General features: G+C 42.9%; 2 long non-coding RNA genes across 4 annotated transcripts; one reads left to right on the top strand and one right to left on the bottom strand.

Moving 5' to 3' along the window:
• Positions 1-16,722: 16,722 nt before the first annotated feature.
• Positions 16,723-63,187, bottom strand: LOC137307055 (uncharacterized). 3 transcript variants are annotated; one of them, XR_010959012.1, is made up of 4 exons: positions 62,597-63,187; positions 60,764-60,981; positions 26,913-26,984; positions 16,723-17,455 (listed from the first exon to the last, which is right to left on the bottom strand). It is a non-coding gene; the product is annotated as an uncharacterized lncRNA (long non-coding RNA). The 3 variants fall into 3 exon arrangements; XR_010959010.1 differs by lacking the exon at positions 16,723-17,455 and adding an exon at positions 20,003-22,193; XR_010959011.1 differs by lacking the exon at positions 16,723-17,455 and adding an exon at positions 24,334-24,436.
• Positions 38,360-40,132, top strand: LOC137307054 (uncharacterized). Its single transcript, XR_010959009.1, has 2 exons — positions 38,360-38,506; positions 39,833-40,132. It is a non-coding gene; the product is annotated as an uncharacterized lncRNA (long non-coding RNA).
• Positions 63,188-72,089: the final 8,902 nt, after the last annotated feature.

Here is a 72,089-nt window from a genome sequence, read left to right as displayed (position 1 = left end):
ACTTTTATCAAACACTGGCTCGGCCACCACCGGAGTATTGTGCCGAGTTCTGAGCACCGCACTTTATGAATGATGTGAAGCCTCGCTGTGCAAGAAGTATTTCCTCATGTCGCCTTTGGTTATTTTGCCAGTCACCTTAAATCTCTGGTCATCTGGTTCTTGACCCCTCCGCCAATGGGAACAGATTTTCTCTATCTACTCTGTCCAGACCCTTCATGATTTTGAATACCTCCATCAAATCTCCTCTCAACCTTCTCTCCTATAAGGAGAACAACACCAGCTTCTACAGTCTATGTACGTCTCTCATGTCACTCATTCCTGGCATCATCGCAGTAAATCTCTTCTGCAGCCGCTTTAAGGCCTTCACATCCTTCCTAAAGTGCGGTGCCCAGACTGGACACAATACTCCAGTTGTGGCCGAACCAGTGTTTTACAAAGGTTCATCATAATATCCTTGCTTTTGCACTCTATGCCTCTTTTTATAAAGCCGAGGATCCCATATGCATTTCCTAACCGCTTTCTCAACCTGCCCTGCCAACTTCAACGATTTGTGCACATATACTCCCAGATGTCTCTGTTCCTGCACCCCTTTTAGAATGGTACCCTTCAGTTTATATTCCCTCTCCTCGTTCTTCCTACCGAAATATATCATTTCACACTTTTCTGCGTTGAACTACATCGGCCACGTGTCCGGCCATTCCACCAGCCTGTCTCTGTTCTTTTGAACTCTATCTTTATCCTCCTCATGTTCACTACCCTTCCAGTTTTGTGTCACCTACAAATTTTGAATTTGTGCCCTGAACACCCAAATCCAAGTCATTAATAAGTATCAAAATCAGCAGTGGTCCCAGTACCGACCACCGGGGAGCATCGCTGTACACCTCCCTACAGTCGGAAATACAAACATTCACCACAGCTCTCTGTTTCCTGGTACTGAGCCAATTTCGTATCCATGCTGCCACTGTCCCTTTTATTCCATGGGCTTGAACTTTGATGACAAGCCGATAATGCGGCAATTTTTCAAACGCCTTTTGGAAGTCCATTTCAACGTCATCAGCCGCATTGCCCTCATCGACCCTCTCTGTTACCCCATCAAAAAACTCATTCAAGTCAGTCAGACATGACTGGCCATCAACAAATCCGTGCTGGCTTTCCTTATTTAATCTACACATGTCCAAATGGCTATTAATTTTGTCCCGGGTTATAGTTCCTAAAAGTTTCCCCACTCCCGAGGTTAAACTGACTGGCCTGGAGTTGTTGAGTTCATCCTTACACTTTTTAACATGTGTGTAACCACTGTACGATCACTGCACCACACATCAGTTACGGTAGTCTTGCCCCGACCACAGCAATGCCGCACACAATACTGCTGAGGAAAGAAGGGTTTTAGGGGAGGCAGAATCAGGAGAAATTATAATGGGGAATAAGGAGGAAATGGCAGAAACGTTGAACAAATATGTTGCATCTGTCTTCACAGTAGAAGGCACAAAAAAGTACCGGAAGTCGTGGTGAACCAAGGATCTAATGAGAGTGAGGAACTTAAAGTAATTAAGATTAGTAAAGAAAAGGGACTGGATAAATTAATGTGACTAAAAGCCGACAAATCGTCTGGACCTGAAGGCTTACATCCTCGGGTTTTAAAAGAGATGGCGACAGAGATAGTGGATGCATTTGTTTTCATCTTCCAGAATTCCCTCGATTCTCCTACGATCCCCATCGATTCTAAGGTAGCAAATGGAATCCCGCCATTCAAGAAAGGAAGGAGAGAGAAAACAGGGAACGATAGGCTAGTTAGGCTGACATCAGTGGTGGGAAAAATGACAGAATCTATTATTGGGCTGTGATGCAAGAACACATAGAAAATCATAATGTGATCAGCCAGAGTCAACACGGTTTTATAAAAGGGAAATCGTATTTGACAAATCTATTCAAGTTTTTGAGGGTCTGACGAGCAGGGCAGATAAGGGGGAACGAATAGATGTCGTATGTTTGGATTTTATGAAGGCGTTTGATAAGGTGCATCACAAGAGGTTGTCATACAAGATAAGGACTCGTGGGGTTGGGGGTAATATATTAGCATGGTTTGAGGATCGGTTGACAGACAGAAAACACAGAGTAAGAATAAACGGTTCATTTTCGGGTTGGTAGGTTTTAATAGTGGGGTGTCGCAAGGATCAGTCCATGGCCCTCATCTATTTACAATCTATATTAATGAATCAGATGAAGCGACCTAGTGTAATGTAGCCAAGTTTGCTGACGGTACAAAGCTAAGTGGGAAAGTAAGCAGTGAGATTGACACATAGAGGATGGAAAGGGTTAAAGACAGTTTAAGTGATTTGTCAAATCGGTAGCAGATGAAGTATAATGTGGGGAAATGTGAAATCATCCACTTTGTAGGAAGAATAGAAAAGCAGAATATTCTTTAAAATGTGAGAGACTGGTAAATATTGATATTCAGAGGGATATGGGTGTCCTTATACAAGAATCACAGAAAGTTAAAATGCAGGGACAGCAAGCAATAAGGAAAGCAAATGACATGTTAGGCTTTATGGCATGGGGTTGGAGTATAAGAGTAAGGACATTTTGCTGCAATTATACAGGACTTTAGTGCTACCACGCCTGGTTTACTGTGTACCGTTTGGGCCTCCTTACCCAAGGAAGGATGTACTTATCTTAGAAGCAGCGCAACGAAGGTTCACTAGATTGATTCCTGGGATGAGAGGGTTGTCCTTTGAGGAGAAATTGTGTTGATTGGGCCTTCTTCGTCTGGGGTTCAGAAGAATGAGAGGTGATCTCATTGAAACGCAAACAAAATTCGTTGAGGCCTTGACAGGGTAGAATGGTGACGTGTGCTTTCCCATGGCTGGAGAGTAGGAACATCGGAACAGGAGTAGGCCATTCAGCCCCTCATGCCTGCTCCGCCATTTGATAAGATCGTGGCTGATCTGTGATCTAACTCCATGTACCTGCCTTTGGCCCATATCGCTTAATACCTTTGGTTGCCAAAAAGCTATCTATCTCAGTTTTAAATTTAGCAATTGAGCTAGTATCAATTGCCGTTTGCGGAAGAGAGTTCCAAACTTCTACCACCCTTTGTGTGTAGAAATGTTTTCTAATCTCGCTCCTGAAAGGTCTGGCTCTAATTTTTAGACTGTGCCCCCTGGTCCTAAAATCCCCAACCAGCAGAAATAGTTTTTGTCTATCCACCCTATCTGTTCCCCTTAATATCTTATAAACTTCGATCAGTTCACGCCTTAACCTTCGAAACTCTGGAGAAAACAACCACAATTTGTGTGATCTCTCCTCGTAACTTAACCCTTGAAGTCCGGGTATCATTCCAGTAAACCAACGCTGCACTCCCTCCAAGGCCAATATGTCCTTCCGAAGGTGCGGTGCCCAGAACTGCTCACAGTATTCCAGGTGCGGTCTAACCAGTGTTTTGCACAGCTGCAGCATAAATTCTGCCCCCTTGTACTCTAGTCCTCTGGATATAAAGCCAGCATTCCATTTGCCTTTTTGATTATTTTCTGCACCTGTTCATGACACTTCAATGATCGATGAACCTGAACTCCTAAATCCCTTTGGACATCCACTGTTTTTAACTTTTTACAATTTAGAAAGTACCCTGTTCTGTCCTTTTTTGATCCAAAGTGGATGAACTCACATTTGTCCACATTGAATTCCATTTGCCACAGTTTTGCCCTTTCACGTAATCTATCAATATCGCCAGGTTTTCATCTGCACTGCTTACAATGCCACCAATCTTTGTGTCATCGGCAAACTTAGATATGAGACTTCCTATGCCGTCATCTAAGTCGTTAACAAATATTGTGAATAATTGAGGCCCCAAGACAGATCCATGTGGGACACCACTAGTCACATCCTGCCAATGTGAGTACCTTCCCATTACCCCTACTGTCTGTCGTTTTTCGCTCAGCCAACTTCTGAACCAAGTCCGTACGTTTCCCTCGATTCCATGGGCTTTTATCGTTCATGGGCTTTTAACGTAGCTAACAGTCTCTTATGCGGGACCTTATCAAACCTTCTGGAAGTCCAAATAAATAACATCCATTGACATTCCCCTGTCCACTACATAAGTCACCTCTTCAAAATCTTCAATCAGGTTTGTCAGGCACGACCTACCTTTCACAAATCCATGTTGGCTCTCTCTGATTAGCTGAAAATTCTCGAGGTGTTCAGTCACCCTATCCTTAATTATATACTCCAGCATTTTCCCAACAACAGATGTGAGGCTAATTGGTCTATAATTCCCCGGTTTCCCTCTCTCTCCTTTCTTAAAAAGCGGAGTGACATGTGCATGAGTCGAGAACAAGGGGTCATGGTCTCAGAATTTGGGATCGGCCATTAAGGATTGAGTTGAGAAAAACAAATTCTTTACTCGCAGGATTGTGAATTTTTGGAATTCTCCACCCTCGAGGGCTGTGGATGCTCAGTCGCTGAAAACAGTCAAAGCTGAGGTCGATGGATTTTTGGACACTACGGGAATCGAGGGACATGGGGATCGGGCGGGAAAGTGGAATTGTGGTAGAAGATCAGCCATGATCTGATTGAATGGCGGAGCAGGATCGAGGGGCCCTATGGCCGAATGCTGCTCCTATTTCTTCTGTTCTTATCTATTGGTGTACAGTGGAGAGTACACTTTCAGTCACTCCCTGTAGTCTCAATGAATGCACCAATAGTTAGAATGGATGTAGTTAGTGTTCAAATATATAAGGAGAAAACTTAGAGACTCTACCAATATTTGCAAAGGCTACAGAGTTCTTGCTATTAATTTATGACAGGGTAAGGCTATAACTCTTATTTCAGAGGATCCACACACTCTACAACCGTTGCAAAGCGATCCAGACAATGTACCAATATTTACAAGTAGATCCACAGCCTGCACTAAACTTCACTGGACGTGGAGAGACTGGACTAATATTTACATGGGATCCAGACACTGTGTTCGTATCGAAAGAGGGATGCAGCGATGGTGCCATTATTTATGGGGGGTATCCAGAGATGTTTCAATAATGATGGGAAATCTTGAGATGGCCCAATAATTTTAGAATTATCCAGAGCATTTATCGGTGTCTGCAGAAATATTTGCAGGGAAACCCATAGACTGTGCGAATATACACAGTACAATCCAAAGATTATACCGTTACTTAAAGGTAGACCCAGAGACTGTACCAATATTTGCAAGATAATCTATTGACTTCACAATATTGACGGGGTATCCAGAGATTACACCAATATTGGCAGGGTGATCTTCAAGCTGACTGGTGAAATGAATCAGTTTCTATCTCTGAGTGTAAACCCAACCCTTTAGAAATGGGTCGAAACGAATTGAAATCAACTTAAAAATTACGTTCAGAAATAATCTGCAATCTGTAATTGAAGTTGCTCTCGCTTCACACCGATGCTGTCACACCGATGCGGGTCTCATATTGTCTGTTCTTCCAAATATTCATTAAAATAATGTACTGGGCTTTTAGATTTACAACTGTGTAACATTTGGATAAATATATGTCGTGATATAAAATATATTGGGTTGAAAGGCGTTAACTGAATCTGTTTATTCAGTGACTGTACTTCAAGTTAGCCTCCACGGGCCCTAATTGTTTCACTGGAGAGTTTCACTCTGCTATAAATAAGAAGCTCCTTGAAATGTGTTATCCCATCGTGTCAGTGGAAGTACCACCTCCGGCATTAACAGGGATCAGCGGCTCGACAGAGAGTCGGAGAAAGCGTCTGAATCTGAGAACAATAAATTGGAATGTTACAAGAATGGGCCATAATCTGAGGACAATAGATTGGAATGTTACAACAATGGAACCGAATATGATTACAATAGATTGGAATGTTACAACAATGGGCAGGAGTTTCTCCTGGGAGTTTGATTATCTTTCTGCAAATTATGATAGACTAAAATTAGCTGTTCGGATATATTTGGCAGTTGTGATTATTCAAAAGATTTACTATCCCATCCTCGCTGTTGCAGGTTTCCCTGGTAATATTCTATCTTGTTAATTCCCTAAACCATGTTTAACTGTATTACTGTTCTTCTCATTTACTTCCCCTTCCTTGCTGTTGTTGCTGCGCCTGGTAAGTCTCGAAATCAACCTGTTGATTCTGTAATCCACGATTAACTGTACTTCTTTTCCTCTCATTTATTTCATCCCGTTCGCTGATTTTGGTGATCCTGGTGAGTTCTATATCGAGCTATTATTTCAACATGCCATGTTTCAGTCTATTTCATTTCTTGTAATTTACCATCCTCTCCTTTCTGATTTTAGTGTTCCTGGTCAGTCTCTACATTCAGCTCTTAATTCTATAAAACAGGTTTCACTGTATTATTGTTCTTGTCATTTACAATTCCCTCCTCGCTTCTATTGGTGTCCCTGTTAATTCTCCATATCCTATATTCAGCTATTAATTCCATAAGCCATGTTCCACTGTATTACTGTTGTTGTAAATTACCATCCACTCCTCGCTGCTGTTTGTGTCCCTGGTAATTTCTATATCAGCTATTAATTCTATAACACCTGTTTCACTGTTATACTATTCTTCCCGTTTACTGTCTGCTCCTCGCTGATGATGCTATTGTTGTTTAAGGCTCTATATCCAGCTATTAGTTTGTAAACTACCTTTCATTGTATTAGTTTTCTCGTAATTTACTGCCCCATCTTCACTTCTCCTGGAGCTGCCGCAAAGAATGCATATGTATATGGGGTTTTCGGGACGCAAGATGTAACTACGATGTTTGCTGGTTAGTCTCTGCATCTATATGGGATTTCAGTGGAGAAGATGTCATTACGGGGTCTCCTGGTAATTCTCCATATCGACATGTGTTTCCAGGATACGAGATGTAATTACGCGGTCTCCTGGTAAGTCTCTGTATCTACTTGTGTTTCCAGGATGCGAGATGTAATTACGCGGTCTCCTGGTAAGTCTTTGTATCTACATGTGTTTCCAGAATGCGAGATATAATTAGGGGGTCTCCTGCTAAGTCTCCATATCTACATGTGTTTCCAGAATGCGAGATATAATTCGGGGGTCTCCTGGTCGGTCTCTGTATCTGCATGTGTTTCCAGAATGCGAGACGTAATCACGGGGTCTCCTGGTAAGTCTCGATATCTACATGTGTTTCACTAATGCGAGATGTAATTACGGGGTCTCCTGGTAATTCTCGACATCCATAAGTGTTTTCAGGATCGAAGATGTAATTACGGGGTCTCCTCGTAAACCTCTATATCTGTATCGGTTTCCAGGATGCGTGGTAATTACGGGTTCTCCTTCTCAGTCTCACTCGCTGCATTATATATCCGTGATGGGAGGTGTAATTCTGGGCTCTCATTTTCAGTCTCCATATCTATCTGGGCTTTCTGCGATGGAAGATGTAATTACGGAGGTCTTCTGCTCAGAATTTATATCTATTTGGGGTTTGCAGGATTGCAAATGCAATTAAGGGATCCCCTGGTAAGTCTTTTTCTGTAGATGGTTTCCAGGATGGAAACTTGGTCTCCTTGGAAGTCTCCAAATCTTTATGGGGTATCAGGGATGGGAGTTATAATTACAGGAATTCTTGGTATGTCCCGATATCTGTATGGGTTTTCCGTGATGGGAGATGTAATTACGGGGACTCCAAGTAAGTATCTGCACCTATATGGGGTTTCTGGAATGGGAAATAAAATTACGGGGTTCTGCTGCTAATTCTGCATATCTATATGCGGATTCTGGGATGGGTGATGTCATTACAGGCGTCTCCTGCTAAGTCTTTATATCGATACGAGGTTTCCGGGACGGGTAATGTAATTACGGGCACTCTTCTTAAGTCTTTATATCTTTAAGCGGTCTCTGGGATGGGTGATGTAATTGCGGAGGTCTCCTGCTCAGTCTTTATATCTACGTCGGGTTCCAGAATGGGAGATGTAATTACGCTATCAACTGGCAAGTCCCTTTATCTATATGGGTTTTCCGGAATGGGAGATCAAACTACGGGAACTCCTGCTAATTCTCGATAATTTATATGGATCTTCTGGGATGGTAGGTGTAATTACATGGTCTCCTGGTAAGTCTATATATGGATATGGAGTTTCTGGGAAGGGCGATATAATTGCGGGGTCTCCTGGTAAGTATTTATATCTATGTGGGGTTTCTGGGATGCAAGGTGCAATTACGATTGTCCACTGTTAAGTTTCTCTATCTATGGGGTTTCCGGGATGGAAGATAGAATTACAGGGTCTACTGATAAGTCTCCACATCGAGATGGGGTTTCCTGGATAGAAGTTGTAATTGCAGGATCTCTTGTATTATCTCGATATCGATATGGGGTTTCCTGGATGCAAGTTGTAATTTGAGTGTCTCTTGGCAAGTCTCTATATCTATTTGGGTTTTTCAGGGATGGAAGTTTTAATTACAGGATCTCTTGGCAAGTCTCTATATCGATATGCGGTTTTCCGGGATGGAAGATGTAATTTCCTGTTCGCTTGTTAAGTCTCTATATCTATATGGGTTTTTCCGGAATGGAACTTGTAATTAGAGGGTCTCTTGGTTAGTCTCTGTATCGATATGGGGTTTCCAGGATGGAAGATGTAATTACGAGGTCTCCTGGTAAGTCTCTATGTATATATGGGGTTTTCCGGGATGGAAGAAATAATTGTGGGGTCTCCTGCTGAGCCTCAATTATTATATGTGGTTTCGAGGATGGGAGATTTATTTACGCAGGTCTTCTGGGTGTCATTACTTCCAGGATGTGCCTGAATGAGTTTCTGTATTTACAGGATGTTCCAGAGTGAGTGTCAGTATTACAGGATGTTCCTGAGTGAGTGTCAGTATTGACAGAATATTCCTGGGTGAGTGTCAGTATTACAGGATGTACCTGGTGAGTGTCTGTTTTTACAGGGTGTTTCTGAGCCAGTGTCAGTAATGACGGGATGTTCCTGAGTGAGCGTCAGTATTTACCGGAAGCTCCTGCGTGAGTTTCAGTATTTACAGGATATTCTTGTGTGAGTGTCAGTATTTACAGGATGTTCGTGAGTGAGTGTCAATATTTCGAGGAGGATCCGGAGTGAGTGTCTTTATTTACAGGATGTCCTGTGGCGAGTGTCAGTATTTACAGAATATTCCTGGGTAAGTGTCAGTAATGACAGGTTGTTCCTGGGTGAGTGTCAGTATTTACAAGATGTTCCTGGGTGATTGTCAGTGTTTAACGAATGTTCCTGTTTGAGTGTCAGTATTTACAGGATATTCCTAGGTGAGTGTCAGTATTTACAGAATGCTCCTGGTTGACTGTCTGTATTTACTGCATGTTCCTGGGTGATTGTCAGTGTTTAACGAATGTTCGTGAGTGAGTGTCAGTATTTCCAGAATGTTCCTGTTTGAGTGTCAGTGTTTACAGGCTGTTCCTAGGTGAGTGTCAGTATTTATAGATTGTTTCTAGGTGAGTGTCAGTATTTCCAGGATGTTCCTGACTGAGTGTCAGTATTTACAGGATGCTCCTGGGTGAGTGCCAATATTTACAGGATGTTGTTAAGTGGGTGTCAGTATTTGCTGGATCTTTCAAGGTGAGTGTCAGTGTTTATAGGATATTCCTAGGTTAGTGTCAGTATTTAAAGAATGATCCTGGTTGAGTTTCAGTATTTACCGGATGTTTCTGAATGAGTGGAGTGTCAGTATTTGCTGGATCTTTCTATGTGTGTGTCAGTAATTATAGGTTTTCCTAAGTGAATCTCACTATTTACTGGATGTTCCTTTGTGCGTGTCAGTACTTGTGGGATGCATAAACTTCTTTTGTATTCCCTTCAGTTTAAAATCTAATCGACGTGTTTAAAGTCATAAATGCATTGAATCGGGTAGAAACCGACAACATGTTTTCTATTCTGTTGGAATCCAAAAGAAGATGGCAAAATATTCCATTTTGGAGCGAAATCAGGAGGCACTTTTTCACACAACGGGTAGCGGAAGCTTTGAACACTCTTCCCCCAAATGGCTGTGTGTATTGGGTCAATTCACATTTTCGGGACTGAAATCGAAAGCTTTTTGCTTATTAACAAATGATATGGATCAAAATGGGGGTAAAAGGAGTTGAGATGCAGATCAGCTATGATCCAATTGAGTGGTGAACAGACTCGAGCGGTTGAATGGCCTCCTCCTGGTCCTGTGTCCGCGGTTCGCATTGACTGATTGTTATAGAATCTGTACATACCAACGCACTCGGGGATTGCCTGAATGTGCACGCTCCCTGGTAGCCCTGTAAATATTGACTCACCCACCCATATAAACACTGACGCATTCTGGCGTCTGACTGAATATGCACACTCTCTGGCACTGCTTCGTTAAGCCTCAGCTGAAGTATTGTGCCCAATTCTGGTAACCATACTTTAGAAAGTTCGTCAAAGAAATAGTGCAGAGGTCATGTGCAAAAATGATAGCCGGGATAAAGGATTTCATTCTGTGGAGAGACTAGAGAAGCTGGGATTGTTCACTTCGAGCAGAAAAATCCATGCGGAGATACAATAAAGGTGTTCAAAATAATGAGGGGTTTTGACAGAGTAAACAAGTCGAAACTGTTTCCACTGGCAGGAGGGTCGGTAACCAAAGGAACGGGTTTATGATAATTGGCAAATAAAGCAGTGGGAGATGAGGAGAATGCTTTTTTATGCAGCGAGTTATCATGATCTGGAAAATGCATTGTCTGAAAGGTGGTGGAAGAAGATTCAACAGTAGCTTTCAAAAGGTAATTGGATATATACTTGAAAAGGAAACAATTTCAGGGTTGCAGGGAAAGGGCAGGAGAGTGGGAGTAACTGGATAACTCTTTCAAAGAGCCGACACGGGCACGGTGGGCCGAGTTTCCTGCTTGTGTGCTCTATGATTCTTTTATTGCATGAAATATTGGCACTGTCCACCGACCCTTGTATTGACTGACACGGTCAGAGGCTGAATAAAAAATTCAGCATTAATAGGGGATTTAGTGTAATTTAATCCCGATCTTTTATTTACTTCTCAATCCACTCCTGATTCCAGCAGAAATCCTTGATTGTTTCTCTATTCCCCAGTCCAATCACTATTATTGTATTTAAACTCTGTCTCCAGTAGAAAGCCGTATCACAAGTATAATAATCAGATCCATCACTGGATGCAGTAACAAAGCAGCAAATTTCACCCCGAACTCCATCAAACTGCTGCTTTTGCTCCCAGCCTGATGTATAATGTCCCTGTTTATTTTCCTTCCTTACAGTTAACTTAGTGACGATTGTGATCCTGTCCCGAGATCAGTGCGGTCTCTCCAAATGTGTCACTCGCTACCTGGTGGCCATGGCAGCGGCGGATCTACTGGTCGTTATCATCGATCTGATATTGAGGCAGATTCCGATTGTTTATTACGAACGATTTATTTTCCTGTACGACATCCCCGTGTGTAATATCCACGCCGTCCTGCTTTATGCAGCTACAGACTGTTCTGTCTGGTTCACCGTCACTTTCACCTTTGATCGATTTGTGGCCATTTGTTGCCTGAAACTGAAAACTAAATATTGCACCGAGAAAATGGCGGCTGTGGTTCTTGGAACAGTGACTGTGCTGAGCTGTTGAAAGAACAGCACCTGGTACTTTATGTTATCGAGTTGGTATACTCTTGGTAACCTCCCCTGGTTTTGTACTGTATTCGGTCGTGTTAACGATTCCCGGGTATGGGGAGCAATCGAACTCCTTCATTATATTCTAACCCCGGGTGTCCCATTTGTTCGGATTCTGCTGCTCAATGTTTTAATCGTCAGACACATTGTAGTGGCCAACAGAGCCCGCAGCAGACTCCGGGACCACAGCAGTGAAGAGAGTCCCAGTGACCCAGAAATTACGAGTCGAAGGAAGTCCATTATTTTACTGTTCGTCATCTCGGGGAATTTCATGCTGTTATGGGCGATGTTTATGTTGTATTCTATATGGATACGGGTGTTGGGTTTCACAGGTCAGGCTGTAATTCCGCCTATCGTTCTCATGGAACTGGGATTCATGCTCCAGCTCCTGAGTTGCTGCACAAACACTTGTATTTATGTTGTGACCCAGATTAAATTCAGAGAGCAGTTGAAGAAAATGCTGAAATATCCCTTTTCTCCAATTGCTAAAACATTTAAATGATGAGAACAACAGAAGAATTCCCAGCATCATATTCTGTCCGACCCGCTCCGCCCCCGAGGTCTGTGATATGGAGATATTGGGGTCAATCGGCTGTGACACTGAACCAGTTTCAATGGAGGTTTGGGTCCGATCACAACTTCTAGGGTCCCTGCGGTGCTTCTTGAATGGGGCCGGGAATTTCACTACTGCTTCCTGTCGAGACATTGTGGGACTGGCCAATCGTTGGAAGATGTATGAAATTATTGAAAGAAATTATCAATTAAACTTTCAGTAACATGACGGAAGACTCCTTTGAACATTTGTAAAATTAAATGGACAACAAGTGAACATTTGCACAGTCACAGAAACAACGGGTAAACATTAACAGACTGAAGGAAACACAATGTAAACATTAACAGTCGCATAGAATGGCCATATAATTATTAACCGTCTCACAGAAACACCCTCTAAACATTAAAATTCACAGAAACCACCTGTAAACATTAACAGTTTCACAGAAACAGGTTGTAAATAATAACATACTCACGGAAAGGCACTGTAAATATTAATAGATTCACAGAAATACCCTGTAAACATTAACCGTTTCACACAAACAACCTGTAAACATTAACCGATTCACAGAAACAGGTTGTAAATAATAACATACTCACGGAGAGACACTGTAAATATTAATAGAATCAAAGAAACACTGTAAACTTTAACAGACTCACAAAAAAACAATGTAAACATAAACAGACTGTCAGAAAAATTGTAAACATTAACAGATTGAAGGAAACACCCTGTGAACATTAACAAGTCTCACAGATACACGCAGCAAGCACTAAAATACTTCCCTCTTTCCATACTAATACATTGGCAGGCACTTCCTGTCAGCAATGAATCACTCTCAGAGACCCCCAGGATGTGATAACAAACTGACAGAAGCATCCTGTAAATATTACCGTTGATAAACAGACCACAACACTGCCAGAGGTTTCCTGTAAACAGTAACATGCTCCCAATGACTCATGAGTATTATCACACCGATAGATTACACAGGTTAATATTAACACTCTCACTGAGACAATCTGTACTTCATCGCCCACGGCCAGAGACACCCTCTGCACAGTAAAACACTCCCACTGATCTCAGGAATATTAACACCCTGACAGAGACATAGGTGAATATTAACAACAATAACTCACATTTATACAGCACCTTTAACGTAGTGAAACGTCCCAGGGCGTTTCACAGGAGCGACTATCAAACAAAATTTGACACTGAGCCGCCTGAGGAAATATTAGGACATGTGACCAAAAGCATTGGTAAAGAGGTAGGTTTTAAGGAGCGTTTTAAAGGTGGAAAGGAAGGGTGAGAGGCAGAGAAGTTCAGCGAGGGCACTTCAGAGGTCAGGCGGCTGAATGCATGGCCGCCAATGGTGGGGCGATGCAAATCGAAAACGCAAGAGGCCAGAATTGGAGGGGCGCAGAGATCTCGAAGGGTTGTCGGGGTGGTTTCAGAGATAAGGTGGGGCGAGGCCCTGGATAGATTTGAAGACAAGGATGAAAATGTTAAAATCGAGGCGTTGCAGAACCGGGAGCCAATTTCGGTCAGCGAGCACAGAGGGGTGATGGGAGAACGGGACTTGATGCGAGTGAGAATTTGGGCAGCAGAGTTTTGAATGAGCTCAAGTTTGCAGAGGGGACAAGGTTGGAGGCCGGCCAGGAGAGCATTGAAGTAGTTGAATCTGGAGGTAACAAAAACATGGATGAGGGTTTCAGCAGCAGATGAGCTGAGGCAATGGGTGGAGACGGGCGATGTTACAGATGCGGAAGTAGGCGGTCTTGGTGATGAAGAGGATATGGGGTCAGAAGTTCATCTCAGAGTCAAATAGGGCGCTGAGGTTGTGAATGGTGTGGTTCAGCCTCACACATTGTCCAGGGAGAGGGATGCAGTCAGTGTCTACGGAATGGAATTAGTGGCAGGGACCGAAGACAAAGGCTTCGGTATTCCCAACGTTTAATCGGAGGAAAATATCTAATACTGGATGACCGACAAGCAGCCTGACAAATCAGAGGCAGTGGAGGGGTCGGGAGAGGTGATGGGGATGTGGAGCTGTGTCTCGTCAGCAGCCTGACCTGGTTCCTCCCGTACTGAGCAGGATTACTATTGCAACAACACATCATCAGTGGGGTAAAACTAACCTGTCTCACGACGGTCTGATCCGAGCTCACGTTAAATATTCGTGTGTGATCAATCCAGCGCTGGATGAAGTCTACTTCACAATGATAGGAACAGCCGACATCAAAGAATCAAAAAGCGACATCCCTTCGAGCGCTGGATCGCCACAGGCCGTCTGGAAGCTGACGTTATGTTCTCGGATGATCTCGGCGAGGGGCAGCATGAGGAGGAGAAATTGATGGGGGCCAAGGAGAGAGCATTGGGGGGTTCCAGAGGTAAAGGTGCAGGAGCGGGAAGAGAAGCCGTCACAGGTGATTCTCTGACTGCAACTGGACAGATGGGAATGGACCAGGCGAGGACAGTCCCACCTCGGCAAAGAGTCAGGCGAAAGAGCGAACCAAAGTCAGTAGGAAAGGTCGAGACACACAGTGAAAGAAGTGGTGAGAAATAGAGCGGGACAGGTGAGAGAGAGGTCGGAGAGAGAGGGGGATAGAATTAAACAGAAACAGAGAAAAGGTGTGACACAAACTCAGACAGAGCACGAGAGAAAATGAGCATCGCACACTGGTCCAGAATTAATATAGAGAATCGCAAATAGGCCCCGGTTCAATCGGCCCCCGTGAACCCTCTTTTTAAACCTCCTTTTAATACCTCCTTTTTATACCAATTGTATCCCCACTTTTTAAAGCCACTTTAAAATGTCATTGGAAACGTCATTAAACCCCTTTTAATCCCTTTTAAAGGTCCTTTTTAAACCCTGCTATTTAACCGATTTCCTCCCCTTTTTAAACCCATTTTTTTGAGAGACTGTCTTTCTCCAAACTCTCCCACTGTGGTTCCTTTTGAAACCCATCTCTTTCTCACCGAGCTAACAGTCTCTCTCCTCACCCCCTTTTAAACCCCTTTCAAACCTCTTTAATCCCCTTTTAACTATTTAACCTCCTTAAACCGTTTATAACTATCTTTTTTAAACCTTTTAAACTCTGAAACCACCTTTTCACATCCAACCCTCTTTTAAAACTTTAACCCCCTTTTAACCGTTTATTTTATTTCGACCTCTTTTTCACCTCTTTAATACCATTTCAACCAGTAACTTATTGAACCTCTTTAAACCCTCTTTTTAACCCTTTTAGAACATGAGTCACTTTAAACCCTTTTAAAGCTTTTTAACATTATTCTTAATCCCCTCCTGTGAAAGCAGCAAAACGTCCCCCAGACATTGAGCACAATGGAGGTTTGCAGACGGGGGGAGGGGGCAGGGGCTCCTGCCTCGGTGCGTCTCACAGGAAGTGACCGCACCGAGTAAGACAAAGATCCAACATGGCCGCCTCCAACGCTGCTGCCCCGCCCGCTCAGCATCCGACATGTTGTCCCTACCCAGAAGTGACCTCTTCACATCGATGCCAGCTCAACGTGTCCAGCGCCGGGCCCAGCTGGGCTCCTCCTGCTGCCCCGCATCCGAGTGACCGGTTGAGGAGTCACGTGGTCAGTTGACGCCATCTCCCAGAGTGCAGCGCGGCCAGAGCTGACGTCCGATGGGGGATTTTCGCCGCCGCGCTGGATTGTGGGAAGGTGGGGTCGCCATCGCCGCATCCGTCCAACCAGGTCCTGAAATAGGCGAAACCGCCGCCTTCCAACGGGGACGGGCACCGAAAGGAGCTAGAGTTGGGATTCAAACTCTGAGAGGCAACCAGGATCGCCCGTCGGCTCCTTCCAACCACCTGAACACATTCCCCACCCCATAAACGCCTTCGCACTCCCTCAAGCCCTTCCCCAAATACTGAACGACTTCCCTGAACAGCTTCCCATCCCCCGGAACCCTTCCCACACTCTGAATTCCTTACACTCACAATTAATCGCTTCCCATCCCCTGAACCCCTTTTCAACCCCATGAACCCATTCTCGATACACTCAACCGCTTCTCGTCCTTAAACCCATTCCCATCCCCTGAAACCCTTTTTACCCGCTGATATGATTCCAACCACCTGAGCATCTTCCCCAACTCCTTCCCATCCCCTGAATCGCTTCCCACTCCCTGAACCCCTTCACAATCCATGTACTCCTTCCCTCCCTCTGAAACCCTGCCCCACCCCCTGGATCATTTTCAATCCTCTCGACCAGTTCCCCTCCCCCTGAACACCTTCCCAGTCAATAAACCCCTTCCACCGCCAAGATTCCCTGATCCCTTCCCAAACCCCTGAACCTCGTTCCCACCCTCTGAATCCCTACCATCAACTTCCCAGCCTTGAATCAGTTCACCACACCCTGATCCCCTTCCCCAACAACTGAACCAACAAGGATCTGCACTGGGGCAACAACTATTCAGTATATTTATTATTAAAATGGATAACACAATACAGAGCCATTTATCCAAGATTGCAAATGACACAAGGATTTATGGCCTAGCAAGTCGTGTACATGGGAGCCGAAAATTGCAAAGAGACATTTGTGGATTAAGTGATTGGGCAAAACTGTGGCAGATGGATTTCAAAGCAGTTACGTGTGAGGTCATCTGTTTTGGACCAAAAAAGGATGGATCCGAGGATTTGTTTAAATGACTGTCATTCCCTTGAGAATAGAAGATTCTAATTCCAATAGAAGATCTAATAGAAGCGTTTAAGATGATAGAGAGGAATTGTTTCCTCTGGTGGGGGAGTGCAGAACACCGGGAATAAAATTAAAATTAGAGCCGGGCCGTTCAGGGGTGAAGTCAGATAGAACTTCTTCACACAAAGGGCAGTGTAAATGTGGAACTCTCGCCCCCAAAGCTGTTGAGGCTGGGGATCCATTGAAAATTCCAAAACTGAGATTTATAGACTTTTGTTAGGCACGGGTATTATGAGTTACGGAACCGATGCGGGTAGATGGAGTTAAGTTTCAGATCAGCCATGATCAAATTGAACGAAACAGGCTGGAGGAGTTGAATGGTCTACTCTTGTTCCTATGTTCCTATGTTCCGATGTCCCGATGTTCCTATGTTCCAATGTCCCGATATTCCTATGTTCCAATGTCCCGATGTTCCTCAGTAACTATGTTCCAATGGAGTAGGGGTGGAAGTGATTATCCGACGGGTCAGTGCTGGGCCCACATCTCCGCTCCAAAAATATAGACTATTCGGATTTGGGAATCGGGAGCACAATCGGAACATTTGCTGATGAAACAAAATTTGGAGTTTTGAAAACCAGTAACGTAAATTTAAATGAGTTCAGGAAGTCATTGATGGTTTGGACTGGAATGGACTGACAGGTGGCAGATGCCGTTTAATGTGGAGAAGTATGAAGCACATTGAATAATGGTCCGGCAACGCCTCGAAATTAAATTTCCAATCCTCCTGTTAAAATCCTTCCAGGGCCTCACCACTCCCGATCTCTGTATCGTCCTCCAGCCCTACATCACCCCCCACACCCCGAGAACTCTGAACTCCTCCAATTCTTGCCTCTTGTGCATTCCCAATTTTCATCGCTCCAGTACTGGCGGCCGCGCCTTCAGCTGCCCAGTCCGCAAGCTCTGGAATTCCCTCCCTAAACCTCTCCGCCTCTCTACCTCTGTCTCCTCCTTTAAGACGTTCCTTAAAATCTACCTCTTTGATCAAGATTTTAGTGAACTGTTCCAATGCCTCCTTATGTGGCTCAGTGTCAAACTGTGTTTGATAATGTTCCTGAGATGCGACTTGGGACGTTTTACCACTTTAAATGTGCTATATAAATGCAGGTTGTTGTCGATTATAGATAGCGAATCATAGAATCATAGAATTGTTACATTACAGAAGGAGGCCATTCAGTCCATCGTGCCCGTGCCTGCTCATTGTAAGAGCAATCCATTTAGTCCCATTCTCCTGCTCTTTCCTCCTAACCCTGCTCATTTTTTACCCTTCAAGTATTTCTCCAATTCATTTTTGAAAGCCACGATTGAATCTGCTTCCACCACGCTTTCAGACAGGACATTCCAGATCATAACTACTCGCTGTGTAAAAAAAGTTTTTCCTCATGTCACCTTTGGTTCTTTTGCCAATCACCTTAAATCTGTGTCCTTTGTTTCTCGACTCTTCGGCCAATCGGAACAGTTGCTCTTCATTTACTTTATGTAAACCCTTCAAGATTTTGAACACTGACAATCTCCTCTCACCCTTCTCTGCTCTGAGGAGAACAACCCCAGCTTCCCCAGTGTATCCAGTAACTGAAGTCCCTCATCCCTGGAATCATTCTAGTAAATGGTTTCTGCACCCTTTCGAAGGCCTTCACATTCTTCAAAAAGCGCGGTGTCCAGGATTGGATACAATACTCCAGCTTTGGCCGAACCAGTGTTTTATGAAGGTTGAAAATAACTTCCTTGCTATTGTACTCTATGCCTCTATTTATAAAGCCCAGGAGGCTGTATGCTTTTTTAACCGCGTTCTCAACACATTCTGCCACCTTCAAAGATTTGTGCACATATACCCCCAGGTCTATCTGTACCTGCACCACCTTCAGTATTGTACCATTTATTTTATATTGCCTCTCCTCGTCATCCAGGGAGCTCTGCTTTTGTTTGCCCTACCTTCCCCCCTCGTGGGAATGTATCTGGTCTGTCCCCGAACCATCTGCTCTTTAAAGGCTGCCCATTGTTCGATTACAGTTTTCCCTGGCAATCTTTGATTCCAATTTCCCAGGGCCAGATCAGTTCTCAACTCACCAAAATTGGCCCACTTCCAATTCAAGATTTTTAATCTCGTTTTTTCCTTGTCCTTTTCCATCACTAACCTAAAACGTAGGATATTATTATCACTGTTCCCTAAATTAACCCCCACTGACACTTGTTCCACTTTACCCACCTCATTCCCCAGAACCAGATTCAGCATTGGGCCGGAAACATACTTATCAGGGAAATTTTCCGAAACACAATCAAAAATTCATCCCTCACTCTGCCCTTCATAATATTACTATCCCAGTCTATATTAGGATAGTTGAAGTCCCCAGTTATCACTACTCTATATTTCTTGCTACTCGCTGTAATTTCCCTGCAAATTTGCTCCTCCATCTCCTTCCAAAAATATGGTGGCCGATATAATACACTGATTAGTGTATTGGCACCTCTATTGTTTCTTAACACTAACCAAATAGATTCTATCCGTGATCCCTCAAGGACATCCTTTCTCTCCAGCACTGACATTTTCTCCTCAATCAATACTGCTACGAGCCCAAATCTCCCCGCATCCTTTTATTCGTTTCCTATGTTTAATGAACACGTTGTATCCAGGAATATTTAGTACACAATCCTGCCCTTTTATGAGCCAGGTCTCTGTTATCGCCACAACATCATATTTCCATGTGGCTATTTGTGCCTGCAGCTCACCAACCTTATTTACCATGTTTGGTGCGTTTACACACATGCAGTCTAAACCTACCTTAGACCTTCTCGTATTTTGTATTCGTCTGATCCCACCTAATAATATATTATTTCTTACTCTAGTCTCTCCCAATCCTTTGTGGACATTGTTTCTCCTTTCTAATGCTACATCCTGGTGCCCATCCCCGTGACGCGTATATCAATATTACAGAGTTTTCAATTCAGTATACACAGCAAACAATTTAATATTTTATTTTTTTATTTCAAATCAGCATTTGTATAATTTAAAATATTAAGTATGAATCAAATGGCCTCCCTATAAATCCAAACAACATGTATATAATCTAAGGCAGCATTTGTATAATTTGCTTATTTATCTCTCAAAACTATATATATATATATATATATATATATATATGTGTGTGTGTGTGTGTGCATGTGTAACTTAATGCAAGACATCTCTCAATTAAAACCACATATCTAAAATTTCAGAGAACAAATATAACTTCAAGCAGTGGATGAATCATTTAAAACCATGTGTTTATTAAAGCAGTTTTTACTTATTTAAAGTGACATTCTTGTAATCGAAAGCAGCCATTTTTACAGACGATAACATCATCATTTAAACCAGCTTGTGGCAATTGATCTCTATCATCTAATTTGAAAATTCTCGTTCTCGTGTTTCGTATTCTTTATCTGCCCATGTTCAAATTCACAGGACACTGACCAGTTCAATGGGAGTAAGGAGAGAATGGATGACTTGTAAATGGAGATTGAATCTTCACTGCCTCCAATTATATCCTACCCTTCCATCGAGCTCAGTTTGTAGCTCTATCGCCTCTGAGTCAGCAGGTCGTGGGTTCATTTCTCACTGCAGAGACTTAGGCCCATGATCCAGGTTGGCACTCCCGGTGCCTGTACCGAGGGAGTGCCTCACTGTCGGAGGTACCATCTTTCAGATGAGACGTTAAACCGAGGCCCCATTTGTCCTCTCAAGTGGACATAAAAGATCCCACGGCCACGGTTGGAGGAAGAGCAGGGGGAGTTCTCCCTGGTGTCCTGGGACAATATGTATCCCTCAACCAACATCACGAAAAACAGATTACCTGATCACTCTCACATTGCTGTTTGTGGGACCTTGCGCTGTGCAAATTGGCTGCCGCGTTTCCTATATTACAACAGTAACTCGGTTCATTGGCAAGAAAAGCGCTTTGGGACGTCCTGAGGACGTGAAAGTGGCTATAAAATGCAAATCTTTCTTTCACCTGAAAACTGCATTTGATTTTTCCTTCCAATTTCTTCAACAGTTTCTCACCGAAATATCTCGGGATTTTCTCTCTGCTTCGTATCTTTGGGATAATGGGCAGGTACTCAATTTGGCAGGATGTGACTGGTGGTGTCTCTCAGTGATCTCTCTTGGTGCCTCAACTATTCACTGTAGTTATTAGCGACTCAGATGACGGGACAGAGAGCCACATATCCAAATTTGTCGATGACACAAAGATAGGCAACATTCAAGTGTAGATGGAATCATAAAACTACAGCGAGATCGTCACAGATTAAGTGAATGGGCAAAACTGTGGCAAATGGATTTCAATGTAAGCAAGTGTGAGGTCATCAACTTTGGACCGAAAAAGGATTGATCAGAGTACTTTCTAAATGGTGAAATGCTCGAAACAGCGAAGGGCCAAAGAGACTTTGTACATAGATTATTGAAATGTCATGGACAGGTGCAGAAAATAATCAAAAGGGCGATTGGAAATGCTGGCCTTTATATCTAGAGGACTATACTACAGGTGGTAGAAGTTATGCTACAACTGTACAAAGTCCCGGTTGGACCACTCCTGAATACAATATTCACTTCTGTGCTCCGCACCAAGGAAAGATATATTGGCCTTGGAGGGAGTGCAGCGTTGATTTACTAGAATTATACCTGGACTCCAATGGTTAAATTACGAGGAGACATTGCACAATCTCGGGTTGTATGCCTTGGAATTTGGAAGACTAAGAGGTGATTTGATCGAAATTTTCAAGATATTAACGGGAACTGATAGGGTAGATAGAGGGAAACTATTTCCGCTGTTTGGCGAGTCTGTGATTAGGGGACATAGCCTAAAAATTAGAGCCATGATTTTCAGGAGTGAAGTTAGGAAATATTTCCACACGCAAAGGCTGGTCGAAGTTTGGAATCCTCTTCCACGGACAGCAGTTGATGCGAGCTCAATTGTTAATTTCAAACCTGAGATAGATAGATTTTTGTTCACCTTAGGTATTAAGGTAGATGTGGCTCAGGAGCGCCGATGGAGTTAGGTCACAGATCAGACATGATCTTATTGAATGGCGGAACAGATTCGAGGGGTTAAATGGCCTCCTTCTGTCCCTCTGCAACACCTTTATAAATCACTGTGTTAGACCGCGGCTGGAGTACTGTGTCCAATTCTTGGCACCACACTTTAGGAAGGATGTCAAGGCCTTGCAGAGGGTTCAGATGAGATTGACTGGTATAGTTCCAGGATGAGGCAGCTCAGCTACGTGGACAGACTAGAGAAATTGGAATTGTTCTCCTTCGAACAGAAAAGGTTAAGAGGAGAAATATTAGAGGTCTTCAGATTTACAAGGGGTTTTCATATAGTTCAGAAGGAGAAATTGTTTCGACTGGCAGGAAGGTCGCTAACCAGAGGACGCAGATTTAAGATAATTGGCCAAAGAACCAGAGAGGGGAGGTGATGAGGAATTTCGTTTACGCAGCGAGTTGTTATGATCTGGAATGCACTGCACGAAAGGGCAGAGGAAGCAGATTGAATGGTGACCATCAAAAGGGAATTGGATAAATACGTGAAGGGGAGAAAATTGCAGGGCTCTGGGGAATGAGCAGGGGAGTGGAACTAATTGGATAGCTCTTTTAAAGAGATGACACAGGCACGATGGGCTGAATGACCTCTTCCTGTGCTGCACGACTCATCAAACGCTGAGGTTTAATACTTCGTGCTTCCAGAAGATGGCACCTTTGCTAAAATATTCCCGCTACCCCCCCCCTCCGCCACCCAGTGGACTGTTGGTGAAATGCAGCGAAGTTGGACCCTTCACATTTCACAGCAACTCTGGTGATATTAGTGATTCACTTGACATTGATCTTTCCATTCTCCCTCCTCCCACCCGCTACACGTACCGACTGTTGCTGAGGGACGGGCTCCACAGACCCAGGCTGCCTCATTGACAATTCACACCAAGGGCCTTATCTCCTGTGTCACAAGGGGCTCTCGTTGCCAGCCGCTACCGCACTTTCCAGCAGGGGTCATTGCTGACCAGGAGTGATGGAAGAGAGAGCGAGACAGACAGACAGGAGAGGGATAGAGAGATAGAAGGTGAGAAAAAGAAAGTAAGAGAAAGACACACACACACACACGGAGACTGAGACAGAGAGAGAGAGGGGGCAGACAGAGAGAGGTGGAGACAGAGAGAGAGAGGGAGTGGACAGAGAGAGGTGGAGACAGAGAGAGAGGGAGAGAATATAAGATCATAAGAACATAAGAAATAGGAGCAGGAGTAGGCCATTCGGTCCCTTGGGCCTGTTCCACCATTCAATAAGATCGTGGCCGATCTTCTCCAGTAACTCCACTTTCCCGTCCAATTCCCATATCCCTTTATTCCCCATGAGTCCAAAAACCTATCGATCTCAGCCTTGAATGTATTCAACGACTGAGCATCCACAGCCCTCTGGGGGGAGAGAATTCACAGATGCGCAAACCTCTGAGTAACGAAATTCCTCCTCATCTCAGTCTTAAATGGCCGACCGCTTATCCTGCGACTATGCTCCCTAGTTCCAGACTCTCCAGCCAATGGAAACGACATCTCAGCATCTATCCTGTCTCGTTTCGAGATTCTCTAGCCGGGGAAGGGGAAGCGAGAGGTAGAGGAAGAGGCAGGGAGAGGGAGAGAGACCGAGAGAGTGACGAACACACAAACTTAGAGTGACAGAGAGAGAGAGAGACAGGGAGAGAGGGAGAAAGAGAAGGAGAGTGATAGAGAGGGGGAGAAGGAGAGAGAGAGAGCAGGAGAGGGAGGGACGGGAGAGAGATAGAGAGACAGAGAGAGAAAACGACAGAGAGAGACAGAGTGGCAGAGAGAGACAGAGAGGCAGAGAGAGAAAGAGAGGGAGAGAGACGGAGATAGAGTCACATAGAGAGATAGAGAGAGATAGACAGAGAGACATACAAAGAGACAGAAAGCGACATAGCGAGAGGCAGATTGAGAGAGACAGAGAGAGAGAGAGACACACACACACAAACACAGACAGGAAATGGGACAGAGAGAGAGACAGAGAGAGAGAGAGGCACAGAGAGAAAGAGAGTCTGGAGAGGGAAGGGGAAAGAGACACAGCGGGACAGACAGAGGAAAACTGTGCAGCTTGAGGAAACGAATCTGTAATGATTAACAGAAAAAGGAGATAGAGAGTGAGAGAAAGATGGAGAAAGACAGATTGCGAGAGATAGAGAGACACAGAAAGCGAGACACAGAGTAGGGAGGGAGCAAAGGGGAAAAAAATGAGAGAGAAAAAGACAAAAAGGACACAAAGAATGACAGAGAGCGAGTAGAGAAGAGTGAGACAGAGAGAGAGATAGGTGGAGAGGGGGGCAAAGAGAGAGATTGATGGAGAGAGCAATCCAGCTAGTCCCACTCCCCCGCCCTTTCCCCGTAGCACTGCATTTTTTCCTTTCAAGTACTTATCCAGTTCCCTTTTGAAGGCCATGATTGAATTTTCCTCCACCACCCTCTCGGGCAGTGCATTCCAGATCCGAACCATTCACTGTGTAAAAAAAAATCCTCATGTCAATTTTAGTTCTTTTGCAAATTACCTTAAATCTCACTCCTCTGGTTCTTGACCCATCCGCCAGTTTCTCTCTTAATGCTCCCCCACTGACACTTGCTCCACTTGGCCCACCTCATTCACGAGATCCAAGTCCAGCAATGCCTCCTTCCTCGTTGGGCTGGAAACGGACTCGTTAAGAAAGTTATCCTGAATACATTTCAAAAATTACTCCCCCTCTGTGCCGCATATATGATTACTACCCCAGTCTATATTAGGATGGTTGAAGTCCCCCGTTATCACTGCTCTATGGCTTTTGCACCTCTCTGTAATTTCCCTGCAAATGTGCTCCTCGATATCCTTCCCACTGGTTAGTGGCCGACAGAATACACCCAGTAGTGTCATGGCACCTCTTTTATTTCTTAACTCTCTGACCCCTCCAAGACATCCTCTCCCTCCAGTACTGCATTATTCTCCTTGGGTGCCTGTGAGATTTCAGCTAGGTTCAGGTCGTTGGATTCGAAATCCATTGGGCTTTCCTCGGGCAGATTCGAACCCGGCTCGCAGTGGAACTTTTCAGTTATTCGATACCTGTTATTTTTCGTTCATCCTTTCAACCTGGAGATCAAGGGCCCTGAAACTGCTCAGAATTTTCTCCAATAGATTTTATTCTCGTGTCAGTGGCCGCGTGGTCGAATGGAAAAGGCGCTTGATTTCAGTCTGAATCGTGTTGCTGTTAGAAGATTACAGCTTCGAGTCCTGTCGCGTTGTTTTTAGACACAGGGCGTAACCTTTTCCTACATGTTCCGAATGTGTTTTGCACCCGACCATTTCTAACTCAGAGTCTTCAGTCTGTCCGGCATTTTTTTACATCCCGTGGCGAGAGAGGATCTCTCACTGAAGTTTACTTACAAAAGTTGACTCTCCATTTTCAATATTATCGAATTCCCATTCCCTCGAAGAACGAAGCCAAGCAGAAGGAGGGAATAACATCGAATTACAGAGAATGTTCAGCACAGAAACAGGCCATTACGGCCCCACTGATCCACGCCGGTGTTTATGCTCCACACGAGCCTCCTCCCGACTGATTTCATCTAATCCTATCAATATAACCTTATATTCCCTTCTGCCTCAGTGATTGAGGGAGAGGTTTTGAAGATGTTTTGGGTGCTCTTGATCGGCACATAAAAGCCGGTCCGCCCATTTAATGCTCGGTTTGGCACAAATCCAACCTCTCAGCAAGGACTGTGTTTGAAAACCCCACATTCAGTTTAAGTAAGACCTTCAGATCCGTAGCGGCCGTAGTGTTGACTCTCTGTGACACACAGCCGCTTGCTGAAGTTTGTTTTGAGTGCTGCACCTCGACTTTTCACAATTCACTATAAAATGACATCGAATTTACAGCACACAAACAAAGCCATTCGGCCCAACAGGTCCATGCCATAGTTCATGCTTCACACGAGTTTCTTCCCATTCTGCTTCACCTCACTCTATCATGATATCCTTACATTCCTTTCTTCCTCATGTACTTATCTAGCTTCCCCTTAAATGCATTCATGCTATTCAGCTCAACTATTCCTTGTGCTAACACGCTCTACATTCCAACGACTCTCTGGGTAAAGACGTTTCTGCTGAATTCCTATTGGTTTACTGCTGAATTTCTGATATTTTTGCATCCTAATTTTGGTCTCCCCCACATGTGGAAACATTCTCCCTCCGTCGACCCAAGACAACCCCTTCATCATTTTAAAGACTTCTATAAGGTCACCTCTCGGATTTCACTTTTCCAGAAAAATGCACCACAGCCTGTTCAGTCTTCCCTGATCGTTATAATGTCTCAGTTCTGGTATCACCATTGTAAATCATTTTGCACTTTTTCCAGTCCCTCTACGGGATTTTTGTACCATGGGGACCAGAAATGTGCTCAGTACTCCAAGTGAGGTCCATTCAAAGTGCTATATCAGTTTAACATGACTTCTCTGCTTTTTAATTCTATTCTTCCAGAAATTAACCCCAGTGCTTTGTTTGCACTTTCTATGGCCTTGTTGACCTGCCTAGGCCCTGATCTCTGGAATTCCCTTCCTAAACCTCTCCGCCTCTCGACCTCTCTCTCTTCCTCATGGACACTCCTTTAAACCTATCTATTTGACCAGACATTTGCTCACCTATCTCCTTATGTGGGTCCTTTTCAAATTTTGTTTGGTAACACTCCCGTGAAGTGCCTTGGGACGTTAAGGGCATGATATGAATGTAAGTTCTTGTTGTTGTAGCATTGCCACATTTAATAATTTATGAATCGATATCTCTCGGACTCTTTGTGCTTCTACGCCACTTAGAAACTTATTTTTCAAGGAAATGTATTGAAGCGACCGGAGTTTAAACTGTCCACTATTTCCCAGGGGACTCCCGTTAACCTGCAAGTTCAAGCCCGAAGGGAAGTGGTGATTCTGCTCTGTCAAGGAATGGGAAAGCTTACCTGTGCTGTGTGCTCTTTGCTGCGGGCTTCAGTTGCAGTTCTACCGCTGTGGACACTTGAGGTCCGCAAGACCTGGTAGGACAGAAACACGTGTATTCATTGCAAAAATGTGCAACATGGACTTGAAACATCTGTCATCGCTACAATATTATGTAACAAAGGCCTGGAACATCTGCAATCGCTACAACAATGTGCGACATAGGCCTGAGACATCTCTATTCATTGCAAAAATCTCAACAAAAAGGTGTAACATGGGCCAGAAACAACTCTCGTCTCTGCAGCAATATATGAAATAGGCCTGAAACATTTCTAATGTCTGCAATATTCTGCAACAGGGCAGAAACATCTCTGATCTCTGCAACAAGTGTTACATAAGCCTGAAGCCCATCCATTAATTACAGAAATGTGCAACATAGCCTGAAACATCATCACTCTTCGCAGCAATGTATAACATGTACCGGAACAATCTGTCATCGCTGCAACAATGTGTCGCATGGGCTCGAAAAATCTCTAATCTCTATCACAATGAGTAACCACATCTCTAATCTCTACCACAATGGGACTGGAACATCTCTAATCTCTGCAACGATGTGTACATAGGCCTGATACATTTCTAACCTCTACAACAATGTATATAATAGACCTGGAACAAGTCTAATTTCTAGAAAAATGCGTAACATAGACCTGAAACATCTGCAATCGCTACAACAATGTGTAACATAGGCATGAAGCATCTGTAATCGTTCTAACAATATACAGCATAAGCCTCAAATATATCTAATCTCCACAATAATGTATAAAATAGGCCTGAAACATGTCCAATCTCGACGTCAATGTATAAAATAGGGCTGAAACACCTCTAATCTCAACAACAGTTTGTATCGTCAACCTGAAACATCTCTAATCTCTGCAATAATCTGTAACATAGGCCTGAAATACCTCAGCTCATTGCAAAGATGAGCAACATAGATATGAAACATTGTAATATTCACAACAATGTATAACATGAACCTGAAACATTTGTCGTTTAAAGAACAATGAGGAACACACGACTGAAACATATCTAGTCTCTACCACAATGTATAACATAGACAGGAAACATTTAAAATCTCTGCATCAATGTCTGACTTAAGCCTGAAACACCAACAATCTCTGCAACAATGTATAACATAGGCATGAAACGAATCTAATCTCTACAACAACCCGTAATATAGGTCAGAAATATCTGTAATTTTTGCAAAAATGTATAACTTGGGACTGAAACATCAAGAATTTCGACAACAATGCGTAACATAGGCCTGACGACCTCTGTTCATTGCAAAAAATCTGCAACATGGACCTGAAATATCTGTCATCTCTACAACATTATGTAACAAAGACCTGGGACATCTGCAAACTCTACAACAATGTGCAACATAGGCCTGAAACATCTCTAATCTCGACAACGATATGTAATATAGGCCCGAAACATCTCTAATCTCTGCAACAATGTACAAAATAAACCTGGAACATCGCTAATTTCTAGAAAAATGCGTAACATCGGCCTGAAACATCTGCAATCTCTCAACAATGTGTAGCATAGGCATGGGAAACCTGTAATCGCTAGAACAATGTACAGCATAGGCTTGAAAAGGTATAATCTCTGCAACAAACTGTAACACAGGCCTGAAACATCTGTAATCGGCACAAGAAAGTACAGCATCGGCATGAAAATGTGTAATCTCTGCAACGATGTGTAAGATAGGCTTGAAACAATTGTAATCTCTCCAGCAATGTATATCGTGAGCCTGAAATATCTCTAATCTCTACATCAATGTATAAAATTGGCTTGAAACATCATTAATCTCCACAACAATGTATAACACGGGAATTAAACATCACTAATCTCTACAACAATGTATAACACGGGAATGAAACTTCATTCATCTCAACAACAATGTATAACAGGGGAATGAAACATCATTAATCCAGACAACAATGTATAAGAGGGCAATGAAACATCACTAATCTGTACAACAATGTATCAGTTTGGCCTAAAACATCTCCAATCTCTGCAACAATGTATAACACTGGAATGAAACATCACTAATCTCTACAACAATGTATAACAGGCGAATGAAACATCATTAATCTCGACAACAATGTATAACAGGGCAATGAAACATCACTAATCTGTACAGCAATGTATAAGATAGGCCTAAAACATCTCCAATCTCTGCAACAATGTATAACACGGGAATGAAACATCACTAATCTCTACAACAATGTATAACAGGGGAGTGAAACTTCACTAATCTCTATATCAATATATAACACGGGAATGAAACATCACTAATCTCTGCAACAAAGTATAAGATAGGCCTGAAACATCTCCAATCTCTGCAATGATATAAAACATAAGCCTGAATCAAATCTAACCTCGACAACAACCTGTAACATCGACAAGAATCTTCGGCAATTTTTGCTATAATGTATAACATGGGCCTGAAACATTCCTAATTTCTGCAACAGCATGTATCATGGGCCTAATTAACTCTATTCATTGCATAAATGTGCAACATGGGCCTGAAACATCTCTCATCTTCACAACATGATGTAATAAATGCCTGGAATATCTGCAATGGCTACCACAATATGTAACATGGGTCTGTGACATCTCGACTCGCTGCAGCAATATATGAAATAGGCCTGAAACATCTCCAATGATACAACAATGTGTAATATAGGCCTTAAGCAGCTCCAATATCTACAACAATATGCAACATAGGCCTGGAGCATCTCTAATCTCTGCAACATTGTATAACATGGGCCTGGAACATCTCCAATCTCTCGAACAATGTATAACAACGGACTCAATCATTTCCACTCATTGCAAAATTGTGCAACAGAGACCGGAAACGTCTGTAATCTTCGCAACAGTGTGTAAGAGAGGCCTGAAACATCTGTAATCTCTGAAACAATGTATCACATAGGCCAGAAACAGCACTAATCTCTACAACGATGTGGAACACAGGCCTAAATTACCACTTTTCATTGCAAAAATGTGCAACGCAGACCTGAAATAACTGTTATCTTCTCAACAATGTACAACATGGGACTGAAACATCGGTCTTCTGTACAACTATGGTAACACAGGCCTGAAACATCTGTAATCGTTAAAGCAACGTGAAATATAGGCCAGAAGCATCTGTAATCTCTACAACAACCCGGAACATAGGCCTGAATCATCTGCAATCTCTGAGACATTTTTAATCTCGACAACATTGTTTAAAATAGACCTGGAACCTCTCTGATCTCTACAACAATGCATAACAAAGGCATGAAAAAACTCGAATCTTGACAACAATGCAAAAAAATAGACCTGGAACGTCTCTAATCTGTACAAAGATGCGTAACATCGGCTTGAAACATCTGCAATCCCAACAACAATGTATCACATGAGCTAGAAACATTTCTAATCTCCATAACAATGTGTCATACAGGCCTGAAACATGTTATCTATACAACAACGTGTAACACAGGCTGCAACGCCTGTAATCGCTACTGCAACGTGCAGCATCGTCCTGATAGATCTCTAATCTCTACTACAATGTCTAAAGTAGGCTTTTGTAAACAATTTTACAACACCAAGTTATAGTCCAGCAATTTTATTTTAAATTCACAAGCTTTCGGAGGCTTCCTCCTTCGTCAGGTAAATGTTCAGGAGCTCCTTGAAGTCTACGCATTTATACATCACAGAACAATACATGGTGTTTACAGACTGCCCCTGCAACTGCCCGTTGCCAAGGCAATCACCGTGTTCAGACACCTCTCTGTCTGAACACGGTGATTGCCTTGGCAACGGGCAGTTGCAGGGGCAGTCTGCAAACACCATGTATTGTTCTGTGATGTATAAATGCGTAGACTTCAAGGAGCTCCTGAACATTTACCTGACGAAGGAGGAAGCCTCCGAAAGCTTGTGAATTTAAAATAAAATTGCTGGACTATAACTTGGTGTTGTAAAATTGTTTACAATTGTCAACCCCAGTCCATCACCGGCATCTCCACATCATAAAGTAGGCTTCAAACATCTTCAATCTCTACAACAATGTGCAACATAGGCCTGAAACACATGTAATCTCTTCAAAAATGTGTAACATGGCCCTCCAACATCTCGAAGCTCAAAAGCAATCTATAACATAGGCTGGAAACATTTCTAATCTCGGAAAATGTCTAACATAGGCCTGAAACATCTCTAATCTCTTCAACAATGTGTAGCATTGGCCTGAAACATCTCTAATCTCTACAACAATGTGTTGCATAATATTACAAGATATAAAAGTGACAGGGCCATGATATACATTTTTGCAACGATCACAGATGTTTCGGGCCTATTTTACAGATTGTTCTGGAGATTAGAGATGTTTCAGGCCCATGTTACACATTGATGTCGAAATTAGATATATTTCAGACATATGTTATACACTGTTGCAAGAGATTGGAGATGTTTCACGCTTATGTCACACATTACTGTCGGGATTGGAGACGTTTTAACCCTTTGTCATACATTTTTGTAGTGATTATTATCTGAATGGTGATAGATTGCGAAAAGGGGAGGTGCAATGAGACCTGGGTGTCCTCGTACACCAGTCGCTGAAAGCAAGCATTCAGATGCAGCAAGCAGTTACGAAGGCGAATGGTATGTTGGCCTTCATTGCATCAGGATTTGAGTACAGGAGCAGGGATGAAGAGAAATTTCTTCACTCAGAGGGTGGTGAACCTGTGGAATTCTCTACCACAGAATGCAGTGGAGGCCAAGTCATTAGTTGTATTTGAGAAGGAGATAGATATATTTCTTAATGCTAAAGGGTGAGGGGGAAAAAGCGGGAACAGGATGCTGAGTTCGACGATAAGCCATGATCATTTTGAATGGGGGAGCAGGCCCGAAGGGCCGAATGGCCGACTCTTGCTCCTATTTTCTATGTTTCTATGTTTCTATGATTAGAGTTGTATCAGGCCCATTTTCTACATTGTTGCAGGCCGATGTTATGCATTGTTGTAGAGATTAGAGATGTTCCACGTCAATTTTATCGATTGTTGTATAAATTAGTGATGTTTGAGGACCATGTAAGATATTGCTGTAGCGATTGCAGATATTTCAGGCCGATGTTGCACATTGTTGTAGAGATGCCAGCTGTTTCAGGATAATGTTATACATTGTTGCAAAGATTACAGATAGTTGAGGGTTTTGTTGCTCATTGTTGCAATGGGTAGAAATGTTTCGGGCCTGTGTCCCACCTTGTTTTACAGATTAGTGATGTTTCAGTCCTACGTTACACATTGTTTTAGGCATTGGAAATGATTCAGGTCTTTGTTATACATTGTAACAGATGTTACAGATGTTTTAAGCCTATGTTACATCTTGTTGCAGAGATTAGAAATGATCCTGGCCTATATTATACATTGTTAGAGATATTAGAGATGATTCATGCCTATTTTATATCTTGTTGCAAAAATCAGAGCCGCTTGCTGCCGATGTTATATATTATTGTTGAGTTTAGAATGGTTTCAGGCCTTTTTTTATATTGTTGCAGAGAGTAAAGATTTTTCTGACATGTGTAACACATTTTTGTTGAGATTAAAGATGCTTCAGTTCTTTTTTATACATTGCTGCAGAGATTAGATATGTTTCAGGCCTATGTTACATATTGTTGCAGAGATTATATATGTTTCAGGCCCATGTTATACATTGTTGTAGATATTGGAGCTGATATAGGCCCATGTTATACATTGTTGTAGATATTGGAGCTGATATAGGCCCATGTTATACATTGTTGTAGATATTGGAGCTGATATAGGCCCATGTTATACATTGTTGTAGATATTGGAGCTGATATAGGCCCATGTTATACATTGTTGTAGATATTGGAGCTGATATAGGCCCATGTTGTACATTGTTGTAGATATTGGAGCTGATATAGGCCCATGTTATACATTGTTGTAGATATTGGAGCTGATATAGGCCCATGTTATACATTGTTGTAGATATTGGAGCTGATATAGGCCCATGTTATACATTGTTGTAGATATTGGAGCTGATATAGGCCCATGTTATACATTGTTGTAGATATTGGAGCTGATATAGGCCCATGTTATACATTGTTGTAGATATTGGAGCTGATATAGGCCCATGTTATACATTGTTGTAGATATTGGAGCTGATATAGGCCCATGTTATACATTGTTGTAGATATTGGAGCTGATATAGGCCCATGTTATACATTGTTGTAGATATTGGAGCTGATATAGGCCCATGTTATACATTGTTGTAGATATTGGAGCTGATATAGGCCCATGTTATACATTGTTGTAGCATTTAGAGAAGTTTCAGGCTTATTGTATACATTGTGTAAGAGATTAGAGACGTTTCTGGTTTATGATACACATTGTTTTTGAGATTAGAGAAGATTTAGCCTTATTGCATACATTGATGTAGAGATTAAATATGTTTCAGGCATATGTTATATATTGTTGCAGACAATAGAAATGTTTCAAGCCTGTTATATATTTTTGTGGAGTTAAGAGAAGTTTTAGACCCATGTTATGCATTGTTGTCATAATTAGAGATGTTTCAGGCCTATTTTATATATTGTTGCAAATATTAGAGACGTTTCTGACCTAAGTCATATATTATTGTTGAGATAGCGATGTTTCAGAGCTATGCTTTATATTGTTGCAGGGATTGGAAATGTTGCAGGCCTATGTTACAAGTTGTCGTAACGATTGCAGATGTTTCAGGCCTATTTTATACATTGTTGCAACGATTGCCGATGTTTCAAGCCTATGTTACACAGTGGTTCAGAGATTAGTGATGTTTCAGGCCTGTGTTACACATTGTTGTGTACATTAGAGATGTTTCAGGCCTATGTTACACATTGTTGTGTACATTAGAGATGTTTCAGGCCTATGTTACACATTGTTGTGTACATTAGAGATGTTTCAGGCCTATGTTACACATTGTTGTGTACATTAGAGATGATTCAGGCCTATGTTACACATTGTTGTGCACATTAGAGATGATTCAGGCCCATGTTACACATTGTTGTGTACATTAGAGATGATTCAGGCCCATGTTACACATTTCACTGCTCTTTCCTCAAAGCCCTGCAATTATTTACCCTTCAAGAATTTATCCAATTCACTTTTACACATTAGTATGAAAGTTACTATTGAATCTGCTTCCACCACTTTTCAGGCAGCGCATTCCAGATCATTACAACTCGCTGCGAAAAAAAACCGACCGCATATCTTCACTGGCTCTTTTGCCGATCATCTTAAATCTGAGTCCTTTGGTTACCGACCCGTTTGCCACTGCAAACAGCTTCTAATTATTTACTCTATTAAAACTGTTAATGATTTTGCATACCTCTATCAAATCACCCCTTAACTTTTTTCTGTTCCAAGGAGAACAAAGCAGTTTCTTCAGTCACTCCACATAATTGAAGTCCCTCATCCCAGGAATCAATCTAGTAAACCTCTTCTGTACCTTCTCTGAGGCTTTGACATCCTTCCTAAAGTGCGGTGCTCAGATTGGACATAATACTCCCGTTGAGGCCTAAGCATTGTTTTATAAAGTTTTAGTATATTATTCTTCCATTTGTCCTCTATCCTCTATTAATAAAGTCCGGGATCTCTCATCTTTTACTGCCTTCTCAACTTGTCCTGCCACCTTCAAAAATTTGTGCACATATACCCACAGATCGCTCTGTTCCCCCACATTGCCTCTCCTATTCTTCCAGCAAACGTATCACTTCACACTTCTCTTCGTTAATTTACATCTGCCATGGATGGACCCATTTCACCAGTCTGTCTGTGTCCTCCTGAAGACTGTTACTATCCTCTACATTGTTTACCCCGTTTCTGAGTTTCGTCTCTTCTGCTAACTTTCAAATTATATCCTGTACACCCAAGTCCAGGTGTTTAATATATACCAGTCCAGGATCACTCTGGGCCTGTTTAGTTGGGGTGTGCTGTCAGTCACGGATCATTCTGTGCCTGTTTAGTTGGGGTGTGCTGTCAGTCCCGAATCATTCTGTGGCTGTTTAGAATGGGATGTGCTGTCAGTCCCGGATCATTCTGTGTCTGTTTAGTTGGGGTGTGCTGTCAGTCCCGAATCATTCTGTGGCTGTTTAGAATGGGATGTGCTGTCAGTCCCGGATCATTCTGTGTCTGTTTAGTTGGGGTGTGCTGTCAGTCCCGGATCATTCTGGGCCTGTTTAGAAGGGGTGTGCTGTCAGCCCCGAATCATTCTGTGGCTGTTTAAAAGGCGTGCGCTGTCAGCCCCGGATCATTCCGTGGCTGTTTAAAAGGCGTGCGCTGTCGGTCCCAGATCATTCCATGCCTAGAATCATAGAGTCATAGAAAAATTGCGGAACAGAATGAGGCCATTCTCCCCATCGTGTACGCGCCAGCTGAGAAACGAGCCATCCAGCCCAATCCCACGTTCCCGCATTTTGTCCATGGTCCTGTAGGTCAAGGCTCTTCAGGTGCACATCCAGGCATTTTTTAAATGAGTTGAGGGTTTCTGCCTCTACCACCCTCTCAGGCAGTGTGTTCCAGACGCCCACCACTCTCTGGGTTTAAAAAGATTCCTCATTTCCGCTCTAAACCTTCTGCAAATCACTTTAAATTCATGCACCCTGATTATTGACCCCTCCACTAAGGGAAATAGGTCCTTCCAACCTGCTCTATCTTGGCCCCTCATAATTTAGGACACCTCAATCAAATCACCCCTCCGCCTCCTCTATTACAAGGAAAACAACACCAGCCGAGGTAAAATTCTCCAGTCCTGGCAACATCCTCGTAAATCTCCTCTGCATCCTCTCTCGTACAATTACATCCTTCCAGTAATGTGGTTATCAGAACTGTGCGCAGTACTCAAATTGTGGCCTCAGTTGTGTTTTATACAGTTCCAGCATAACATCCCTGCTTTTATATTCTATGCCTAGGCTAACAAAGGAAAGCATTCCATATGCCTTCTTAACCACCTTATCAACCTTTCCTGCAACCTTCAGGGATCTGTCGATATGCACTCCAAGGTCCCTCACTTCATCTATACCTCACAGTATCCTCTCATTTATTGTGTATTCCCTTGCCTTGTTTGCTCTCCTCAAATTCATTACCTCGCACTTCTCCGGATTGAATTCCATTCGCCACTTTTCTGCCCACCTGACCAGTACATTGATATCTTCCTGCAGTCTACAGCTTTCCTCGTCACTGTCAACCACAAGGCCTATCTTTGTGTCATCCGCAACTTTCTTAATCGTGCCCACTACGTTTCAGTCCAAATCGTTAATGTATACCACAAAAAGAAAAGGACCTGGTACCGAGCAGTGCGGCACCCCACTGGAAACAGCCTTCCAGTGGCAAAAATATCCGTCAACCATTACACTTTGCTTCCTGCAAAAGAGCCAATTTCGGATCCAATTTGCCACTCTCCCTTGGATCCCATGGGCCTTTACTTTTTTGATCAATCTGCCATGTGGGACCTTGTCAAAAGCCTTGTTAAAATCCATGTGGACTACATCAATTGCGCTACTCTCATCGATCCTCCTTGTCACCTCATCGAAACATTCCATCAAGTCAGTCAGACACGATCTCCCCTTAACAAATCCGTGCTGACTGTCCTTGATCAGTTCATGCCTTTGCTAAGTGACAGTATATCCCGTTCCTCAGAATTGATACCAATAATTTGCCAACCACTGAGTTTAGGCTGACTGGCCTGTAATAATCGGCCTATCCCTCACTCCCTTTTTAAACAGCGGTACAATGTTCGCAGTCCTCCAATACTCCTGCACTGCCCCTGTATCCAGTAAAGTTTGAACAATGATTGTTGAAGCCTCCGCTATTTCCTCCCTGTCTTCTTTGAACGGCCTCTGATACATTTCATCCGGCCCGAGTGATTTATCCCGTTTCAAAGAAGCTAATCCTCTTAATACTTCCTCTCTCACTATGTTTATCCCATCCAATATTTCACACTCCTCCTCAACTTCAATCCCCAATCATTTAGTTTTTATTTAAAGGGGATGCGCTGTCATTTCCGGATCATTCTGTGTCTGGTTAAAAAGGGTTTGCTGTTAGTCCCGGATCATTCTGTCCGTTTAAAAGGGCTGCGCTGTCAGTCCCGGATCATTCTGTATGTTTAAAAGGGATTTGCTGTCAGTACCGGATCATTCTGTGTCTGTTTCAAAAGGGTTTGCTGTTAGTTCCGGATCATTCTGTCCCTGTTTAAAAGGGATGTGCTGTCATTCCCGGATCATTCTGTGTCTATTTTAAAGGGGTGTGCTGTCATTCCCGGATCATTCTGTGTCTGTTTTAAAGGGGTGTGCTGTCATTCCCGGATCATTCTGTGTCTGTTTTAAAGGGGTGTGCTGTCATTCCCGGATCATTCTGTATCTGTTTAAAAGGGGTTTGCTGTTCGTCCCGAATCATTCTGTGTCTGTTTAAAAGGGATGTGCTGTCAGTCCCGGATCATTCTGTGGTTGTTTAAAAGGGGTTTGCTGTTAGTCTCGGATCATCCTGTCCCTGTTTAAAAGGGCTATGCTGTCAGTCCAGAATCATTCTGTGGTTGTTTAAAAGGGGTGTGCTGTCAGTCCCGGGTCATTCCGTGTCAATTTAAAAGCGATGTGCAGTCAGTCCATGAACATTCTGTGTCTGTTTACCGGTAGAACAGAGATCAGACTGTGAAATATTAAGGAGCAAGGTGAGCGAGCAGGTGCGACGGGGTATATATTGACTTCACGTGGAGATAATACTGTAGTTGGAGTTGATGGGTTAAATGTCCTGTTCGTGTACCTGTCACATTCTGTCACCTGAACTCACGTGTTAAGCCTTTTAGTTGGGCCACAGCTCACAACCTTGTGATCTGAAAGATCGAGAACTGCCAACTTCGTCCAGCTGCCAACTGATCAACAGTCACACAGAAAGGAAACAACTTTTCCCAGGATTTTTTCAGAGAGCGGTCAGTCCCCGTGTGTCTGATGAAAAAATGCAGACAACTCTCTGTGCCAGAACTGATGGAAGCTCTTCTCTCGGTTCTTGGAGTCATCACACCAGAGACATCACACCAGATGGCATATTAAAGTGCACGGGAAGCGTGCAGGAGAGAGGGGTCTGATTTCGAGCTCATGTGGATGCAATACTTTGGGTGGAGTTAAGGGTGAAATGTCCTGCTTGTGTGCCTGGCACATCCTGTCAGATCAGCTCGAGTTTTAAAACCAGAAGTGGGGCCAAAAACACAACCTTGTGATCTGAAAGATAGAGAACTGCCAACTGAGGCAAGCTGCCAACTGATTCACGGTTACACAGAAGGGAAATTCGTTTTCTCCGAATATTTTCAGAGAGTCCCTCCCCGTGTATGCGATTATAAATACAGCAAACTCTCTGAGTCTAGATACAGAACTTGTGTACTCCAGCCGTCTGATCCTGACTCTGAGGAACTCAGCGGAAGATGATGAAAGTCCTGCTCTTGGTATTTGGAGTCCTGGTGCTGACTCAGTCCATCACTGTTGATTGGTGGAGGTTGGGAGGACGCGTCGTTGTCGCAAGTCGCGGAGGTAAGTTTCTCTGATCTCGCAACACCAAGTTTTGTTTAAACTATTTTATGATCTGAATGAAGCACACGGTTTGATTGGTTAAATGAATATTATTGTAAGAATGATTGAAGAATTTAACCTGAACCAACTAAATCCCCCGATTGTTTAGTCGGTACCTGAGCGGGTAGTGGGGATGGTGGGTGTTGTTTGATGATCCAAACAGACCAGGAATTAAAGCACAAATTACTGGCCAGTGCCAAGTCAGTGGATCTCAGCCGGAGCATTGACCTGTTTGGGAGACTCAGTAATTGGTCTCAGTTCCCAGGTATTAGGGAGGGCGAAACTCACAGTTCCTGCTCCCAATCAGTGCTACCTGCTACAAAGTGTAAGAGTCCGAACGGCATCAGGAACTCCTTCAGCCCCTTTCCCCCACACTCACTGCTCAGACCCAGATGAAGAATGGTGAATTGGGAGCGATACTGGAGGCATCTGTGGAACCGGACCCCAGACACGAGTCAGATTTTCATAACATGAGGGGAAGGGATTGGATCAAAAGGGTTTCAAAACAGGTTTCTGAATCCTAATAATTCTGCAGTCTACATAGAGATCAGAATATGAGGACATGAACTGAGTAGAGGAATCAACAGTGAAACTATCAAGTTCAGTCGCCGGGTGTCAGTTTGCCTCAGTTGGGAATTGAGTGAACATGTTGTGGGTTGATGTTCCACTCCAGTACATACAGCCCAGCACTGGGGGAGTGCTGCACTGTTGGAGGTGTCATTTTTGAATGAATCGTTAAACGGAGACCTTGTCTTCCCGTTCATGGGGCAGGAAACATTTGGTGGCATTATTTGAAGAGCTGGGAGTTCTCCTGGTGTCTTGGACCAACATTACTCTCTCAACGAACATGACCAGAAACTCCCCACACTGTCAAGTCTCATTTTCTGTTTGTGGGACTTTGCTGTGAGCAATTTGGTGCCAACATGGTGTCGGCACTTCAGAAATAATCCTTTGTCTTTGAAACACCTTCGACCCTTCTGTTGACGGGAAAGGCTCGATATAAATGTCAGAACTTTCTTTTCTTTGTCTCTGGTCTCAGATAGCGGGAATGGTGGGCTCCATTCTGTGGAAAACCTATTGTGCTGCCCTTGAGAACAAAGAGTGAGTCTCTACAGGTCGGGGAGAGGTCAATGCGAGGTTTAATGAAGTAAAAATGAGCTGAGGTTCATGTGTGGTCCAGAGTCAGTCCCGGTAACACGGACAGACTCAGCTTCATGTTTTCTCATTGATCTCCCACCCTCTTTGTTCAGAACGGTCAATTAATTAACTCTTCGTTTTGTATTTTAGTGCACGTTTTCAACTGCAGCTCGCTTGGAGCAATGTGTCGTGAGGGATCTTGTAACACAAACGAGGAGACTCTGCTGCTGATCTGCCACGATGGGTTCCATTGTTGCAGGCCGAACTAGTGAAAGATCCAGTGATGGATTCTCACCAGCCCGAGCGCTCCAAGTTCTCACTGAATGAAACCTTCGTTCACGGGGAGCAGGCTCTGTTTGATTGTGTTCGTCCCATAACCCTCGGACCCTGTATTACTGCTGTCTGAATAATGGGCTGTACTCAGAAATAAATCTCACTGCATTGATCACAGCTTCATATCCGTGTCTTGTTTCTCTTTTGGATCATTGTGTCCCAGGTTTGCATGCTCAGGGGTCTTATGAGGCTGCGGGAAGATGTCGGAATCGTCGGTAATGAGAAGAGGAGACCAGAGCAGGGAATCTCTGAAAGTGCCTAATAACACATTCAGAAAATTACTGAAATAAGACAGGCGTTCAAGGTTCAAGATATCTCACTTGACCGGGTTTCTTCAGGCAGATTGGAAGGAGACACACATTGCATCAGGCCCATCAGATTGCTTGATTGGTCATTAAAGCGGGAGCTTTAACTCTGAATCTAGCCCGTGCTCTTCCTGCCCTGGGAGTATTTGATGGAGACAGTGTAGATGGGGCTTCACTCTCTATCTAACCCTTGCCGTACCTGCCCTGGGAGAGTTGATGTGCCAGTGTTGAGGGAGATTGACAAGAGACCCATGTGAATCTGGCAGTATAACTCGATGCTGTTGGATGAAGCTGCTCTGACATCAGTAACTATATCAAAATCATTACTTACTGAACACAATTGTATGGGTTCAAAACCTGTGATTATAACCCAACAGCGCTCTTACATTAGAAGAATAAAAAATATAAGAAATATTTAACTGTATAGGGAAGCAAAGATAAAACATGTTCCAACTTCTGTCGCTCTCTCTGCCTCTGCCTAATCTCTCGGTCTCGTTTTCACTCACTCTTTCTCTCTTTGACTTAATTTATCTCTCTCTATGCTTCATCTTTCTCTGCCTCTGATTTCTCTGCCTCTGTTTATTTAACTCTGGCCCTGTCACTCCCTGCCTCGTTCTCCCTCTTTCATTCAGTTTGACGGGGTCTCTCTTTTCGATCTCTCAATCGCTCTCTCTCTCTCGCTACCTCTAGCTTATTTCACTCTGCCTCGTCTCTCTTACACTTCCTGCCTTGTTCTCTTCTCTATCTCTCGTTCCCTCTTCTTGCCTCGCTCTCATTCCCCCTCACTCCATCTGTATCGTCCCTCTCTCTTCTCTCTGCATCATTGTTTCTCGCCAACTCTGCCGCTTTCCTGTCTCTCATTCTCTTCCTTTCCATCGCTGCTGCTCTAACTTCCCTCCCCCCTTTCTATCTCTCTGCCTTATTCTATCTCGCCTACCCTCTCTTCTCTCTCTCTCTAAATCTCCCTCTCTCTCACTTATTTCCACCTGTCACTGTTTCCTATCTGTCTGTCACTTACCCACTTTCTCTCTCTGTCCGGGTCTTCGTTCTAAGTTAAGATCCCTGATGCAACAGGACTATCCAAACACAAACACTTTCACACTGATCCCAGCCTGTACTCTGAACACATTGCATGAGCTGATCACAGCTTCTGCACCCCTAGTTCGCAAATGAGCTGCTCAGGATGTGCAAGGCCCACCAGTGGCATGGAATCCTGCAAGATTTTGACATTGCTCGAGAGCGAAGCCTGCTTTTGGTCCTAACTTCTGCTGCACCTCTGCCTCCACGTCTCATGCAGCCTCGATTCTTGAACTAATTTTATTATCTTCCATCCTCAAGTGACATTTACACACTCTTCTTCATCCATGAATTATCCATGCCTCTGATTTGGTTCTCTCTGCGAATCTTTTGGACCTTGTTTTTCCTTATTTTTGACAGTCCGTCTCTGTTACTGAATCTGTTTGTTCATTTTCTAATTTGATGTGAAATTTTTGAATAGCTGGCAAGCAATACCTGATATTTTGCTCAGCGTATTTCCACAAATTGAGATGAATCTAGGGAGCAGAAATTAACCAAATGAACCTTCTTTGAATCTTCTCTAAGGCAAGTATATCTTTCTTTCGGTAAGGAGGCCAAAACTGTACACAGCACTCCAGGTGCGATCTCACCAGAGCCCTGTACAATTGCAGCAAGTCCCCCTTACTATTTAACCCAACCCCCTTGCAATAAAGGCTAACATGCCATTTGCCATCCTAATTGATTGTCGTACCTGCATGCTAACTTTCTATGATTCCTCCACAAGGACACCAAAATCCCTTTTAAATCCCGATATAAACACACGAGGGAGAAATGAACAGAAGTGTATGCTGATAGGGTTAGATGAAATAGGGTGGAGGAGAGATAGAACAGGAGTTAAAGTTCAAAATTGGGTTAAGGCCAATTTTACTAAGCTGAGAAGTGATTTAGCAAAAGTGAAATAGAAACAGCTACTTGAAGTTAAATCAGTGTCAGAGCAGTCGGAGCCATTAAAAGGGAAATTCAAGGGTTTCAGAGTAAACGTGTTGCCACAAAGATAAAGGGTGGGACTGCCAAATCTAGAGCCTCCTGGGTGACAAGTAGCATACAGGGTAAGATAAAGCAAAAAAAGGAATCTTATGTCAGACACCAAGTGCTCAATACTGCAGAAAGCCTAGAGGAGTATGGAAAATGAAATTAAATTAAATCGGTGAAATTTAAAAGGAAATTAGGAAAGCAAAGAATAATACTGGTAATTAAAATTATGGAAAACCCAAAAAATGTTTTATAAATGCATAAAGAGCAAGAGGATAACTGTGGAAAAAGTACAGACTATTGGAGATCAAAAAGCTAACACATGTGTGGAGGTGGAAAATGTGGGTATGGTTCTAAATGAATACTTTAATTCTGTCTTCACAAAGGAGAGGGATAATGCAGGAATTGAAGTTAAGAAGGAGGAGTGTGAAATATTGGATGGGATAAACATAGCGAGAGAGGAAATATTAACGAGATTGGAATTTTTGACAGTCGATAAATCACTCGGCCCGGATGAAATGTATCCCAGGCTGCTCAGAAAAAACAAGGGAGGCACTAGCGGAGGTTCTGACCATCATTTTCCAATCCTCCCTGGCTACAGGTATGTGACAGAGGATTGGAGGACTCTTCAATCTGTACCATTGTGTAAAAAGGGAGAAAGAGATAGATAGAGTAATATATCCAGTCAGTCTAACCTCGGTGGTGGGCAAATTATTGGAATCGATTCTGAGGGATAACATTAACCTTCATTTAGAAAGGCACTGGTTAATCAAGGACAGTCAGCTTGGATTTGTTAAGGGAGGGTCGTGTCTGACTAACTTGATTGAATTTTTTGATCAGGTAAGAAGGAGGGTAACGCGTTTGATCTCGTGTACATGGATTTTAGCAAGGCTTTTGACAAGCTCCCACATGGCAGACTGGTTAAAAAGTACAATCCCATGTGATCCAAGTGAGAGTGATTGATTGGCTCAGTAGCAGGAAGTAAAGGGAAATGGTCGAAGGGCATCTTTGCGACTGGAAGGCTGTTTTCAGGCGGGTTCTGCAAGGTTCAGTACTCGGTCCGTTGCTTTTTCTGGTATATATTAATGGTTTGGACTTGAATGTGGGGGGCTTGATCAAGAAGTTTGCAGGTGATACAAAAATTGGCTGTGTTGTTTTCAGTGAGGAGCAAAGCTGGAGACTGCAGGAAGATATTAATGGACAAGTCAGGTGGGCAGAAAAGTGGCAAATGGAATTCCATCCAGAGAAGTGTGAGATAATGCATTTGGGAAAGGCAAACAAGGCAAGGGAATAAACAATAAATGGGAGGATACTGAGAGTTGTAGAGGAACAAAGGGACCTTGGAGTGCATATCCACAGATCCCTGAAGGTAGCAGGACTTGTAGATAAGGTGCTTAAGAAGGCATATGGAATACATTCCTTTATTAGCCGAGGCATAGAATATAAGAGCAGGGAGGTTATACGAGAACTATATAAATCATTGGTTAGGCCACAGCTTGAATACTGCGTGTTGTTCTGGTCACACATTAAAAGAAAGATGTGATTGCACTCAGTAGGGTACAGAGGAGATTTACGAGGACATTGCAAGGGCTGGAGAATTTTAGCGATGAGAAAAGATTGGATAGGCTGGGGTTTGTTTTCATTGGAACAAAGGAGGCTGAGGAGAGATTTACTTGAGGTACATAATATAATGATGGGACTAGATAGAGTGGATAAAAATTACCTATTTCTCTTAGCAGAGATGTCAGTGCCAGGGGACACAGATTTAAAGGAATTGGTAGAAGGAGTAGAGGGGAGTTGAGGACAAAGAAATTCATCAAGAGGGTGGTGGGGGTCTGGAACTCACTGCCTGAAAGGGTGGAAGTGGCAGAAACTCGCAACTCATTTAAAAAACACTTGGATGAGCACTTGAAGTGCCGTAACCTACACGGCTACGGACCAAGTGCTGGAAAGTGGGATTAAGCTGCATAGCTCTTTATCGGCCGGCACGGACACAGTGGGCCGAATTACCTCCTTCTGTGCTTTAACTTTCCATGATTCTATACCTTTATGTTTGTGTATGTGTATGTCTGTGCATGTGCCTCGATGTGTGTCTATGTGCCTTTATGTGTGTGTATTTGCCTGTATGAGTATGTATGAATATTTGTGCGTATCTGCCTTTATGTGTGTGTGTGTGGCTTTATGTGTGTGTATGTGTGTATATGTGTGTATGTTCCCGTATGTGTGTGTATGTGCCTTTATGTGTGTGTGTGTGTGCCCGTATGAGTGTGTGTGTGTGTATATGTATGTATGTGCCTTTATATATATATATATATACATGTTTGTGTTTTTGCCCTATGTGTGTGTCTGTGACTTTATATGTATGTATATGCGTGTATATGTGTGTATGTGCCTGTATGTATGTGTATGTTCATGTTTGTGTGTATGTGTGTGTGCATCTGTGAATTTATGTGTGTGGATGTGCTTTTCTGTGCATGGATGTGCCTATATGTGTTTGTATGTGTGTGCATGTGACTGTATATATTTGTGTGTGATGAAAGTGCTGCTCTCGGTACTTAGAATCATGCTGCTGACTGCCCGAGAGGGGCGGGTGGAAGAGAGACCAGACTAGGTGAGATATTAAAGAGTCGAGCAGCGAGCAGGAGAGAGAGGTCAGATTTCGTGCTGCATCAAGATTAGAGATGATTCAGGCCTATGTTATACAATTTTACAGAGTTTAGAGATGTTTCAGGCCTATGTTATACAATGTTACAGAGATTAGAGATGTTTCAGGCCTATGTTATACAATTTTACAGAGATTAGAGATGTTTCAGACCTATGTTATACAATTTTACAGAGATTAGAGATGTTTCAGACCTATGTTATACAATTTTACAGAGATTAGAGATGATTCAGGCCTGTGCTACACGTTGTTTCAGGGATTACAAATGTTTCAACCCTACGTATTCATTGTTGCAGAGATTACAGATGTTTCATGCCTATGATATACATTGTTGCAGCGATTACAAATGTTTGAGGCCTACGTTATTCATTGTTGCAGAGATTACAGATGTTTCAGGCCTATGTTATACATTGTTGCAGAGATTACAGATATTTCAGGCCTATGTTGTACATTTTCATAAATTGCTACCCTCCAGCAGTTCCTTTGATAGACAGCTGCAGAGGATTTGTTTCCCGGGAATGCCAACTTGCAAAGCAAATTGAAAGTGCCAGAAGCTCTTCTAGGAAGTGGCCGGTTAACTCTGTGTCAGTTGAAAAGGGTTGGGCTGTCAGTCCTAGAACATTTTATGTCAGTTTAAAATGGGTGCGCTGTCAGTCCCGGATCACAGAATCAAGTTGCTGATCATAACCTGAACCCGCAGACAGCTCCATCACACTGGAGATCTCAACACACTGAGGTGAACTGGGGCATGAAAAACATTCATTTAATGAAACAAATACTTCAAACAGGAAGTATTGAGCCTACACAGAAATACGGAGATCAGAGGCGCCTGTAGCTCAGGCAAAGCAGTTAGGAAGGGAGATTTTAATTTTCACATAGACTGGGACATAAGGGCAATACATTTCTAGAGTGCATCGAGCTCAGTTTTCTCAAACAATATCATAGAACTGAGAGGTTGCACATGTCAGGAAAGAGAGAAAAAGCTGGGGCTCTTTTCTCTAGAAAGGAGAAGACTGAGGACTTACGTGATAGAGGTCTTTAAGATTAATGATCTGTTTGACAGGGTAGACGCAGAGAAGATGTTTCCGCTTGCAGGGGAGACCAGAACCAGGGGTCATTATTATAAGATAGTCACGAATAAATCGAATTGAATCGAAAAATGAATGCAGGAGAAACTTCTTTCCCCAGATGGTGCTGAGAATGTGAAACTTGCTGCCACAAAGGATAGTTGAGACGAATAGCAAAGATGGATTTAAGGGGAGATACATGCAGAGAGAGAGAGAGCCTGCTCCGCCATTCAATCAGATCATGGCTGAACTTCCACCTCAACTCCAATTTCCCGCCCGATCCCCATACCCCTTGATTCCCCTAAAGTCCAAAAATCTATCAATCCCAGCCTTGAACATACTCAACGACTGAGCATCCACAGCCCTCTGGGGTAGAGAATTCCAAAGATTCGCAAACCTCTGAGTGAAGAAATTCCTCCTCATCTCAGTCGTAAATGGCCGACCCCTTGTCCGAAGACTGTTCGCCTTTGTTCGACACTCGCCAGCCAGGGGAAACAATCTCTCAGCATCGATCCTGTCAAGCCCCCTCCGAATCTTATATTCTATTTTATATGTTTCAATGAGATGCGAAATGAATAGAAGGATATGGTGATGGGGTTAGATGAAGAAATATGGGAGGGGGCTCGTTTGGAGCATAATCACTGGCATGGAACTGTTGGGCCGAATGGCCTGTTTCTGAGCTGTACAGTCTACGAAATCCTGGAATTTACCACACATTCGGCCCGTCATACCTGTGCTGGCACTTTGAAAGAAGTGCCCGAATTATTCCCACATCCCATCTTTTTCCCCACAACCCTGCAAATTAGTCCTCTTCAAGGGCATGTCCAATTGCCTTTTGAAAGTTCTTATGGAATGTGGTTTCACTGTTCTTTCATATGTTGCATTCCAAATCATAATAAACCTCAGTGAAAAGTGTGTCCTCATTTCCCCTCTGGATCTTTTGCCAATCAGTTTATTATCACAGAGAGGACGGGTACAGAGAGAGAGAGAGTAGAGGGCAAGAGAAAGGGAGAGTATAGAGGGAGAGAGAGAGAGAGAGAGAGTAGAGGCAGAGCGATTAAGAGAGAGAGAGAGACAGAGACAGAGACAGAGACAGAGGAGGGTGAGAAAGAGAGAGTAAAAGGAGACAGAAGGTAGAGGGAGAGAGAGTGGGACAGAGAGAGAGAGATAGAAAGAGTAAGGTGAGAAAGAGAGAGTAGAGAGAGAGAGGTTCAGAGAGAGAGAGAAGAGGGGATGAGGCAGAGAGAGGATAAAGAGAAGGAGAGCACAAAAAGTTAAAAAGAGACAGAGGGGAAGACTGAGAAAGACAAGGGGGAGAGTGAGAGTGACCGATCGAGGGACGCGAGAGAGAGAGAAACAGGCAGAGAGAGAGAAACAGGGGAGATACATACAGAGAGAGGGAGAGACGGGGACTGAGTGTGTGATAGAGACTGGTCAGAGAGAGAGTGGAATGACAGAGAGAGAGAGAGAGAGAGAGAATCAGGGTCACAGCATCACAGAGAGGTGGAATCACCGAGAATGGGGGGAGGCAGTGATCTCTGGGGAAGGCCCAGGCAACATCCCGGCCTCTGTTAGTAGATCTCATCCGGTGTCGGACTGGCACCCACACACAGAGCATGGGAGATTGTTGATGGAGCTTTACTCTGTATCTAACCTCTGTTGTACCTGCTCTGGGATTGTTGAAGGGACAGTGTTGGAGGAGCTTCACTCTGTATCTAACCCGAGTTGGTCCTGCCGTGGTTGACGGTTGTTTTTGCGACTGGAAGGCTGTTTCCATTCGGGTCCCGCAAGGCTCAGTAGTAGGTCTCTTCTGCTTTTTGTGGTATATATTATTGATTTGGCCTTGAATGTGAGGAGCTTGACCATGAAGTTTGCAGATGATACAAAAATTGGCCGTGTGGTTGACCGTGAGGAGGAAGGCTGTAGACTTCAGGACGATATCAATGGACTGGTCAGGTGGGCAGAAAAGTGACAAATGGAATTCAATGCAGAGAATTGTGAGGAAATGCATTTGGAAACGGGAAACAAGGCAATGGAGTACACAATAAATGGGGGGATACTGAGAGGATTAGATGAACCAACGGACCTTGGAGTGCATGTTCACAGATCCCTGATGGTAGCAGGACAGGTAGATCAGATGGTTCGAAAGGCATACGGGATACTTTCCTTTTTTAGCGGAGTCATAGAATACAAGGGAGGTTATGCTAGAACAGCATAAAACATTGGTCAGGCGACAGCTTGAATACTTGCTGCAATTCTGGTCACCACATTACAGTAAAGATGTGATTGCACTCGAGAGGGGACAGAAGAGATTTGCCAGGATATTGCCAGCGCTGGAGAATTTTATCGATGAGTAAAGATTGAACATGCTAGGTTTGTTTTCTTTGGAACAGATGTTCAATAAAGCTCCGTCAACGCCAACACAGAAATCTCCAGAGCAGGGTCTTTGGTCAGAGTGTGGTCTGTCTTCAGAGTGGGGTCTGTGTTAAGCGTGGGGTCTGTGTTTAGAGCGTGATCTGTGTTCAGAGAGGGGTCTGTCTTCAGAGTGGGGTCTGTGTTCAGAGTGTGATCTGTGCTCAGAGTGTGATCTTTGTTCAGAGTGGGGTCTGTCTTCAGCGTGGGGTCTGTGTTCAGAGTGTGGTCTGTGTTCAGAGTGTGGTCTGTGTTCAGAGCGTGATCTGTGTTCACAGTGAGATCTGTGTTAAGCGTGGCGTCTGTGTTCAGAGTGGAGTATTTGTACAGAATAGGGTCCACTTGTTCAGAGTGGGGTCAATGTTCAGAGAAGGGTCTATGTTCAGAGTGGGGTCTTTGTTCAGTGTTGGGTCAATGTTCAGAGTGGGGTTTGCTTAGAATGGTGTATTTGTTCAGAGTGGGGTCTTTGTTCAGAGTGCGGTCTGTGTTCAGAATTGGATTTGCGTTCAATGTGTGTCTGTGTTCAGAGTGGGGTCTGTGTTCATAGTGGGGACAGTGTTCAGAGTGGGTTCTGTGTTCAGAGTGCGGTCTGTGTTCAGAATTGGATTTGCGTTCAATGTGTGTCTGTGTTCAGAGTGGGGTCTGTGTTCAGAGTGGTGACAGTGTTCAGAGTGGTGACAGTGTTCAGAGTGGTGACAGTGTTCAGAGTGTGGACAGTGTTCAGAGTGAGGTCTGTGTTCCGAGTTTGGACAGTGTTCAGAGTGGGGTCTTTGATCAGAATGTGGTCTGTGTTCCGTGTGGGATCTGTGTTCAGTGTCAAGCTTTGTTTATAAATAGATTCCTCAGACGAATTGAAAAAAGGATTCAACTGCTTGCAGAATGTATAAGAGCGTGCGGCTCAAAGAGATAGAAAGAGGCAAAGCTCTCTGAAGAAATTGGTTTTATAGCAGCTTTTGAAGGCACTTGCAGACACCTTACAGACTATTTACCAATTCGGGACTTATTAAGGATGTCTTTTCATTACTGGCTCTAAATATGTTACGGTCTGAACTCTGCACAGCAATATTATCTGAAATATTTAGTTCCCAGGGGTGAATATTCAGAGTGTTCCCCTCATGTGACACGGGTCCCTGTCTCACAGTTTGTTCTGGACACAATTTTGTGAGAATTGCGCCTTCAACAAAACAGAATTCTTGCTTCCCCCTCAGCAATCTCTGTTCAGTATGAAGATATATTCTGTCGATGAGGTGGCTTTGTTGCTAGGAATCCGAAGTAAGGAATTCAGTTGAAAACTGACCAAAGTGCTACATTTACAGAGAAAAACAGCTAAAATGGGGAAAATAAAAAGCAGATTTACAGCATACTTATGGAAAGAAGTAAAGTGGAGGAGAGGAAGATTCGATGGCGAAGAGGAGGGGGAAATGTAAATGACATATGTAATGTAACAAAGGTAAGTGCAGCCATGGAGGGAGAAGGAGAAGTGAGGGGAGAGGAACAGCATCGTCCAGATGTACAATAATGTTTCCTGTACACTGACAAAGACATCTTCAGAATGGTGTCCGTGCTCAGAGTAGGGTCCGTGTACAGACTGGAGCCTGTATTCAGATTGGGATCTGTGTTCAGTGAGGGGTCTGTGTTCAGAGTATGGTCCTTATGCAGTGGTAGTTGGTATTCAGTGTCAGGTTTTGATTATAAATCGATACCTCAGGATACTTTACAAAGACTGCACGCAGAATGTGTGAGAGAGTGCGGATTAAAGCGAAAATTGAGGAAATGCCCTTTGAAGAAATAGGTTTTAATGATTCCTTTGAGGGCACATGATCGGCACCTCAGAGCAACTTTGCCAATTCAGGGACTTATAAAGGACAACGGTTCCAACTGTGAGCATGATTACAATTCCTCCCACCCCGCATCCTATCGGTTCTGTTTCTAGAGTGGGGACAGTGTTCAGAGTGGGGCTTGTGTTCAGAGTGGGACAGTGTTCAGAGCGGGGACAGTGTTCAGAGTGGTATCTGTGTTCATCGTGGGAATGTGTTCATAGTGGGAAATGAGTTCAGAGTGGGGTCTGTGTTTAGAGTGGAGTCTGTGTTCAGATTGAGGGATGTGTGCACAGTGGGGAATGTGTTCAGAGTGGGGTCTGTGTTCAGTGTCGGTCTGTGTTCTGTGTCAGGCTTTGTTTGTAAATATATATCTCATATTGCTTTACAAAGAATTCAACTGCGTGCAACATATGAGAGAGAGAGAGAGAGAGTGCGGGTTAAAGAGATTTTTGAAGGAACTTGATTGGCATCTTAGAGCAACTTTACCATTTCCGGTACTAATGAGGACATCTTTCATTACTGGCACGAAATATGTTATGCTCTGAACTCCAAATAGCAATTTTACTTGAGATCTTTAAGTGTCAGGGGTGAATGTTCAGAGTGTTTCTCCTCACGTGATTGGAGGTCCTGCCTCACAGTTTGTTTCGGACAGAATATTGGTTGAATTCGAAATTCAACAAAACAGTTAGCTACTTCCCTCTGAGCAATCTCTGTCCCGGATGAAAATATATTCTTTCGATGAGGTTGCTTTGTTGCTTGCTATGCAAAGTAAGGAATTCAGTTGGAGAATGACCAAAATGTTCCTGTTACTCACTCAGGCAGATAAATTGGTGAAAATAAAAAGCAGACTTAAAGAAGATTATTAAAAAGAACTAAAGTGGAGGGGAGGAGGATTCGGGGATGAAGAGGAAGGGGCATTGTAAATGACATATGTAATGTTCCAAAGGTGGGTGCAGCCACGGGGGTGAAGGAGAAGTGAGGAGAGAGGAACAACACCGACCAGATGTACAATAAAGCTCTGTCTTCACCAACACAGAAATCTTCAGAGTGGGGTCTGTGTTCAGAGGGTCGTCTTTTTACCAATTCAGGACTTACAGCCTCTTTACCAATTCAGGACTTATTCAGGGCATCTTTACGTTGCTGGCAGTAAATATTCTAAGGCCTCAACTCCGCACAGTACTTTTATCTCAGGTATTTAGGTCCCAGGGGTGAATATTCATAGTGTTCGCCTGATGTGACACAGGGCGCTGTCTCATAGTTTGTTCTGGATACAATTTTGTGAGAATTCCGCCTTCAACAAAGCAGAATTCCTCCTTCCCCCTCAGCAATTTATGAAAATATATTCTGTCGATGAGGTGTCTTTGTTGCTCGGAATCCAAAGTAAGGAATTAAGTTAAAAACTGACCAAAGTCTTATGTGTACAGAGAAAAGCAACCAAAATGGCGAAAATAACAAGCAGGATTACAGTATACTTAGAGAAAGAAGCAAAGTCGCTGACGAAGATGAGGGGGAAATGTAAATGAAATATGTAATGTTACAATAGTGTGTGAAGCCATAGAGGGTGAAGGAGAAGTGAGTGGAGAGGAACAGCATCGTCCAGATGTAAAATAAAGTTTCCTGTACACTAACAAAGACATCTTCAGAATGGAGTCTGTGTTCAGAGAGGGGCCGCTATTCAGAGTATGGCCCTTATGCAGTGGTGGTCGGTATTCAGTGTCAGGCTTTGTTTGCAAACAGACACCTCAGATGACTTTACAAAGAATTCGAATGCACGCAGATTGTGTGAGAGAGTGAGGGTTAAAGAGAACATGGAGAAAAAGCCTTTTGAAGAAATTGGTTTTCTTTTGCGTCCACACGATCGGCACCTCAGGGCAAAGCTGCCAATTCAGCGACTGATTGAGAACACCGGCTCTCACCGCTACACTGACAACAACACCTCCCACCCCGCTTCCTGTGGGCTCTGTGTTCCCAGAGTGGGGACAGTTTTCAGAGTGGGCACAATGTTCAGTTTCGGTCTGTATTCGGTGTCAGGCTTTGTTTGTAAATAGATATCGGAGGTTGCGTTACAAAGAATTCAATTGCGCGCAGAATGTGAGGGAGAGACAGTGCGGGCTAAGGAAACAGGCGGAAAAACGAACTTTGAAGAAAGAGGTTTGAAACAGGTTTTTGAAGGCCCTTGAATGGCAATTTAGATCAACTTTACGAGTTCTGGGTCTATTAAGGATAACTTTCATTACTGGCACGAAATATGTTCGGGTCTGAGCTCCAGACAGGAATTTTATCTGAAATCTTTTGTCCCTGAGGTGAATGTCAGGAGCGTTTCTCCTCGTGTGACACAAAGTCCTGTCTCACAGTTTGTTTTGGACAGAATATTGGTTGAATTCGAACTACAACAAAACAGATACCTCCGTTCCCCATGAGCAATCTGTGTCCCTTACGAACACATATTCTGTTGATGAGGTGGCTTTGTTCCTTGGTATGAAAAGTAAGCAATTCAGTTGGAAAATTACCAAAATGTTTCAGTTACTGAGTCAGGCAATAAAATTGGGAAAATAAATAGCAGATTTAAAGAAGATTTACAGAAAGAACTAAAGCGGAGGAGAGGAGAATTCGGGGATGAAAAGGAAGGGGGAAATGTAAATGAGATATGTAATGTTCCGAAGGTGGTAGAGCCACGGGGGTGATGGAGAATTGAGGAGAGAAGAACAGCATCGTCCAGATGTACAATAAAACTCTGTCTACATTAACACAGGAATCTTAAGAGTGGGATCTGTTTTCAGAATGGTGTTTGCCTTCAGTGTGAAGCCTACATATGGAGTGGGGTCTGTGTTCAGAGTGGGATCTGTGTTCAGAGTTGGGCCTGTGTTCACAGTGGTGTCTTTGTTCAGAGTGTGGTCTGTGTTTCGGCTTTGGTCTATGTTCAGAGTGGAGTCTGTGTTCTGAGAGGAGTCTGTGTTCCGTGTGGGATCTGTGTTCAGTGTCAGGCTTTGTTTAACAAAAGAAAACTCAGACTAATATATAAAGGATTCAACTGCGTGCATACTGTGTGAGAGAGTGCAGCTTAAAGAAATAGATGGAGGGAAAGCTCTCTGAACAAATTGGATTGAAAGCAACTTTTGGAGGCACTTGCAGACACCTCACAGCCTCTTTACAAATTCAGGATATATTAAGGGAATCTTTTCATTACTGGCGCTGAATACTTCAAGGCCTGAACTCCACACAGTCGGTTATCTCAGGTATTTAGTTCCCAGGGGCAAATGTTCATAGTGTTCCCCTCATGTGACACAGGGCGGTGTCTTACAGTTTCTTCTGGACACAACCTTGTGAGAATTACGCCTTCAACTGAACAGAATTCCTCCTTCCCCCTGAGCAATCTCTGTCCGCGTGAAAATATATTCTGTCGATGAGGTGGCTTTGTTGCTCGGAATCCAAAGGAATTGAATTGAAAACTGACCAACGAGTTATATTTACAGAGAAAAGCAACTAAAGTGGGGGAAATAAAAAGCAGATTTACCGCATACTTTGAGAAAGAAACAAAGTGGAAGAGAGGAAGATTCAATGACGAAAAGGCGGGGGAAATATAAATGACATAAGTAATGAAACAACGATGGGTGGAGCCGAAGGGGTGGTGCGGGGAGAAGGAGAAGTGAGGAGAGAGGCACAGCGAAGTCCAGATGTACAATAAAGTTTCCTGTACACTAACAAAGACATCTTCAGATTAGGGTCTGTGTTTAGAGAGGGGTCTCAATTCAGAGTATGGCCCTGATGCAGTGGTGGTCGGTATTCAGTGTCAGGCTTTGTTTATAAATAGATATCTCAGATGACTTTACAAAGAATTCGAATGCACGCAGATTGTGGGAGAGAGTGCGGGTTGAAGAGAAGATGGAGGAACAGCCTTTTGAATAAATCGGTTTTCTTTTGTGTCCACATGATCAGCACCTCAGAGCAACTCTGCCAATTCAGGGACTTATTCAGAACACCGGCTCTCACAGCTACATTGATAACACCGCCTCCCACCCCGCTTCCTGTGGGCTCTGTGTTCCCAGAGTGGGGACAGTTTTCAGAGTGGGGGCAATGTTCAGTTTCGATCTGTTTTCAGTGTCAGGCTTTGTTTGTAAATAGATATCGGAGATTGTTTTACAAAGAATTCAACAGCGCGCAGAAGGTGAGGGAGGGACAGTGCGTGGTTAGGAGATAGATGGAGAAAATAACATTGAAGAAACAGGTTTTAAATGGGTTTTTGATGGCACTTGAATGGCAACTTAGAACAACTTTATCAGTTCATGGACTATTGAGGATGACTTTCATTACTGCACGAAAAATGTTCGGGTCTGAGCAAAACATAACAATTCGACCTGAGATCTGTAGGTCCCAGGGGTGAATGTTCGGAGTGTTTCACCTGATGTGACACAAAGTCCTATCTCACAGTTTGTTTTGGACAGAGTATTGTTTGAATTCGAACTTCCAAAAAACAGTTACCTCCGTTTCCCCTGAGCAATCTGTGACCCTTACGAAAACGTATTCTGTTGATGAGGTGGTCTTGTACCTTGGGAGGCAAAGTAAGCAATTCAGTTGGAAAATGACCAAAATATTTCAGTTACTGGGCCAGGATGGTAAAAAGGGGAAATAAAAAGCTGATTTAAAGAAGATTTACAGAAAGAACTAACTTGGAGGAGAGGAGAATTCAGAGATGAAAAGGAGCGGGCAATGTAAATGAAATATGCAATGGTGCAAAGTTGGGTGGAGCCCTGGGGGTGAAGGAGAAGTGAGGAGAGAGGAACAGCATCGTCCAAATGTAGAATAAAGCTTCCTCTGCACTAACACAGAAATCTTCAGAGTCGGGTCTTTGTTCAGAGTGGGGTCTGTGTTCAGAGTGGGGTCTATGTTCAGAGTGGGGCCTATGTTCAGAGTGGGGTCCGTGCTCAGAGTGGGGTCCGTGCTCAGTGTGGGGTCCGTGCACAGAGTGGGGTCCGTGCACAGAGTGGGATTCGTGTTCATAGTGGGGACAGGTTTCAGAGTGGGGACAGTGTTCGGAGTGGGGACAGTGTTCGGAGTGGTGTCTGTGATCATCGAGGGGACTGTATTCAGAGTGGGGTCTATGTTCAGTGTCAGGCTTTGTTTGTGAATCGATATCTCTGATTGCTTCACAAAGTATTCAACTGCGTGCAGATGGTGAGGGAGTGTGCGGGTTAAAGAGATAAATGGATGAAATACCTTCTAAGAAAAGGGTTTGAAACAGTTTTTTGAAGGCACTTGATTGGCAGCTGAGAGCAAGTTTACCATTACCGGTACTAACAACGACGACTTTCATTACTGGCACGAAATATGTTGGGCTCTGAACTCCAAATAGCAATTTTACCTGAGATCTTTAATCTCAGGGGTGAATGTTCAGAGTGTTTCTCCTCATGTGACACAAGGTCCTGCCTCACAGTTTGTTTCGGACAGAATATTCGTTGAATTCGAAATTCAACAAAACAGATACCTACTTCCCTCTGAGCAATCTCTGTCCCGTATGAAAATATATTCTGTCGATTAGGTGGCTTTGTTCCTTTGTATGCAAAGTAAGGAGTTCAGTTGGAGAATGACCAAAATGCTTCAATTACTGAGTCAGGCAGGTGAAATGGAAAAATAAAAAGCAGATTTAAAAAAAGATTTGCAGAAAGAACTGAAGTGGAGGAGAGGAGAATTCGGGGATGAAGAGGAAGGCGGAATGTAAATGGAATATATAATATTCCAAAGGTGGGTGGAGCCACGGGGATGAAGGAGAAGTGAGGAGAGAGGAACAACATCGCCCAGATATAAAATAAAGCTTCATCAACGCTAACACAGAAATCTTCAGATTGGGTCTTTGTTCACAGTGAGGTCTGTGTTCAGAATCGGATTTGCGTTCAGTGTGATGCCTGTGTGCAAAGTAGAGTTTATGTTCAGAGAGGGGTCAGTGTTCAGAGTGGGGCCTGTGTTCAGAGTATGGTCTGAGTTCTGAGTAGTGTCTTTGTTCAGAGTGGTGTCTTTGTTCAGAGTGGGGTGTATGTGTGCAGAGTGGGATTTGTGTTCAGAATGTGGCCTGTGTTCAGAGTATGGTGTGAGTTCCGAGTGGTGTCTTTGTTTAGAGTGGTGTCTGTGTTCAGAGTGGGACCTGTGTTCAGAGTGGGGTATGTGTTCAGAGTGGGATTTGTGTTCCGTGTGGGATCTGTGTTCAGAGTGGGATTTGTGTTCAGAATGTGGCCTGTGTTCAGAGTGTAGTCTGTGTTCTGAGAGGAGTCTGTGTTCCGTGTGGGATCTGTGTTCAGTGTCAGGCTTTGTTTATAAATAGATACCTTAGACTAATTTATAAAGGATTCATCTGCTTGCATAATGTGAGAGAAAGTCCGGCTTAAAGAGATAGATGGAGACAAAGCTCTTTGAAGAAACTGGTTTTAAAACAGCTTTTGAAGGCACTTGGAGACACCAGAGAGAAATTTTATAATTCAGGACATAATAAGGACATCTTTACATTACTGGCACTAAATATTTTAAGGCCTTAACTCCGCACAGTACTTTTATCTCAGGTATTTAGGTCCCAGGATTGGATGTTGATCGTGTTCCCCTCATGTGACACAGGGCGGTGTCTCATAGTTTGTTCCGGATACAATTTTGTGAGAATTACGCCTTCAACAAAACAGAATTCCTCCTTCCCCCCGAGCAATCTCTGTCCCGTATGAAAATATATTCTGTCGATGAGGTGGATTTGTTGTTAGGAATCCAAATTAAGGAATTAAGTTCAAATCTGACTAAAGTGTCATATTCACAGAGAAAAGCAACTAAAATGTTGAAAATAACAAGCAGATTTACAGCATACTAAGAGAAAAAAATAAAGTGCAGGAGAGGAAGATTCGATGACGAAGATGAGGGTGAAATGTAAATGAAATATGTAATGTTACAATAGTGTGTGAAGCCATGGAGGGTGAAGGAGAAGTGAGGGGAGAGGAACAGCATCGTCCAGATGGACAATGAAGTTTCCTGTACACTGACAAAGACAACTTCAGAATGGAGTCTGTATTCAGAATATGTTCCTTATGCAGTGGTGGTCGGTATTCAGTGTCAGGCTGTTTATAAATAGATGCTCAGATGACATTACAAAGAATTCGACTGCACGCAGAATATGGTAGAGAGTGCGGGTTAAAGAGAAAATGGAGGAAAAGCATTTTGAAGAAATAGGTTTTCTTTTGGGTCCACATGACCTGTACCTCAGAGCAACGCTGCCAATTCAGTGACTTATGAAGAACACCGGCTCTCACCGCCACATTGATTACAGCGCCGCCCACCCCACCTCCGGTGGGCTCTGTGTTCCCAGAGTGGGGACAGTGTTCAGAGTGGGGGCAATATTCAGTTTCGATCTGTATTCAGTGTCAGGCTTTGTTTGTAAATAAATATCGGAGATTTCTTTACAAAGAATTCAACAGAATGTGAGGGAGGGACAGTGTATGGCAAGGAGATAGGTGGAGAAAATAACATTGAAGAAACAGGTTTTAAATAGGTTTTTGACGGCACTTGAATGGCACCTTAGAACAATTTAATCAGTTCATGGACTATTGAGGATGACTTTCATTACTGCCACGAAACATGTTCGGGTCTGAGCAAAACATAACAATTCGACCTGAGATCTGTCGGTCCCAGGGGTGAATGTTCGGAGTGTTTCACCTGATGTGACACAAAGTCCTATCTCACAGTTTGTTTTGGACAGAATATTGTTTGAATTCGAACTTCAACAAAACAGATACCTCAGTTGCCCCTGAGCAATCTGTGTCCCTTACCAAAACGCATTCTGCTCCTTGGTATGCAAAGTAAGCAATTCACTTGGAAAATGACCAAATATATTTCAGTTACTGGGTCAGGCTGGTAAAATGGGGAAAATAAAAAGCTGATTTAAGGAAGATTTACAGAAAGAACTTAAGTGGAGGAGCGGAGAATTCGGGGATGGAAAAGTAGCTATGAACCATACATTCGTCATAAGCCTCAATTTTCTGTTTCATTTAAATCTCTATTTCTTTACTCATCCAGGGAGCTCCAGCTTTGGGTGCCCTTCCTTTCCCCCTCGGAGGGATGTGTCGACTAAACAGACACAGAATGATCTGAGACTGACAGCACACCCATTTTAAACAGACACAGAATGATCCGGGACTGACAGCACACCCATTTTGAACAGACACAGAATGATCCGGGACTGACAGCACACCCATTTTAAACAGACACAGAATGATCCGGGACTGACAGCACACCCCTTTTGAACAGACACAGAATGATCCTGGATTGGTTAAAGGAAAGAAACAGAAAGAATGAATAAACGGGTCATTGTCGGGTTGGCAGGGTGCAACTGGTGGGGTGCCGCAGGGATCAGTCCTTGGGCCTCAGCGATTTACAATCTATATTGATGAATTAGATGAAGGGACAGTGTAATGTGTCCAAGTTCACTGACGATACAAAGCTAGGTTGGAAAGTGAATTGTGAGGAGGACACAAAGATTCTGCGAAAGGATAGAGACAGATTACGTGAGTGGACAAGACGGTGACAGTTGGGGCATAATGTGTGGAAATGTGAGGTTATTCACTTTGGTAGGAAGAATGGAAAAACAGAATATTTTAAAATGGTGGGGGACTATTAAATATTGGTGTTCACAGAGACTTATCCTTGTGCAAGAAACACAAAAATGTAGTATGCAGCTATAGCCGGTAATTGGGAAAGCAAATGGCATGTTGGCCTTTCTTGCAAGGGGGTTGGAGTACAAGAGAGAGGAAGAATTATTAAAGCTTTAGTGAGACCTCACCTGGAGTATTGCGTCCAGTTTTGGCCTTCTTATTTAAGGAAGGGTTTCCTTGCCTTGGAAGCGTTGCAACAAAGGTTCAACAGATTAATTCGTGGGATGAGAGGGTTGTCCCATGAGGAGAGATTGAGTAGATTGGGCCTGTACTCTCTGGAGTTTAGAGCAACGAGAGCTGATCTAATTGAAACATAGAAGATTATGAGGGGGGTTGACAGGGTAGATGCTGAGAGATTGTTTCTAGAACTAGGGGGCATAGTCTCAGGATAAAGGGTCGGCCATTCAAGATTGAGATGAGGAGGAATTTCTTCACGCAGAGTGTTTTGAATCTTTGGACCTCTCTACACCAGAGGGCTGTGGATGATGAGTCATTGAATATATACAAGGCTGAGATGGATAGATGTTTGAATTGTGATCAAATTCCATCCTATCTCCTCTCTAACTTCCTTTAACAGCCTCGGGTGCCTTATCTCTGAGTTCAGTGACTTATCTACATCGGCTATTAAATTCAGATCCAGATCCGTCTCCTCAGTTGACTCGAAATATGGTCCCACATCCTCCTCTGGTACAACAACATTTTCACACCTGCCATCACTTTTAGAAACAAAATAAAATAAAATATTTTGTTTCTCCCCAAAACCTCATCCACCACAGCCCAGTCTTATAGATACTGGATCATATCTCCCAAGATTCTGACTTTCCAAATGTATTTGGAATGATTTGTAGATTCTGAGACATAACACACAACCTGAACTCCAATTCAGTGGAATGTTGACCCGTTCTCGTTTTTCTTCGCTTTTAATATCAAGTTACTTCTCCTGTCACTACTTCAAAACCTCCTTCCGTTTTCCTGCGAATAACTTTTCACCATTTCATAAATCTTCTGTTCCTGCTCCAACAGTTTTATTATTTCCACTCTCTGGTCTCAGACCCGCATATTTCACACGCTCCAGTCCTATCAGGTGAAACCCTCCCACTGCTCCATGTGCTCAGTCTGTCAAACCGTTGTTGTTTGTCGGTTCAGATCGTAACCATCCCTTCCCTTCTTCCTGAACTCACCCTGGTGTCCAAAAAACATGAACTCTTCCCTCCTGCTCCAGCCCTGCAGCCGCTCATTGACCTGCCTCATATTGTCCTCCTTAAGCAGCCCAGCGCAAAACAATCCAGAGATCACCACCTTGAGGCCTTGTTTTTCAGTCTAGAGCTCAAGTATTAATATTCCCTCTGTAAACCTAGCTCTTTCCTTGTTATTGGTTGCGGCCATGACTATTTACTGCTCTCCTTTCCTTCCCAGAGATGGTCCCACCTGTTCCAGGAAGTTAGTCCCTCTGACATCAGGAAGGCAACTTACCAATTGGGACCTGTTCATGGCTGCAGAAGAGTATGTTTATTCGCCTGACTATAGAATATCGCACCACTATCGCTCCCCTATCCCTGTGCCCAACCTGCCTCTCATACCTGCCCCACTCGGGGTGTCCCCTTACTCCCTGGTGTCACACTATTACTCAGGAAGACCATCCTGAGTCACTGTCTCTATCCACCTTACAGTCCCCAACACCAGTTATCAAGCGACCAGTTCCAGTACTGATGTCCCTCCACCTGAGACTGCACACTGCCCCATTAGATGTTCACTCACTTTCCTCTATCTGCACAGTATCTGCTCGGTTTTCTCTTCCTGATTGAGCGGCAGGTTCTTGTTCGTGATCTGAACCGTTTATCAGGACACAATTGATATTTTTAAGGCTGTTCTGAACCAACCGGTGTCTGTTCTCATTCTTGTTGATGATGTTGGATCTTCTCCCCTGTTTGGACCTTCAGCCATGGTGGTGACAGGCGTTCCAAGATCCTGATGCTCTGTAATGAATAGATTAATAGGAGGGTTAGACTGAAATATTAAAATAAGAAGGATAAAACGTCGCCTTGTCGCGATATCAAGTCCCTCCTCCCCCATCAGTGGAACAACTGTTCGCTCTGGAATTGAGCATTTCCCGACTGTTCCCAACAACTCTCCACATCGGGTGCGGCACAGACAGCTGCCCAGTGAAACCCAATGAGTCCCGCTGATCTCCACAACCCAGTTCCAGACGGCCGAGATTCTTCACTGGGAGCATCAATTGGTAAGATTTACTCACAGTGCAGGCCAACACTAGAATTATTCCTGAGGGAGTGAATATTCTGGAGGGCAATTTTGAGCGAGGTGATGAATTAAATAATCCTTCACTCGGTTTTACCCAGTCTGGCTCTATTGTATTATTTTATTCACAGATTTGTTTTAATATTTTTGATTTGTTGAGTTTTGATATTAAATTCTGGCATTTTATGAACCTGATATCGATCTACATACACAAGATGGAGCTGGGTGTGATTTCTCTGCTCTCTATGGGTAGTGACATTGTCCGTGTGTTCATGGAGATGTGTTTTGTTTGATGCTTCTATTTGAATATATTTACCATATCTCTCATGGTATCAGCACTTTACTAATGAGCACTGGAGGAGGTAAGGAATTTTATACCATTCAATAATATTAGCACTAATGTATAATGTTATGAATCGTGTAACTTTAAACAGGTGTTGCACATTTATTTTTGGAGCATCTTTAGGGGTCTTCCAATCTCGGAAAACACCACAAATATATAATTTGTAAATTTGACTGCTGTTTTACAATCATTATTCCCAATTGTGTGTGTGCCTCGCTGTGTGTGCGCACAAAGGCAAGAGCAACCAATCAAACTATTAGTCACCGTAATTTCCTGTCCACACTGTGGAAATGTCAAAGAGATTAATCTCGGACAGTAATTTCATCAAACTATAGTTGAAGTTATTCTCTGGCATTAATGTACAACCAAGTTTGAGACCTTGTAAGATGCAGTTATCTGTTGTTTCATTCACTCTAACACGAGTGTAATAAAAGAAGAGCAACAAAAACTTACATTTACATGTACACTAATTACATTAGAGTTATCAAACACAAGATTAATTTGAGTGCTCAGTTATTTTTTTATATAAAGCCGAGGGAACGGGTCCTCCGACCTGTTGGTAATTTCAGTAGTTACTTTCTGTATAAAGATTAGTGATGGACCCTCCGACCTGTTGGAAATTTTAGCAGTTATTTTTTGTGCAAAGATTAGTGATGGACCCTCCTACCTGTTGGTAATTTCAGTAGTTATTTTTTATGTGAAGATTAGTGATGGACCCTCCTACCTGTTGGTAATTTGAGTGAATATTTTTCCATAAAGATTAGTGATGGATCCTCCTACCTGTTGATATTAAAAGTAATTACTCAAATTCCTAAGATTAGCGATCAGGAACCACCTATCTGTGTGAAAGATGGTTTCAGCCCTGAACCGGTTTCCCTTTAAAACATTCCTGAAGTTTGTTTCTGTTTGCACGGAGCGGCCTTTCTTTCTTCAGTTGAACCAATTTAACAAATAACATCCTCAATAACACATTTTAGAAAAAACTGAAGTACCTGCTCCATTCCTCCACCAAATTCCGATTAAACCAATTAATTATAATTCATCAGGAACAAGTTTTGTCTCCGATTTTGCTCCTATCCTGTGATTGGATGGCGTTCAGTCCTCCCTCGGGTTACCATCGGTTGATTTTCCAAGGACCCAGCAGAGAGCGATTCTTGGCCATTGCGAATGTGTTAACCCTTTACTGAGCTGAACTGTGTGTTCGATCTGTCTTTGATCAGTTCAATAAAAGTGCACCGGGAACGAAACATTTCAGTGAGTAAAACGAGCGAGTGTCAAAGTTAAAAATAAATGCTTATAGAGTGAGAAAGGCCAGTTTCCCACCCGTGTTCACTGAATATCAAATTCTAACATGGGGAGGAGGCACATCTGGACGAGGATGGTGTAAATCTCCAGAGTTCATGTTCCTGCTTTCCGTCCTGTAACCGCTTTAAAATGTGTCTCTGGGGAGATTGATGGGATCCATGTTGGGATGAGCCCTGAAATTCCCGGTGTAAAGTCGCCGGCCTTCAGTCAGTGTCTGAGCGAACAATTAGTGAATTGTTCCATCCGCGAGGAATGGAGAGCTTGCTCCGCCGGGGAACATATCTGACCGCGGGAAGTCGGCTTTAGAAAAGAGGAAGGGGCAGAAAAAGTTAATTAAAAAAACAAATTGAAACAACATTAACCTGACCTTGATCCCGCAAGGATTTTCCGCCTATCAATGTCCGTTTAGATTTTGCAAATTATATCCTTGTTATTTCATTACAACCAATCGAGTAAACGTTCCTTGCTTTATTTTAGCAAGTTGCAAATTGTGAATTTGATCTGATCCTTGTTGTGAGATTCAGAGCTCCGCCCTCTGTGAAAGCTGCTGCCAGACATCAGGATGGATTTCAACACAAACATTCCTCATTTGTTTCAGAACAGGGAAGGCCTTTCTGATGGAATCTAATCGAACCGGGTTGACAATTCGCTGCCACGTCAATTGTGAACAAAGTTGGTTGTAAATTTTACTTTTTCTCTTATTGTTCCAGGGAAGTTCAGTACAACAGATACTTGGTTCGAAATAAATTGTTACATTTGCATCAGCGTCGTTGTTTGCTAAAAGTCCCATCGATTTTCTGATGTTTGCGCTTTCAACCCTGGGGCCAAAATCCAGTATTTCGTCAGTGAACTGAGGAGAGGCTGTTTCTCCAAGTGAGGACATTAACCATTTAACGGCCGAATCAAACTGTCGCTGAGCATCAATCACCTCAATCACTGGGGTAATGAGTACTGACTTTCCACAGTTACATTTATCACAGTAAATATTCAGCAGATAAACCAGTTACATCGTTAAATCCGGAAAGGGCCATTCCTGTGCTGTGATTGGTACAAGGATTGGATTTCCTTTATTTTCAGGGGGTTCACAGACAGAAATAAATAGCCCCTCCCCGGGATGGAAGTGTCTGAAGAGAGAAAGTTTTTGACGACAGATTCCGAGGGACGAATTGTTGTGATCAATCCCAGGGACAGATTGTGGTGAAAATTCCGAGGGACGAATTGTTGTGATCAATCCCAGGGACAGATTGTGATGATAATTCCGAGGGACGAATTGTTGTGATCAATCCCAGGGACAGATTGTGATGATAATTCCGAGGGACGGATTGTTGTGATCAATCCGAGGAACAGATTGTGGTGATAATCCCGTGGGAGGGATTGTTGTGATCCATCCCAGGGACAGATTGTAATGATAATTCCGAGGGACGGATTGGTGATAATTAAATACTCTGTTAAATGGACAGTTTGGGTAAATGGTCAATTAATATATCATAAAATACACTGTTAAATGGACAGTATTGGGAAATGGTCAGTTAATATATCATTAAATACACTTTTCAATAGACAGTACTGGTAAATAGTGGGCTTATATATCATTAAATCCACTGTTCAATGGACAGTGTGAGTAAATGGTGGCTTTATATATCATTAAATAAACTGTTAAATGGTTCGAAATAAATCGTTGTTTGCTCAAAGTCCCATCGATTTTCTGATGTTTGCGCTTTCAACCCTGGGGCCAAAATCCAGTATTTCGTCAGTGAACTGAGGAGAGGCTGTTTCTCCAAGTGAGGACATTAACCATTTAACGGCCGAATTAAACTGTCGCTGAGCATCAATCACCTCAATCACTGGGGGAATGAGGACTGACTTTCCACAGTTAAATTTATCACAGTAAATATTCAGCAGATAAACCAGTTACATCGTTAAATCCGGAAAGGGCCATTCCTGTGCTGTGATTGGTACAAGGATTGGATTTCCCTTATTTTCAGGGGGTTCACAGACAGAAATAAATAGCCCCTCCCCGGGATGGAAGTGTCCGAAGAGAGAAAGTTTTTGACGACAGATTCCGAGGGACGGATTGTTGTGATCAATCCCAGGGACAGATTGTGGTGATAATTCCGAGGGACGGATTGTTGTGAACAATCCCAGGGGGAGATTGTGGTGATAATTCCGAGGGACGGATTGTTGTGATCAATCCCAGCAACAGATTGTGGTGATAATTCCGAGGGACGGATTGTTGTGATCAATCCCAGGAACAGATTGTGGTGATAATTCCGAGGGACGGATTGTTGTGATCAATCCCAGGGACGGATTATGGTGATAATTAAATACTCTGTTAAATGGACAGTTTGGGTAAATGGTCAATTCATATAGCATAAAATACACTGTTAAATTGACAGTATTGGTAAATGGTCAGTTAATATATCATTAAATACACTTTTCAATAGGCAGTACTGGTAAATGGTGGATTACATATCATTAAATACATGTTCAATGGACAGTGTAGGTAAATAGTGGGTTTATATATCATTAAATCCACTGTTAAATGGACGGTGTGAGTAAATGTTGGGTTTATATATCATTAAATAAACTGTTAAATGGACAGTGTTGGTAAATGGTGGGTTTATATATCATTAAATACACTGTTAAATGGACAGTGTGGGTAAATGGTGGGTTTATATATCATTAAATACACTGTTAAATAGACAGTGTGGGTAAATGGTGGGTTTATATATCATTAAATACACTGTTAAATGGACAGTGTGGGTAAATGGTGGGTTTATATATCATTAAATAAACTGTTCAATGGACAGTGTGGGTAAATGGTGGGTTTAAATATCATTAAATACACTGTTAACTGGACAGTGTGGGTAAATGGTGGGTTTAAATATCATTAAATAAACTGTTAATTGGACAGTGTGACAAAATGGTGGGTTGATATAAATTTTAATTCCACTGTTAAATGGACAGTGTGGGTAAATGGTGGGTTTATATATCATTAAATACACTGTTAAATGGACAGTGTGGGTAAATGGTGGTTTTATATATCATCAAGTACACTGTTAAATGGACAGTGTGAGTAAATGGTGGGTTTATATATCATTAAATACACTGTTCAATGGACAGTGTGGGTAAATGGTGGGTTTATATATCATTAAATACACTGTTCAATGGACAGTGTGGGTAAATGGTGGGTTTATATAAATTTTAATTCCACTGTTAAATGGACAGTGTGGGTAAATGGTGGTTTATATATCATTAAATACATTGTTCAATGAACAGTGTTTGGAAATGTTCCGTTGATACATCATTAAATACACTATCAAATCGACACTGTGGGTAAATGGCGCGTTTATATCTCATTAAATCCACTGTTAAATGGATAATATGGGTAAATTGTGAGTTTGTACCTCATTAAATACACTGTTAAATGGACTGACAGTACCTTTACTGATTGTCGAGCTGATACTTCTGACAGTATAAGTTTTGATTATAGAGCTTATGCTTCTGAGAGTACCTGTCTTGATCAAAGAGCTGATGTTACTGAGAGTATCTGCATTAATTGTAGAGCTGATATTATGAACAGTATCTGCACTGATTATAGAGCTGGTATTACTGGCAGTATCTCTGCTGATCATACAGGTGATATTACTGAACGCACCTGCACTGATTATAGAGCTGATATTACTGACAGTATTTGTATTTATTATCGAGCTGATATTACTGAACGTACCTGTATTTATCAATGAACTGATATTACTGACAATACTTCTATTGATTGTCGAGCTGATATTACTGAAAGTATCTGTGCTGATTTTATAGAGCTTAATCGTGACAGTATTTGTGATGCTCATAGGGTTGTTAAATGACAATGTCTGTGTTGATTATAGAGCTGATATTACTGACAGTATCTGTGCTATTATGGCGCTGTTACTGACTTTATCTCGGTTCAATATAGCGCTGATATTACTGACAGGGTCTGTGCTCAATAGAGCTCTGCTTTACTGACTGTATCCCTGTTCAATATATGGCTGATAATTCTGACGGTATCCCTGCTCAATATAGGGCTGATATTACTGACAGTATCCCTGCTAAATAGAGGGCTGATAATTCTGACACTGTGTGATGATGAAAGAGCTGGTGTAATAAAAATATTCATTGAATGACATGGAATTTTACAGCTCAGGAACAGCCCATTTGGCCCAACAGGTCTTTGCCTGGATTTGTGCTCCACACGAGCGTTCTCCCACACCATTTCATCGCACCCTATTAACTTATCTTTCTATTTCTAGCCCCCTCATGTAATTATCTGCCTTCCCCTTAAATGCATCTGCACTTTTCGCCTCAACCATTCCACGTGGTAGCGAATTGCACTTTCTCGTCACTCTCTGAGCAACAAGTCTCTCCTGAAATCCATCTTGGTTTCATTGGAAACTTTCTTATCTTCATGGCCTTTATTTTTGGACTGCTCTCAAGGGGAAATATCCTCTCCAGTTCTAGCCTATGGAACCACTTCCGAATCTAAAAGACCTCTATCAGTTCACCTCTCCGTCTTCAACTGAATAGAGAAAAGAGACACAGCCTGTTAAATCTTTCCTGATATTGTTGGGAAATAATGCATTGAACAAGTGACGCCAGGAATGAAAGGAAAGTAATGCCAGGAAGGAACAACCAGGCCATAATATTCCCCCCTAGGACCGGATTAATGCAGGCAATCTCGGCACAATCAAGAGCAGGGAACAAGGGGTACTTAAAACATCACCAATAAAATGCCCGGAGCCGGCAGGCTGTGTTTGTGCATTGCTGCGGTTCAAGCAGAACAGTTAGAACGACTGCACTGTCAAACTCACAGATTTAAAAAAACCTTCTGTTCAAGCGTTGCCTTGTCCTGCCAGGTAGGTGCGGGAGAACTGCTGGGACTCGCCCGGCAGAGGCGGAGACTCCGAAACGGCGCCAGAGATTGCGATGTTCTGACCTGTGTCACTGGTGATCGACTGAACAATAAGATTCTTATGATAGCGTGGGTTTGTTTGGGGGGTGAATTGCGATCCAGAATCCTGGACACATCAGGTTAGCATCTCGGCAGATACAAAAAGCATTAATTTCAGGACCTGAGTATTTAAAATCTGCAGATGCAGAATCTCTTGTGCTGAATTTTTAACCGTCCCCGAAATAAAATCGCAAGTTGGTTTCAGGGTTTCACTTTTTAATTCTGACTGGACACAGGGTGGAACAATGGGTGTGTTTACTAAACTATATTTAACAAGGTTTACCTTCGATTCTCTTGCACCGATTATCTGATCTTTACTCCCCTGGAATTCTGCGAAGTACAGAACAGATGGAGCTCAGCCTTACATAAAAACAGCCAGTCAGAGCCCACTTGGTTCGAGAACAGTGTAGACACATCCCGACGAGGGGGAAAGGAAGGGCACCCAAAGCTGGAGCTCCCTGGATGAGTAAAGAGATAGAGATTAAAATGAAACAGAAAATTGAGGCTTATGACGAATGTAAGGTTCATAATACAGTAGAGAACCAGGCTGAATACAGAAAGAACAGAGGAGATCTTTAAAAAAGGAGGGAATTAGACGGGCAAAAAGAGAGATTCAAGAGTAACTTTCAAAGGGGAATTGGATTAAAATTTTGAAGGAAAGATTTACAGGGATATGGGGAAAGAACACGGGAAAGGGACTAAGTTGATAGCTCTTTCAAAGAGCCAGCACAGGTATCATGGGCCGAATGGACTCCTGTGCTGTACCTACGATGATACTACGATGCATCCATTTCAGGGGAACGTACAAACCCTCCAGTGCTGAAGTCATTGTACAGAAACTCTGGTTAACCTTCACATTCAACAAATTCCGGAATTCATAGTCCAGCACATGTTTAAATAGAGGAACACCGGAACAGGAGTCGGCCATTAAGCCCCTCGAATCTGTCCTCCCATTTAATTAGATCATGGCTGCTCTGTACCTGAATTCTATTTACCTGCCCTTGATCCATTTCGCGTGATACGCTTACGTGAAAAAAGCTGCAGCTATCAGTCTTCAAAATTTCAGTTGAACCAGAACTCACAACCTATTGGAGGAGGGAATTCCACATTTACAGTAAACTTTGTGCAACAAAGTCCGTCCACATTTCACTCCTGAACGGCCTAGGGCCAATCTTAATATTTTGCCCCTTGTTCTGGACTCGTCCTTGACAGGAAATTCCTTCTCTGTATCTAATGAGTGTGAGGTATTATATTTTAGTTGGGATTGATCACAACAATCCGTCCCTCGGAATTATCACCACAATCTGTCCCTGGGATTGATCACAGCAATCCGTCCCTCGGAATTATCACCACAATCTGTCCCTGGGATTGATCACAACAATCCGTCCCTCGGAATTATCACCACAATCTGTCCCTGGGATTGATCACACCAATCCGTCCCTCGGAATTATCACCACAATCTGTCCCTGGGATTGATCACAACAATCCGTCCCTCGGAATTATCACCACAATCTGTCCCTGGGATTGATCACAACAATCCGTCCCTCGGAATTATCACCACAATCTGTCCCTGGGATTGATCACAACAATCCGTCCCTCGGAATTATCACCACAATCTGTCCCTGGGATTGATCACAACAATCCGTCCCTCGGAATTATCATCACAATCTGCCCTCAAACACTTCCTCTCTTCGGACACTTCCATCCTGGGGAGGGGCTATTTATTGCAGTCTATGAACCCGCTCAAAATGAGGGAAATCCAAACTTTATACCGATCACAGCACAGAAATGGTCCTTTCCGGATTTAACAATGTAACTGGTGTATCTGCTGAATATTTATTATGATAAATGTAACTGTGGAAAGTCAGTCCTCATTCCCCCAGTGATTGAGGTGATTGATGCTCAGCGGCAGTTTAATTCGGTGGTTCAATGGTTAATGTCCTCACTTACAGAAACAGCCTCTCTGCAGCTCACTGACGAAACACTGGCTCTTGGCCTCAGGGTTGAAAGCGCAAATATGAGGAAATCGATGGGACTTTTCGCAAACAATGTTCCTGATGCAAATGTAACAATTTATTTCTAACCAAGTATCTGTTTTACTGAACTTCCCTGGAACAAGAAGAGAAAACGTAAAATTTATAACCGACTTTGTTCACAGTTTTCGTGGCAGCGAATTGTCAACCCGGTTCGATTAGATTCCACCAGAAAGGCCGCTCCCTGTTCTGAAACAAATGAGGAATGTTTGCGTTGAAATCCATCCTGATGTCGGGCAGCAGCTTTCACAGGAGGCGGAGCTCTGAATCTCACATAACAAGGATCAGATCAAATTCCCAAGTGATGAACTGCTAAAATAATGCAAGGAACTTTTACTCGATTGGCTGTAATGAAATAACAAGGAAATAATTTGTAAAATCTACACGGGCATTGAGAGACGGACAATCGTTGCGGGATCAATGTAAGGTTAATGTGGTGTCAATTTGTTTTTAATGAACTTTTTCTGCCTCTTCCTCTTTTGTAAAGCCGATTTCCCGCGGTCAGATATGTTCCCCGGCGTAGGGAGCTCTCTGTTGCTCGTGGATGGAACAATTCACTAATTTTTCGCTCAGACACTGACTGAAGGCCGGCTATTTTACACTGAGAATTTCAGGGCTTATCCCTTCAGAGACCCCACCAATCTTCCCACAGACACATTTTAAAGCGGTTCCGGGACAGAAAGCAGTCACACGAACTCCAGAGATTTACACGATCTTAGTCCAGCGGTGCCTCCTCCCCATGTTAGAATTTGATATTCAGTAAACAGGGGTGGGAAACTGGCCTTTCTCACTGGATATGCATTTAATTATAACTTTGATGCTGGCTCTTTTTACTCACTGAACCGTTTTGTGCCCGGTACACTTTTATTGAACTGATCAAAGACTGATCGAACACACAGTTCAGCTCAGTGAAGGCTTAACACATTCGCAATGGCCGATTATTGCTCTCCGCCGGGCACCTGGCAAATCAGCCAACAACTCACCTGACGAAGGAGGAAGCCTCCGAAAGCTTGTGATTTCAAATAAAGCTGTTGGACCATATCCTGGTGTTGTAAGACTCCTTACATTTGTCCACCCCAGTCCATCACCTGCATCTCCACATCATATTATAATTACCAACAGGGAGGAGGGTCCATCAACAATCTTTATATAAAAAGTGACTACTGAAATTACCAACAGGGAGGAGGGTCCATCAACAATCTTTATATAAAAAGTGACTACTGAAATTACCAACAGGGAGGAGGGTCCATCAACAATCTTTATATAAAAAGTGACTACTGAAATTACAAACAGGGAGGAGTGTCCATCACTAAACTTTAAATAAAAAGTAAATACGGAATTACGAACAGGTAGGAGGGTCCCATCACTAAATTTAAATAAAAAATAACGACTGAATTACAAACAGCAAGGAGGGTCTATTACTATTTTTAATATAAAAAGTTAACACTGAAATTACCAACAGGTAGGAGGGTCCATCACTAATTTTTATAAAAAAGTAACCACTGAAATTACCAACAGGTAGTGGAATCCATCCCTAATCTTAATATAAAGAGCAGCGACTGAAATTACGAACAAGTAGGACGGTCCATCACTAATATTTATCGAAAAAGTAATTACTGAAATTACCAAAAGGTAAAAGGGCAAATCACTAATATTTATGTAAAAAGTAACGACTGACTTCAAAAAGGTAGGAGAGTCCATCACTAATCTTTATATAAAAGTAACAACTCAAATTACCACCAGGTAGGAGGGTCCATCACTAATCTTGATATAAAAGTAACAACTCAAATTACCACCAGGTAGGAGAGTCCATCACTAATCTTTATATAAAAAGTCACGACACAAATTTCGAACCGGTAGAAGAGTCCACACTAATCTTCATATAAAAAGTAACGATACAAATTACCAACAGGAAGGAAGTTCCATCACTAATCTTTGTATGAAAAGTAACTACTGAAATTACAAATAGGCAAATGGGTCCATCTCTAATCTTTATATAAAATTAACCATTCAAATTACCAACAGATTGGAGGGTCCATCAATAATTTTTTATATAAAAAGTAACTACTGAAATTACCAAGAGGTAGGAGGGTCCATCACTAATCATAGAAGAATCATAGAAGTTTACAACATGGAAACAGGCCCTTCGGCCCAACATTT

The sequence above is a fragment of the Heptranchias perlo genome, chromosome X (assembly GCF_035084215.1).
Source record: "Heptranchias perlo isolate sHepPer1 chromosome X, sHepPer1.hap1, whole genome shotgun sequence".
NCBI lineage: Eukaryota > Metazoa > Chordata > Chondrichthyes > Hexanchiformes > Hexanchidae > Heptranchias > Heptranchias perlo.
The sequence above is the reverse complement of the archived record's forward strand: the minus strand, read 5'-3'. Positions and strand labels throughout refer to the sequence as shown.